The sequence below is a fragment of the Saccopteryx bilineata genome, chromosome 10 (genome assembly GCF_036850765.1).
Source record: "Saccopteryx bilineata isolate mSacBil1 chromosome 10, mSacBil1_pri_phased_curated, whole genome shotgun sequence".
NCBI classification, from domain to species: domain Eukaryota; kingdom Metazoa; phylum Chordata; class Mammalia; order Chiroptera; family Emballonuridae; genus Saccopteryx; species Saccopteryx bilineata.
In genome coordinates, this window is record NC_089499.1 from 8,651,251 (window position 1) to 8,722,529 (window position 71,279).

The 71,279-nt window shown below is 46.7% G+C and overlaps 5 protein-coding genes across 5 annotated transcripts; all 5 read left to right on the forward strand.

Annotated features, from left to right (window-relative positions):
• Window positions 1-24,662: 24,662 nt before the first annotated feature.
• Window positions 24,663-25,729, forward strand: LOC136314567 (C-C chemokine receptor type 1-like). The gene is given in 2 exon segments (XM_066245576.1): window positions 24,663-25,650; window positions 25,653-25,729. Coding segments are annotated over 2 exon segments (1,065 nt in total).
• Window positions 25,730-35,844: 10,115 nt separating this feature from the next.
• LOC136314390 (C-C chemokine receptor type 1-like) lies at window positions 35,845-36,852 on the forward strand. The gene has a single exon (XM_066245204.1). The coding sequence runs from the start codon at window positions 35,845-35,847 to the stop codon at window positions 36,850-36,852; it is 1,008 nt and encodes a 335-aa protein (XP_066101301.1).
• Window positions 36,853-47,890: 11,038 nt separating this feature from the next.
• On the forward strand, window positions 47,891-48,898 carry LOC136314308 (C-C chemokine receptor type 1-like). The gene has a single exon (XM_066245031.1). The coding sequence runs from the start codon at window positions 47,891-47,893 to the stop codon at window positions 48,896-48,898; it is 1,008 nt and encodes a 335-aa protein (XP_066101128.1).
• A 7,815-nt stretch (window positions 48,899-56,713) lies between these two features.
• LOC136314378 (C-C chemokine receptor type 1-like) lies at window positions 56,714-57,694 on the forward strand. The gene has a single exon (XM_066245178.1). It carries the CDS (start codon window positions 56,714-56,716, stop codon window positions 57,692-57,694), a length of 981 nt encoding a protein of 326 aa, XP_066101275.1.
• Window positions 57,695-67,088: 9,394 nt separating this feature from the next.
• LOC136313967 (C-C chemokine receptor type 1-like) lies at window positions 67,089-68,285 on the forward strand. The gene has a single exon (XM_066244296.1). It carries the CDS (start codon window positions 67,089-67,091, stop codon window positions 68,214-68,216), a length of 1,128 nt encoding a protein of 375 aa, XP_066100393.1. The 3' UTR covers window positions 68,217-68,285.
• Window positions 68,286-71,279: the final 2,994 nt, after the last annotated feature.

The window sequence follows — 71,279 nt, forward strand, 5'->3', positions numbered from 1 at the left end:
TATCAATTAAATCTGTCTGATTTACTGTGTCATTTAAGATCACTGTTTCTTTGTTAATTTTTTTGTCTGGAAGATCTATCCATTGATATATTACAGGGTATTAAAATCCCCTACAATGACTGTATGTATTACTGTCAATCTCTCCCTTTATGTCCATCAAGATTTGCTTTACATGTTTAGGTGCACCTATATTGGGTGCATAAATTAAAAAAAAATTTTTTATTAATTTTAATTGTGTGACATTGATAAATCAGGATACATATGTTCAGAGAAAACATCTCGTTTATTTTGACATTTGATTATGCTGCAATCCCATCACCCAAAGTCCAATTGTCTTCCGTCACCTTCTAACTGGTTTTCTTTGTGCCCCTCCCCTCCCCCAACCCCTTCCCTCTCCTCTCCCCCACCTTGTAACCCCCACACTCTTGTCCATGTCTCTGAGTCTCATTTTTATGTCCCACCTATATATGGAATCATATAGTTTAGTTTTTTCTGATTTACTTATTTTGATCAGTATAATGTTATCAAGGTCCATCCATGTTGTTGTAAATGATCCAATCTCATCATTTCTTATGGCTGAGTAGTATTCCATAGTATATATGTACCAATCCACTCGTCCACAGACAGACACTTGGGCTGTTTCCAGATCTTCGCTATTGTGAACAATGCTGCCATAAACATGGGGGTGCATTTCTCCTTTTGAAACAGTGCTATGGTGTTCTTGGGGTATATTCCTAGCAGTGGTATAGCTGGGTCAAAAGGCAGTTTGATTTTTAATTTCTTGAGGAATCTCCATACTGTTTTCACAGTGGCTGCACCAGTCTGCATTCCCACCAGCAGTGCAGGAGGGTTTCCTTTTCTCCACATCCTTGCCAGCACTTATTCTGTGTTCTTTTGTTGATGAGCACCATTCTGACTGGTGTGAGGTGATATCTCATTGTGGTTTTAATTTGCTTTTCTCTAATGATTAGTGATGCTGAGCATTTTTTCATATGCCTATTGGTCATCTGTATGTCTTCTTTGGAGAAGTGTCTATTCATTTCTTTCGCCCATTTTTGGATTGGATTGTTTGTCTTCCTGGTGTTGAGTTTTACAAGTTCTTTATAAATTTTGGTTATTAACCCCTTATCAGACGTATTGTCAAATATATTCTCCCATTGTGTAGTTTGTCTTTTTATTCTGTTCTTATTGTCTTTAGCCTTGCAGAAGCTTTTTAGTTTGATATAGTCCCATTTGTTTACCCTTTTATTTCACTTGCCTGTGGAATAAATCAGCAAATATATTGCTGCAAGAGATGTCAGAGAGCTTACTGCTTATGTTTTCTTCTAAGATGCTTATGGTTTTATGGCCTACATTTAAGTCTTTTATCCATTTTGAGTTTATTTTTGTGAATGGTGTAAGTTGGTGGTCTAGTTCATTTTTTGGCAGGTAGCTGTCCAATTTTCCTGACACCATTTGTTGAAGACGCTTTCTTTACTCCAATGTATGCTCTTACCTCCTTTGTCAAATAACAGTTGTCCATAAAAGTGTGGGTTTATTTCTGGGTTCTCAGTTCTGTTCCATTGATCTATATGCCTGTTTTTATGCCAGTACCAGGCTGTTTTGAGTACAATGGCCTTGTAGTATAACTTGATATCCAGAAGTGTGATACTTCCCACTTTATTCTTCCTTTTCAAGATTGTTGAGGCCATTCGTGTTCTCTTTTGGTTCCATATAAAATTTTGAAATATGTGTTCTATATCTTTGAAGTAAGTCATTGGTATTTTAATCGGTATTCCATTGAATTTATAAATAGCTTTGGGTAATATAGACATTTTAATGATGTTTATTCTTCCTAACCATGAGTACGGTATATGCTTCCACTTGTTTGTTTCTTCCCTGATTTCTTTTGTCAATGTTTTATAATTTTCCGAGTACAAGTCTTTAATCTCCCTGGTTAAATTTATTCCTAGGTACTTTATTTTTTGGGTTGCAATGGTGAAGGGGATTGCTCCCTTAATTTCTCTGAGAGTTCATTGTTAGTGTATAAAAATGCCTCTGATTTCTGAGTATTAATTTTATATCCTGCCACCTTGCTGAATTCATTTATCAGGTCCAGTAGTTTTTTGACTGAGACATTAGGGTTTTCTATATACAATATTATATCATCTACAAATAATGATAGTTTTACTTGCTCTTTTTCAATTTGGATGCCTTTTATTTCTTCTTCTTGTCTGATTGCTGTGGCTAGAACTTTCAGAACTATGTTGAATAAGAGTGGTGAAAGGGGGCACCCCTTTTTTTTTCCTGATCTTAAGGGGATTGCTTTTAATTTTTGCCCATTGAGTATGATGTTAACTGTGGGTTTGTCATAGATGGCCTTTATCATGTTTAGGTATGTTCTCTGTATTCCCACTTTGTTGAGAGTTTTGATCATGAATGGGTGCTGGATTTTATCAAATGCTTTTTCTGCATCTATTGAAATTATCATGTGGTTTTTCTCCTTCCTTTTGTTTATGTGATGAATCACATTGATTGATTTACTAATATTGTATCAGCCTTGCCTCCCAAGAATAAATCCCACTTGATCATGGTGTATAATTTTTTTCATATATTGCTGGATCCAGTTTGCTAATATTTTGTTGAGGATTTTAGCATCTAAATTCATCAGGGATATTGGCCTATAATTTTTTTTGTGTGTGTTGTCTTTGCCTGGTTTTGGAATTCAAATTATACTCGCCTCATAAAAGGAGCTTGGAAGTCTTCCTTCCTCTTGAATTTTTTGAAATAGCTTGAGAAGGATAGGAGTTAGTTCTTCTTTGAATATTTGGTAGAATTCACTTGTGAAGCCATCAGGCCCAGAACTTTTCTTTTTTGGGAGTTTTTTGATAACTATTTCGATCTCATTTGGTGTAATTGGTCTGTTTAGGTTTTCTAATTCTTCCAGATTAATTTTTGGAAGATTATATGATTCAAGGAATTTGTCCATTTTATCTAGATTGTCTAGTTTTTTGGCATACAGTTCTTCAAAGTATTTTCTCACAATATTTTGTATTTCTGTTGTGTTAGTTGTTATTTCTCCACTATCGTTTCTAATTTTATTTATTTGAGTCCTCTCTCTTTTTTTTTTTGGTGAGTCTGCTTAAAGGTTCATCAATCTTGTTTACCTTTTCAAAGAACCAGCTCCTGGTTTCATTGATCCTCTGTATTGTTTCTTTAGCCTCTATGTCATTTATTTCTGCTCTGATCTTTATTATTTCCTTCCTTCTACTAGCTCAGCAAGTAAACTTGCTGTTCTTTTTCTAGTTCTTTTAGATGCAGGGTCAAGTTGTTTACTTGAGCTTTTTCTAGCTTCTTAAGGTATGCCTGTAATGCTATGAACTTCCCTCTTAGGACTGCTTTTGCTGTATCCCATAAATTTTGAGTTGATGTATGCTCGTTATCGTTTGTTTCTAGGAATTGTTTTATTTCTTCTTTGATTTTGTTAACCCATTCATTATTTAATAACATGCTATTTAGTTTCCAAGTGTTTGAGTATTTTTGAGTTTTTCTGTTGTGGTTGATTTCTAGTTTCATGCCATTGTGATCAGAGAAGGTGCTCTATATGATTTCAATCTTCTTAAATTTTTGAGACTGCTTTTGTGCCCTAACATGTGGTCTATCCTAGAGAATGTACCATGAGCACTTGAAAAGAATTTATATTCTGCTGCTTTAGGGTGAAAGGTTCTGAAGATATCTATTAAATCGAGTTCATCTAGTGTGTTCTTTAAGTCTGCTGTTTCTTTGTTAATTTTCTTTCTTGAGGATCTATGTAGTGATGTTAGTGGGGTATTGAAATCCCCTACTATTATAGTATTGCTGTTGATCTTGCCCTTTAAATCCATCAAAGTCTGCTTTATATATTTAGGTGCGTAGATATTTATAATGGTTATATCTTCCTGTTCAATTGCTCCCTTTATCATTATGTAGTGCCCTTCTTTATCTCTTAGCCTATGTTTTAAAGTCCATTTTATCTGATATAAGTATTGCTGCCCCAGCTTTTTTTTTTCATTTCCATTTGTGTGAAATATTTTTTTCCATCCTTTTTTTTTTTTTTGTATTTTTTTTTGTATTTTTTTTTTTTTTCTGAAGCTGGAAACGGGAAGAAACAGTCAGACAGATTCCTGCATGCGCTTGACCGGGATCCACCCGGCTCGCCCACCAGGGGCAACGCTCTTCCCACCAGGGGGTGATGCTCTGCCCCTCCGGGGCATCGCTCTGCCACGACCAGAGCCACTCTAGCGCCTGGGGCAGAGGCCAAGGAGCCATCCCCAGCACCCGGGCCATCTTTGCTCCAATGGAGCCTTGGCTGCGGGAGGGGAAGAGACAGACAGAGAGGAAGGAGAGGGGGAGGGGTGGAGAAGCAAATGGGTGCCTCTCCTATGTGCCCTGGCCAGGAATTGAACCCGGGTCCCCTGCACGCCAGGCCGACGCTCTACCATTGAGCCAACTGCCCAGGGCCTTTTTTCCATCCTTTTATCTTTAGTCTATGTGCATCTTTTGTTTTAAGGTGTGTCTCTTGTAGACAGCATATGTGTGGGTCCTGTTTTCTTATCCATACAGCTACCTTATGTCTTTTGATTGGATCATTTAATCCATTTACATTTAAGGTTATTATTGATATGTAGTTGTTTATTGCCATTTTATTCTTTAAAGCTGTATTCTTCTTTTGCTATATTCTTTTTCTCCTTTGATCTGTTTACAACAGGAGCCTTAGCATTTCTTGCAGCCTTGGTTTGGTTGTAGTGAATTCTTTGAGATTTTTTTTTTTGTCTGGAAAGCTTTTTATTTCTCCTTCAATTTTAAACGATAGCCTTGCTGGATATAGTAGTCTTGGTTGTAGGCTCTTGTTCTGCATTACTTTGAATATTTCTTGCCATTCCCTTCTGGCCTCAAGTGTTTCTGTTGAGAAGTCAGAAATCATCCTTATGGGGGCTCCTTTGTGGATGATGGTCTTTTTTTCTCTAGCAGCTTTTAATATTTTCTCTTTATCCCTTAGCTTTGGTATTTTAATTATGATGTGTCTTGGTGTAGATTTCTTTGGGTTTCTCTTTAATGGAGTTCTCTGTGCTTCTTGAACTTGTGAGATGTTTTTCTGCCTTAATTGAGGGAAGTTTTCAGCTATGATATGTTTGAACAAAGTCTTTATGCCTTGTTCTTTCTCTTCTTCTTCAGGAACCCCTATGAGGTGGATGTTCTTTCTCTTTATGTTGTCACAGAGCTCTCTTAGAGTTTCCTCAGACTTTTTGAGTCTCTCTTCTTTTCTCTGCTCTGCTTCTGTGCCTTTATTTATCTTGTCCTCTAACTCGCTGATTTGATTCTCAGCTTCATCTACCCTGCTTTAAATTCCTTCCATTGTGTTCTTCATTTCTGATATTGTATTTGTCATTTCTGACTGATTCTTTTTTATTATTTCAATGTCCTTTTTTATATTTGCTATCTCTTTATTTAGGTGTTCGTAATGACCATCTATTGTTGTTCTAATATCTTTGAGCATCCTAACAATTGTTATTTTAAACTCTGCATCTGGTAATTTGGTTATATATGACTCATTCAGGTCCTTTTCTGGGGATTTCTCTTGATTCATTTGTGTTGCATTTCTCTGCCTTCTCATTTTGTCTGTGTAAAAGAAGGTATTGGACACTGGAGTTCACTGGGTGTGGCCTCTGTGTTCCCTAGGTGTGGTCTGTCTGCAGGCCTACCACCCCCTGTGCTGTTGCTGCCTAGGGCATTCAGGTATGGGCGTTGCTGGTGCTTGCCCACTGGGGCTGTTGCTGTGGTTTCCACCTCTCCTTCACAGGAGTGGCTGTGATCATATGCTCAGGTGTACAAGCCTCAGTGGCCTTGGCCTTCACCCCACCCCCGTGGGTGGCGTTATGCTTGGCCCTGAGGGCAGGGGTGAGCACCTTTGCTCAGCTGCGGGTCTCCGCCTGATTCCGGGCTTTCGCCCCGCCCTTGCAGGAGGAGCCCGCTGGTGGGACAGCTGCAAGCCTTGGTTCCACAGGCTGGGCAGGACTGCGTGCCCACGCTCAGTAGCAGAACTCCGCCTGTTCTGGGCTTTTGGCTTCACCCCCATGGGAAGAACCGGCTCCCAAGTCAGGCCACAAGCCTTGGTTCCAGGGGTGGGGCAAGGCTGTGCTCCTGTGCCCTTGTTCAAGGGCGGGTCTCTGCCCCTTCCGGAGCTCCTGCCCTTCCCCCGCAGGCTGGATTGCAGGCAGCCTGCAGCTGGGACTGACCACTTTTGCACATCCTCTCCTCCCCAGCTGGGCAAGACTGAGCTCACACCTGGGCCTCAGTGGTGGTCAGCCAGCTTCTGCCCTTGCCAACAGAACCGCGCTTCCGCAACCTGCTATTGCCCACCCTCGGGTGAGCCCTCAGCCATGTGGGTGGGGCGCTGCAGCTCAGACCCTAATACTCACTACTGTAGTCCCGAAAGCTCCCTCCTTCTAAGCGACTCTGCTCTGAGTGCCGCAGGAGAGCTTGTTTGGCTAGTGTCCTGCTTCCCTTTGCTGGTATTGCTGTTTCCAGGGGAAATATTCACTTCAGATTTGGGGAGTGACTCAGCCCAGGGGTTAGGGTGGCTGTCTCTCAAAATGTTTCTCCCTGTGCCTCCTAGTTTACACTCTCTTCCTGCTACTCTGGTCCTCTCCTCTCTCCCTGTCCCCTGGAACCCTGGGTGAGTGGTTGTGAGAGAGGTTTTCTGTGCGGTTCCTTTAAGAAGTATCCTGGGTCTGAGAAATCAGTCTTTCTCACAAACAATATACTATCTTGTTTCCAGCTAAATACTGTCCATATGCCTCTTCTAGGCTCTTGCATTGCAGGCTGGGGCTTTGTTCCTGGGACTCAGGACCCTTCCCTCCCTCTCTGCTAAACTCACTTCCTACCACACGAGTCTCTCCCAGCTGCCGTTTGCTCCAGGGAGCTGGGCAGTCCTCTCCACGTTTCCGCTTTTCCTACCAGTCTCAGTGTGGCTTCTTCAGTGTTCCTTGGTTCAAGAGTCCTCTTAGTTTAGTCCAAAGTTGGTTTTTCTAGATGATGTAAAAACCAAAATTAGTTTGTAATCCACTTTGGTTCTGGGAGGTGGAAGTTGGTACATCTGCCTACTCCATCGCCATCTTGTCTTCTGGGTGCATAAATTTTTACAAGGGTTATACCCTCTTTTTGGATTGCTTCCTTTTTCATTATATTGTATCCTTATTTGTCTCTAACTATAGCCTTTGTTTTAAAGTCTATTTTGTCAGATGTAAGTATTGCTACCTCAGCTTTTCCCCTTTCTTTAGCATAAAATATCTTTTTCTATCCCTTTACTTTTATGCTGTGGGTATCTTTCATTTTGAGGTGAGTCTTTTGTAAACGGCATGTATATAAATCTTGATTTTTTTTTATCCATTCAGCTACCCTATGCCTTTTGATTGGAGCATTTGAAGCCTTTTACATTTAAAGTGATTTTTGATAGGTACATATTTGTTGACATTTTATTCTTTAAACTATGCTCCTCTAGGTTTTTTTTTTCATTTCTTCTTCTTCTCTTTTCTCTTTTATTTCTTCTCAAAGCAGGCCCTTTAATGTTTCTGGTAATATTAATTTGGTGATCACAAATTCCTTTAGCTTTTTCTTATCTGGGAAGCTCTATATTTCTTCTTCAATTTTAAATGGTAGCTTTGCTGGGTAAAGTATTCTTGGTTGTAAGTCCTTTCTTTTCATCACTTTGAATATTTCATGCCAATCCCTTCTGGCCTGAAATGTTTCATTGAGAAATCAACTGACAGTCTTATGGGAGCTCTCTTGTAAGTTAATAACTGTCTTTCTCTTGTGGCTTTTAAGATTCTCTCTTTGTATTTAATCTCTGCCACTTTAACTATGATGTGTCTTGATGTGGGCTTCTTTGGGTTCATCTGATTTGGGACTATCTGTGCTTCCTGGGCTGGTGTGTCTTTTTTCTTCACTAAATTAAGGAAGTTTTTAGTCATTATTTCTTCAAATAGTTTCTCGATTTCTTGCTCTCTCTCTTCTCCTTCTGTTACCCCTATGATGCAGATGTTGTTATACTTCATGATGTCCCAAAGGTTTCATAAACCTATCCTCATTATTTTTAATTATTTTTTTCTGCTCTGATTGGGTGCTTTTCCCAACCTTGTCTTCCAGATCACTAATTGAATCCTCTTTTTCATCTAACTTGTTTATTCCTTTCAGTGTATTTTTGATTTCAGATATTGTATTCCTCATTTCTGACTGGTTCTTTTTTATGGTTTCTATGTCCTTTTTTTTTTATACGGTTGTAGTTCTCACTAAGTTCCTTGAGCATCCTTATTACCTCTACTCTGAACTCTCTGATAAGTTGCTTGCCTCCATTTTATTTAATTCTTTTTCTAGAGATTTCTCCTGTTCTTTCATTCAGGGCCTGTTTATTTGTCACTCCATTATGGCTGCATCTTTGTGTTTCTTTCTATGTACTAGATAGATTTGCTATTACTCCCAGTGTCCATGAAGTGGCTTATATAGTAAGTATCCTGTTGGACCTGGTGGCTATGTCTCCTTGATCACCTGAGCTGGGCACTCCAGGAATATGCCTTGAGTGGGTTATGTGAGCCCTGCTGTTGTAATTGAGGCCTGATTGCTATCAGTCCATTTGTGTATTGGATCGACCCTCAGCTTGGCTGACTGTGAGGTTCAACCCCAACCATGGCATGTGAGCTGCTGTGCAGATGCTGCCCACACTTAGAAAAATTTGCTTCAGCGGGGTTTGGTGCCTTCTGAAATCTCCCTCTGGATATACTGCTTGTGAGGCTTATTGGATCCTGATCTGACATTGTCTGAAGTGGCCACTGGATGTGTTGGTACTGGGCCTCTTGGGGGGGGGGGACTCTGGTGCCAGCCAGTGTAAGACACTGCCTGGGACTGGCCCCTGACAACCTGTTTGGAGCAGCCTTGATGTGGCTTCTTCTGTAAATCCTAGGTTATAAGATTTTTCTTCAGCTAGTCCTCATGTGGCTATTCAGGGTGAGTGTTCTTGAATTGGCTGTATTTATCCAGTACGTCGTGCCAAATGAACCAGGTGTCTTTTCCTAAAATTCAAATGTGGTCCTAGATTTGAATATATATAGTCTTCCTATTATTAGCCATTACAGTACATTCTACTTATATCCAATTTTATTATCTCTTTTATGATAAAAAAAAAATAAGGGCCACAGCTTTCTTTAATTAGACCTATCCTGTTCCCAGCTCTTGTGGGCAAGGTCTTGGGTCCTACCTGGGGCAGGAAGGTTGGGCTCAAGCCAGCACCTCTTTCCACTAACTTTTTCCCCATGAAGTCAGTGGAAGGATTTATGTAGCCAGCACATTGGTGAGGTTTGGGGCCATAAAAAAGGCCTATGTATCAGTTTACCTACTGTTAAAGTTTTCCAAGTGGTTTTAACAGTTTATACTTCCACCTGCAATGTCTGAGCATTCTATTTGGTCCACATTCTTGCCAACCCTTGACCACTTGACATTGTCTGTTGTTAGTTGAGTTTTGTTTTTTCTTGCTTTTTCACTTCAATCATTTTGGTGGGTATCTGCTTTAATCATTGTAGCCTTAATTTGCACTACCCAAATGATTAACCTGTGGAGGCCCTGGAATGAGCATCCTTTGTAAAAGACTCTGGGTCCCCTTTATAGGGAGGGACCTTATAAATCAGGTATGCCAGAAAGCATCAAAAAGAAGAAAAAAATGTTCAAAATGGGAATTAAAGATAGGAAGAAAACACGGTATGGACAGCAGTGAAAAAGGAGAAATGGAGGCCTGGAGTAGGGAACGGAGTATGCTGGGTGGGGGGGGGAGGAACTGGAATAGAGAAGGAGCATGCTGCTGGGGAAGAGAGGACTGCTGCACAGAGTGGGGGGAACACTGGAGGTGGTACTCTGGAAGGGGAAACTCTGTGCCAGAGGTCAGCACAGGACGTAGGAGGTCAGTTACATCCCAGAAGATGCATTCCTTCATGGACCCACCCCTTCATTGTCTTCAGTGACCTGGGTAGGTCTGGTCTGCAAGGGCTAAAAGAAAACCAGATTATCACATGAAATATTTGAATGCACGTTTCAATAACAACAAAGCTGCCACCTGACCTGTGGTGGCGCAGTGGGTAAAGCAACTGTCTGGATTGCTGAGGTCGCTGGTTCAAAAACCAGGGCTTGCCTGGTCAAGGTACAGGTGGAAGCAACCACAAACTAATGCTTCCTGCTCCTCCCCCCTGCCTTTCTCTCTCTCTCTCTCTCTCTCTCTCTTTCTCTCTCTCCTCTCTTTAAATCAGTAAATTAAAGAAAACTGCCAAGTGGGGCTTGGGTAGGGCCACCAAAAATGAAGGCCAGAAAACAGAACTGAACAAAATATCACCATCCCTTTCTCACTCCCCGCAGAAAAACCCACAGGGGAAAGGGAGATAGTAGTGAGACTGAAAAGGGAAGTAGAAATAGGGTACAAGGTGCCCCCATCAAAGGCTCAAACTTCTGTTTGTGTGGCATGAACCAACAGGCAGAGGGGTCAAGCTGGCCTCACCCCATGGGGAGAACGGGGCTGTGGCAGCCCTGTGGGGAAGTGGGGATTAGGGGGGGGCATCCCGAATGTAAGAGAATACTCCTGCTGTCAGGCAGCTGGGTCCCAGCTAGTTGTGTGAAAGGCAGGTATTCAAATAAAAGTGAGTTTCTGCACAAACCAGAGGTCTGTGCAAACTCAGATGCAAAATTTGTTCTGTTATTGGATCCCTCTGAGATGCAAATAACCTTTTCTGTCCAGTCCTGGCCTGTAGGTGCCCTGCAGTGGGTGCTGGTGGAGGGTGTCAGCTCTCTGGGTGTGTGTGTGGGTGGTGGTGGTGGCAAAAAGGCACTGACCTGCAGCATTTCCTGGTGTGAAGACTCCCCCCATGGCCTAGTTCATGCTGCTAGCTTAAGGTCCCTGAATGTGCAGTTGGGTAGCGTGAGTCTACTGCCGAGTTTGGACGAGCACAATAGCAATACTCACTGAGTACATGCGCTGTGCTAAATGCTTTACGTGCATTATTTTATTAAGATTAAATGAAAAAAAAAAAAAAAAAAGATTAAATGAGGCTCAGAAAAACAGTGAATTCACCCTGGGCCATTTGCTACTCTTTGGTGGAACTAGAAGTTTAAAATAAATGAAATCTATTGGTCTGGCCTGGCCTCGCCCAGTGGTTCCGAAGCTTTTCAGTCCCTGGAAGTTTTATGATCCTCAGTATCCTTGAGGACACCAAAGGGCTTCTGTGTATGTGCATTTATTTAATATTTACTCTAGTAGAATTAAAAACGGAGAACTTTAAAAAATTCAGTCCTTCACTTAAAGGAACAATAATAAAACTGTTACATGTTGACATAATACTTTCAGGAAAAGAATTATATTTTCCAAAATGAAAAAAGGTTAGTGGGAAGAGTGTCATTGTGTTTTTGGTTTTGCAAACTTCTAATGCCTGGCTTAATAATAGGAATTGGCTGCATCCCATGGCTGCCTGGGCCTCCGGCTGCTGCTCTGGCTGAAGTCTATGAAGGGAAACCGGCCTCACAGATAGTAGTTGGAATAGGGAAACATTAGGGACCTCTTGGATGGGTTTGGTGGGCTCCCAGGGGTCCTTGGGCCACATTTGGAGAACAACTATATAGATCAGTGGTTCTCAACCTTTCTAATGCCGTGACCCCGCAATACAGTTCCTCATGTTGCGGTGACCCCAAACCAAAAAATAATTTTGGTGGCTACTTCATAACTGTAATTTTGCTACAGTTATGATTCAGAATGTAAATACCTGATATGCATTATGTATTTTCCAATGGCTTTAGGTGACCCTGCTGGGGTCGTGACCCACAGGTTGAGAACCGCTGATATAGATAATAGTTGCATTTGGTAAAAAAAAAAAAAAGTCAAATGGTACAAAATAACATGTGGTGAAAAGCAAGTCTTTGTCTCTGCCCCACCCTCACCTGAGGCCACACATGTTAGTGGTTTGCTGTGACCCCTTCCAAAGTCAGGTGCCTCCGGAGCCAGCGCCTCCCAGCTGGTCTCCCTCAGCCTCCTGCCTCCTTCAAATGAACATACAGGTTTGCATAGAACTCCAGGGCTTTAACCAGGCCTCACAGCACTGGGAACATCCTGCATCTTCTGCCACGTGTGTAAATATCTGTAAGATAAATTCCCAGGGGTAGAATTAGAACAGAAGATGCCCCGTTTCCATTCTGATAGACACGGCCAAGCAGCCCTCCGTGAAGGGGACCTGACTTCCTGTCCCACCAGCCGTGGAGAGGTGCGGCTCTTTCTCCACACCCTCCCCAACTCAGTGCGGGAACCAGCTGTGAAGTGAGGCCTCTGGCTCTAGGACCTGGGGCCTCCCCGCTAAGCTTCAGGCTGGGTCTCGGAAGTCGCCATCTACCGGGGCAGCCCTGCAAGTGTGCTCCCTACATCCTGTAACCAGGCAACCAATGTTTCCTGAACATCTGCACCCTGCAGGGTGCCGGGTGTGGGCGGTTTGTTTCTCAGCGTCTCTCTGATGGACTCCAACCCCTCTCTCTAATCCGGATTCAGTGTACACGTCTCTGCAGAGTGTTTCTGACCGCACCCGCCTTCCTCTGTGCATCTTCTGAACGCTACACAGATGTCTAGCCCACCAGACCGTAACCTTCTGGACCAGAGTGTCTCTCACCACGATGTGCAGACAAACCCCTGGGGGTCGGGTGAAGGTGCCGGTTCCTGTTTCGTAGACTTGTGGTCGGCATTTCTATCAAGCGCTCCGTCCTTGCCACATTAGCAGCAGTCTAGCAACGAGTCTCAAACTGCAGGATAAATATGATGCATCTGGGAGGTCTATTCAAACACAGCCTCCTGGGTCTAACCCCACTCCCGGGGCTCTGATTTGGCAGGTCTCAGCCAGAGCCTGGGAACCTCTTTCTAGGAAGCTCCTGGGTGCAGCCGCTGTTGCTGCTGGCCCGCAGACCTCACTGGGAATTAACACCAATTTTGCACCTTGCCTAACACACTCCGGAGGCCCCGAACTGCCCAGTGTGCAACAGAGAGAGGGCACCCTCTAGACGGGTGATGACTCAGGTGTGGAGGGATGAATACCACATGGGCTGACCGTGTCCTTTACAAGGACATGCACGTCACTGTTTGCAGCTTGTGCCTGAGGTACAGAGGATCACTCACTATCAACCTCTTCCACCCCTGCCTGCCTTCCCACCAGGCTCAACCCACGCTGAGCTCACAAACCTGCTGTGGTCTGGTTAGCAGCTCTCAGCACCAGCTGCACAGGCTCAGGGGCCATGCTCTGGGCCCCCCACCAGCAGAGGCCACCCCACAGAGACCGTGTATTTGGGCGAGAGGAAGGAGGTGTGGAGGGGATAATGCTCTCCTCCATTCATAGGTCCTCAAATCTTGCCTCCTCTCCCCACCCCCATGTCTGGTTCCTGCTAAGCATCCCCCTGTGGCAGAAGAATTGCAAAGAGCAGCGCCCCCCACCCCCTGCCCTGTCACTGTCACCCAGGCTCTGCTCAGGAAGGCCAGAGGGAGGAGCTAGCTCCTGGTCTCACTGCTGAGAATCTGCCTCTCAAGTGGCTGTTTTCTCACAGGGCCTGTCAGAGCTTCCTTGTTTCTGTGAATTGACAAAAAAAAAAAAAAAAAAAAAAAAAAGGGCAGCCCCTTTTTCTGTTGGATCTCATCATGTCTGCATGTGACACCAGTGGCCACCTTGTGGCCATTAGCAGAGTTGGTCTGAGCATGTTAGAAAGGTGGGAAGAAGCCGGGTCCTGCATGGAGCTGGAGAGCCTCTAAAGCAGGGAGGGGTCGGGAACCTTTTTGGCTGAGAGAGCCATGAACGCCACATATTTTAAAATGTAATTCCGTGAGAGCCATACAACGACCCGTGTACGTTACACATTATCCAATAAAAATTTGGTGTTGTCCTGGAGGACAGCTGTGATTGGCTCCAGCCACCCACAACCATGACCATGAGTGGTAAGAAATGAATGGATTGTAATTCATGAGAATGTTTTATATTTTTAATGTTATTATTTTTTTTAATTAAAAATTTGTCTGCGAGCCAGATGCAGCCATCAAAAGAGCCACATCTGGCTCGTGAGCCATAGGTTTCCAACCCCTGCTCTAAAGTAATCAACTAACCCTAACTTTGAACTTCTTGTGGTTTATCTATTCAAAATGCTTATTGAGCACCTATCACGTGGGGACTGGGGACTCAGCAGCGAACAGAAGAGGGAGCATTTCAGCCCTCAGGAAGCTGGCATTGCATTGGAGGAAAACAGTGGGCAATAAGTAAATATATATGTCAGGTGGTGAAAGGTAAATCAGAAAGTGGAGTCCTAGATGTCTTTAGGGGGAAGAAAGAGGATATTTAATTTTAAATAAGTTAATTAGGGAATACGTCACTGAAAAAGTAACATATGCATATGAAAATAAAGAAAGCGAGGGAGCAGGCTGTGCAGACATCTAGGGGGAAAGGCATCCAGGTAAAGGAAACAGCAAATGCAAAGGACCTGAGGTCCTGGTGTATTCAAGAATATCCTCGGGTCAGTTTGGCTGGAGCAAAGTAAGCAAAAAGGAGATGAGGTCAGAGCGGGAATAAGGACCAGGTGGCACCACCTTGCAGACTAACGTAACAGACTGCAAGAGAAGAGCTTGACCTGAAATAGCTCTCAAAGAATCACTCTGGCCACTAGGTTGGAAAGAGACTGTGGGCTTTGGATGGTTTGCACCAAAGTAGGGGTAGTAGATGCAAACAGAAATTACATTCTTTATTTGTTTTGAAGATAAAACCAACAGGCTTTGTAAAAGCATTGCATGTCAGGTCTGAAAAAGCTGAGTAAGCATAACTCCAAGGGTTGGTACAGTCCATGGAAAGATAGAGGCACCCTTTACCTCTAGGTGAGGATGAGAGTGACAGCCAAGAGTTTTGAAGAGAGATCAGTTCAACTTGCAACATCCGTTAGAAACCTGAGTGGAGACATGAGCAGCATACTGGCCATGAGCCTGGATTTGAGGGCGGGGGTGGGGCTGAAGATGTACATTTGGGCGACTTCAGCGTGAATATGACTTTTGGAGCCATGAGAGAGAATGGTGTCACCGAGGGTAGATGGGAGAGAACAGGGCATCAGGGACTGTGCCCCGGAGCATGCCAAGTCTAAGCAGTTGGAATATTGAGCAGGAAGCAGCAGTGGGAAGTGAGGAGGAGCTGCTGGTGTGGATAAGAGGGAACTGGGAGCGTGGGAAGTGAGAAGGAGCTGCTGGTGGATAAGAGGAAAATGAGAGCGTGTGATGTCCCGCATCCCGCACGCAGGACGAGAGGCGGTCAGGAAGAGGGAGGGATAACAGGTCAAGTGTGTGGAGCAGTCAGGTCCAGCGACGCCTGAGCCTCGACCATTGGGGTTAGCCACGGGGAGGTCACTGGTGACCTTGACAAGAGCAGTGGAGTAATGGGTTCCAGACAGCCTGCGTGGAGTGGAGCGGGACACAAGTCAACACAACCCTTTCAATAATTTTTTTGTTAAAACAGGAAATGAGTCAATAATTAGAGGTGGAAGTGGAATGGAGACTTTGTTTACTTATTTGTTTGCTTGTTTGTTTGTTTAAGATAGAAGAAGTGCAGGTGTGTGTGTGTGTATGTGTGTGTGCTGATGGGAATGCTACAGCAGAGCAGGAGAAACATGATACAGGAGAAAGCGACTAGACCACTGTGCCCGAGCGGGTGAGGGGGTGGGATTCCGTGCAAAGCGGAAGGGGTGGACTCAGATGGGGTGTGGGGAGTCCACCCATGGGAGAGAGGAAAGGAAGAGTAGAGGGCCAGGAAAGGTGGATGGGACGAAGGAGGTGGGGGTGTCAAAGCTCTCTTCTTATGGCCTCTGTTTCCTCGGTGACATACAAACAAGGTCACCAGCTAAGAATGTGCATGACGGGTGGTGTTAGAGGGTCAAGGTGTGTGTGTGGGATGCCTGAGAGAGAGAAGCCCAGTCAGCTCTCAGTGATACAGAGGGATCCCAGTCAGTACTGTGGTGTGGCTTACTCGAGCCCCATTCCACTTCATGGGCGAAGGGTGGGAATTGGATCGAACCAGGGCTGGGATGTTAGCAGGTGAACATGGCAAGATCAGAAGAGAATAAAGCAGCCAAGGATTTGCTTAAGGGACGAACTGTAAGGATGGCCCGTGGATTTTAACATGATGTAAAACAAGGGCGTGAGTATGCCCGGGCTTACTGGAAAATGGAAATATCAGTGGTCTCTCTGGAATTAAAAAAAACCAAACAAACCCCATTGGCGTTGAGGTTCTAGAGGGGGTGGGCAGTGATGGTGGAAGTGGAGTCAGAGGCCGGGATAATGGGAGCAGAGATGTGAAGGGTTGCACATGTGGGAGACGGAAGGATGCAGAGGTCAGGGTCACGGGCGTGAGTGGCCGGGGATGGCGAAGGCAGGACCATCAAGGGGGAGGAGTCCAGGTGGGGAAGCCCAGGAGACTCGTGCTTTCAGTGGAAGGGGTATGTGGCTTCAGAGTCCTCCCACCCGGGCACGCGCAACCTGCTACAGTGCGACTCGATGGCTCCTCTTACACAGGTATTATTTCCCGACTTTTTGATTGTGACTTGCTCTGTGCCAGAATGAGCAGAAGTGACATGATGTGACTTCTGAGGCTATGCTTTAAGATACTTTGCAGTCCTTGCTTCGCTTCTGGCCAGCTGGAGGGTGAGAGGTCACAGGAGAACTGAGACACCAAGCACCAACGGCCACACACGGGAGTGAAGCCCCCGTGAACCATCCACCTGATCCACAAAATCACAAATTCACGTCATGGTGGTTTTAAGCCCCCGAGGGTGGAGGTTGTTTGGTAGGCTGCAAAGGCAGACCTAGGGGGATACTGAAACCATCATGAATTGTTATAAGAATGGTAGAGTAATACCAAACCCCAGCTGACATTCAGGTTTGTGAGAAAATGTTTCTATTCTTTTTAATTGTTCACGCTATTTTGATTGAACTGCCTCATTATTTACTATGAAAAGTATCTGACATACAATTAGGTGTGAGAAAAGAACCTCTACTTCCTCCCGCACCCCCAAAAGCTTACACCCTCAGAGAGCCTCTGCCTCTCCCTGATGTTTCCCTGTGGCGGGGGGTGGGGGCTGGGGGAAGGCTACAGGGAGGGAGGGGCTGCTTAGACGATCCAGGCAGGAGGAGAAGGATCTGACGTGGATGTGCCCAGTACCCTCTCACTTTGGGACATGACCCAGCACAACGGGGCGGCTGAGCAGAACCGAGAGAGGGACCAGGGACTGTTGGACCCATTTCCTTTGGTTTATCAGGTTGGAGTGTGTAGTATGTTGGGGGGAGGGTGTCTTTAATGGCTGTAAAAGGCCAGGCAGGCTAGGAGAAGCAGATTATAAAGAAAAAATGACCACCTGGATTAGGGAACACAGAGTCAAGAGGGGTGGGGGACAGAGAGGCAGGGGAGGAAATTAGACAAGGTGAGAGGTGTGGAGCAGGAGGATCAGGTGGGGAGGAAGTGAGGCAGTGTGGAGGGGACACGGGTGAGCTGCTGAGTGAGGGTCACTTGTGTCTCCCAAAGCCTCTCTGGTCTATTTGTGGGACATTCGCCAGTTGGGCTTCCGCACCTGGAAAGTGGCCTGGGGTGAGAAACCACCTCTTCTGCCTTGTAGCCAGACAGTGTGTCCTAAGTTAGGCAGCGGGGAGCTGGCCCTCGTCCTGGTGCCTCCGTCCCCGCTCTGGGAAAGGGCCCTCCTGTCGCAGAAGTGGAGACTGAACGGTGAGCCTCGAGGACAACAGGGCTGCGTGACGTCAGGAGCCCAGCCCTGCCCTGTGTTAGTCACACACAACGCAAGGTTCCTGGCATTCTGACGTGGAGATAGAAAAGGAGAAGTTGAAGCAGGGTCGGGGCAGGATCAGACGCAGTTGAGGTGCAGAACGGAAGTCTGGGAGGTGAAAGGGGCGGGGCCAGCGGGCCGGGTCACGTGCCGGCAGGGGGGAGGGAGTCGAGTTAAGGAATCAGAGTCTTAGATGGAATCAGGGTCCAATCATGGATCTCGAGTACACCTTCTGATATGTCCATCTGTTCACACCGATTGGGGGGCTAATAGACCCTGCATAAAGCCAGTCCTGGGTGCTGGTGTATGAGAGTCTCCTGGGCTGATTGACAAAAGCAAAATGAAAAACAATGTGCATCATATGTCCAACCTGTGTTAAACATAAAAAACTGAAAAGTTTGTGTGTGTGCGTGTGTGCACCTGTGTGCGCACGTGTGTGCACTGGCCTCCCACCATTGAAGCCCTAGGGGACGGGGTGCGGAATCAAGGAGGGGACAGGCCACTGAGCAGCAGCTTGTTTAGCCCTCCAGCTATAAGCACAAGACGTCTTCCCGCTCACGTGTGGGCCAGCCCAGCTCTCCCGGGGAGAGATCACTCAGGGCCTGGAGACAAAGGCCAGTGAAAGTCTAGATCCACGGTTCCCAAACGTGAGCGAGCATCTGAATGACAGGAGCACACGGTAAAGCCAGATTGTCTGATTCAGTAGGTGTGGAGTGGGACCCCAGAGTTTGCATCACTGGCAGGTTCCCGGCGGTGTGATGCTGCTCTGATATCCTAGCTCTGAGACCCCTGCTCTACAGGCTCCCTCACCCCCTCCCTCCCCAGCTGCACCTTCCCTGGCCCAGGGTACTTTCCAGGCCATGACATTGTTCCTTCTGTAGGACATGCTTAATAGTCTGTGAGCCTGGCTACCCCGTGGGCACCTGAAGAACGATGTCCGTCTCTCCCTGTCACCGCTATATCCCTAGTACCTGACAGTGCCTGGACGTCATGGTAATCAGTAACATAAGTGAAGTGAACAACTATATGTTCCTGGCATGTCTGCTCTGTGTCGTGGGGGCCACAGAAGCCTAGAGCAGAGTTGGACAGCCTGTCAACAATCACAGGTAGTGACCCTGAAATTCCCGGTAGGACTGAACCCCGCTGCCCACAGCGGCAGGTGCTCTGTGACTCTCCTCACCAGATCCTTCCTATTCCTGTCCCACTATCCTCTCCCCTGAGGTGTTTCCTGGAACCCCTGCAGACTCATTGTGTGCACCTGCATTCATGATCATGGTTTGCACCTGGGAGGGAGACCCCACATTAAGACAGGCAGCTTTAATGTCTCGAGCACTGCATCAAACCATTCATTCATGTGTATGTGTGTATGTATCTAACTTCAATCCTCTCCGTAAAGTTGGCATTATAACACTGCCTTACAGAAAAGATAATAGACACTTGGGAGCTTAAATAACACACCCAAAGTCAGTAAAAGGTAGACCTAGGATTGGATGTAGGACTGTCACATGTGAGAGGCTCGTCACTGTTGTGCCCCGCGCCCTGCTTGACGTACAAAGGCGGTAAGTTCCTGGGCCCCTAGCCATCGCTGTCAATCTGGTTACCTTTCTGCCTCTCCCTCCCACCATCTCTCTATAGACAAACTGCCAAAGGGGGGAGACCCCACCCAGCAGACTCATGGGATGTTTCACGATGGCACCTCCTCTATTGTCTTAATTTTCACATAGGAGAAAACTGAGCCTGAAGGGACATTTTCAAAGCATGGTCACGTATTTGATTTCCGAATGGCACTTTGCAACACACCTGTGAGAAAGGTTAGCAGAGTCCCCGTTTTACAGAAAAGCAGGTGGGACCCAAAGAGACACCAGCACAGAGCAGGTGTTGGCTGTTGTGGGGAGAAGCAAAATAATCATTTATGAGACGTTTTCTTGTCCTCGATACTCATACAAGCTGACCTCGCACATCCTCCCACAAGCCTGAGCATCCAGTGTTCTCATTTGATGGAGGGGGAGCCAGGACATAGGAAAGCTAGTGATCTGCCCCCGTCTCAAGTGGAGAGCTGGGATTTGAACTTGGCCTGTGTTGGACGATGCAGAAAACAGGAGCCTGGGCTCAGAGAGACAGCAAACTCCATCCTACAGACCTGTATTCACTCCGGGCTGGAGGCTCCTCTGGATGAATCAGCTCTGTGGTTTGGGGGAGTGAGAGGCGCACAGACAGGGGAGAAGAGAGGGACAGTGAGCAGTGACAGTGGAGGACAGTGAGCAGTGACAGTGGAGGACTAGGGGAGCCAAAGGGAAGCTGCCGACTCCCCCTGGTTTACCAGCAGGTCATTCTGAGGAACAGAGGACCCGGGTTTGTAGTGTAAACACATTCACTGCAATCTTAAAAAAAAAGAAAACTGAAGAAAGAAAAAGTAATAAGGTAAGAAAGAGAGAAAGAAAGAAAGACGGAAAGAAAGAGAGAAAGAAAGAAAGAAATATAGAAAGAAAGAAAGAAAGAAAGAAAGAAAGAAAGAAAGAAAGAAAGAAAGAAAAGGCTGCTCACTGACCAGGAGACCCCACCTCCCTGCATCAGTCCCCCTCCCATTTCCAGCCTTCTGTTGCTGCACAAGTTCTGGGGAACACCTGACTGTCACCTCCCTCACCCCAAACAAAGCCACCTCATCGCCCTCCCCAATGCCCTTAAGACAGAGCCCGCAGAGAGAAGTGCCACCAAGTGACCACAGGAAAACATTTACATGGAACTCAGCATCCAGGAAATCTTTGGTGTCATTACTATTCCTGCACACTTACCTATATAAAAAGAAGAGTTTGTCTCCTTCTTGTCATTCTTAATGACAGAGGACCTGAGAGTCCTGTCTCAGTCATTACACAAAAAGAAAAGATATTCGATAACATCAGGACCTTGAACCTTGAAAATGAAGACTCTAACAGCTCTACAAACAGACTTCGTGGTCAGAATCCTTTGACACCAGGGTAAGTGGCACTTGTCGTTTCTGTCCTGTCGGCTTCTATGGAGGGCAGTCTGCATAAATCCGTGCACACAGTGTGTCCAATGGCCCTTTGACGCACCTGCAAGGCAGTGAACTAGATGGCACTGCTGAGAATGGGAAGATTTATGAGATGGGTAATCAAATGTTAAATAAGCTTTTATTTTTCTAAAAAGAGAAACTGTCTTGAGTGATGGGTCATTACTGACTGACTAAGAAGTAGGTTCAGTATTAAGAGGCAAAAGGCACATTCTATGGAAGGCTATTTTACTTGCAAAATTTCCCCATGTGAATGAAAATCATACATGGTGTGTGAAGTCATTGTAGCAGGAGGGAGCTATGAATTAGAAAAGTCTTTGCAGATGCGGGATGGTTTGAAACTGAACTATCTTCTTTTTTTTTTTTTTTTCTTTTAAAATTTTTTTTTATTAAATTTTATTTTTATTTTATTTATTCATTTTTAGAGAGGAGAGAGAGAGAGACAGACAGAGAGGGAGAGAGAGGAGAAAGAGACAGAAAGAGAGAAGGGCGGAGGAGCTGGAAGCATCAACTCCCATATGTGCCTTGACCAGGCAAGCCCAGGGTTTCGAACCGGCGACCTCAGCATTTCCAGGTCAACGCTTTATCCACTGCGCCACCACAGGTCAGGCTGAACTATCTTCTTAAGAAGACTAGGACCAAGGACTAACGAACTCAGACTGTTGGCTGACTGTGGAGGAGGTAGACCTTCACCCCCAAATGTGGGGAGCTGTCCCGGTGAGCTTTTGTGATGCATCCATTCTGTCCTACTAAAGAAAGTGGAAGCAGAATTTTGTTCTGAGAATAGTGGGGTGGGGGCTACTTGGAGGTATCTTCTTCAACTGTTCCCTATCCCCAAATAATCTGGAGAGTCTCACATTTCCAGAGTAGAAATTCCCAAAGTTTGCATAGCCTGCCACCAGGCTGTGTGTCACTCATTGACTTTTTTGTCCCCATTCTGACCAGCAGGACAGCTCTTAGGCTATTCAGACTGGTGGGAGGCGGGTATGCATTGAAAATATTCCATTGCGGGCTTTCGTGAAAAGAGAGCCCTGATTTTTAGTGTTGCTGATTATGCATGTAAACATGCCCACTGTGGTGGATTTCAAGCTACCAATATGCTGACTGTGGGGTTGGGGACACACGCACACGGTTGGTTCTTATGAATCAGGAACAGCCAGCTGCCCCACACCTCAGGCCTGATGTCTTTACCACACAGACTGCCTTCCCTGCTCAGAGACTCAGCTACTCCCAGGATGCAGCATGTTGGCACTGGAAGGTTCCAGGCTCCAGGGCCAGAGCTGACCTCTGTGCAACGAACTTGGGGCAGACTGTTGAGGCAGACGACAGCATGGCCGGCAGGTTGGCTGCACCACAGCCCTTAATTTATCCTTCGAGGCCCTGCCCCAGCCCCAGTCCCTTGGGGAGCAGTGTTATTGCATGGTGCCCACCTATAGGGAAAATAGTGAATAGAGTGGGAAGTCAAGGGGATGCAAGTTACTTATTTAATGGCATCTGACATGCTGACTCAACGTGCCTTCACCTTTGCAACATTTCCCCAAAGACTGGGCTCCCGGGGTCAGTGTTGCACGAGCCACTCCTGTGTTTCCAGCTGCCTGTTGCTCCCTCTCCAAAACCCTGTGGTCCCCACGTGCTGACTGACAGCTGATCAGCCGGCCCTGGAAGTGGCGGCAGAAATCAGAAATTGTCAACTCGTCTCTGTTTCTGACGTCCAATCCAGGTTTCTCCAGGAAGAGGGCAGATTCCTCAGTCATAGGCTAGGCCTGAGGTGGAGAAGTGACCCAGAGAAATGGATTTGGCAGGAAACCATAGTGCCCTAGCTGAGGCATCCGACATCCAGCCCCTCACTATTGGCCTGAAGTTTCTAAGGCCACAGCAGAAATGTAAGTTCCTCAGCAGGAAACATTCACGCAGCGGTGCATAAGGAAGAGCCCCAGAGACTCCGGGGTGAAGGGAATTATGATGCAGGCAAGTCCTGCTACATGACTGGCGTTTGAGTCAAAGCTTTCAGATTGGTGACAACATAGTGACAATCTGAAAATGCAGTTCCCATGGCTGTGTCCATCATCAAGCAGAATTCCCTTTCTAGATTAACCACAGAGAGACCTGGCGGGGGGTCTTGGAGGACAGGGGACATCAGCCAGAATAGGATTGGAGACTCGGACATTCCTGGTGGCTGGAGTCCTCAGGGAAGGGGTAATGCCAGGAAGAAAGTCACCCGATGTTTACTAATGTTCTGGCAAGGGTCAGAGCTGGCTGTTCTCATACCTTACCTTACAGAAATCCTTCAAGGTAACGGATACTTTCTCACATTACAGAAGAGAGACTGAGGCTCAGGGAGAGAGATTAATTCCCCAAGTTCACACAGCTGGTCGGTTACACCAAAGCCCATGGTCCATTTGGGGAGGCGTCTTCAGTAAGTGGTCAGAAAGGATTAAAAATAGGGCTGAAGAGCAGGTGTGCAGAGTCCTGTAAGGCAAGCCATCTAGTGGTGGTTTCTTGTTTGTGTTTGTTTGTTTCAAGGTAACTTTGGGTAAAAATATTCCGCAGCTCATTTCTCAGCATTCCAGCTTCCACCTGGATGTGCAACACCGCATGGCTTCAGGCTGCTCTGAGCCAGTCCTCCCGAGAACCACCTGCTTCTCACCAGGTCACCCGCTCCCCCAGCCTAGCTTTCTCCTGAGCTCTCCAAGGCAACATCCTGATGGTCCTGGTACTCTTGCAACACAAGAGGCTCAAGGACATGACCCACATCTATGTCCTCAAACTAGCCATTCCTGACCTGCTCTGACATGACAGAGCTACTGCACACCTGCCTGTGCCCTGTCAGGACCGAGTACCGTGGGCCAGGCGGAGCCCACTCTGGTGTCCTCAGTGTCCCCCACGAAGGGATGGGCTGGCCTCCTAGAATTGGACTGTGGTGGCAGTACTGCGCTTTGGTGAGATGATCTTTGCAATGTACGACACCCTTGCTCCTGCCTACCAAATCACGGGAGCATCCACTAGAGTTTGTGACATCCAAAAAGATCACATGGCCACACAGTGTCACTTGCCCAGTACCCTATGTCACACCAACCAAGACATTTTTAGTCCCGAAAACCAAAAAGATTCATTGGTAAGTATTTGTCAGCTAAGAATATTTCCACTCCCACATCTTTCTGCAACCTCCTAAGGGCAAAGTCACAGCTCTGTGATTGGAGGCAGGACATTTGAGTGGTTTCAGGGACAGGCGTGAGAGTGTACACCCTGGGTTTGAGCCTCAGCTCTCATCCATTGTCACTGGATATGTGTCCCGCCCACTCTGAACTTCTGTGTCATCGCCTCTAAAATGGGAAAAGTGAATGCACCCTCCAGGATAGTTTAACACTAAGATCAATGCTAAGTTTGTAGGAAGCATGAGGGAAGCGTTGGTGGTGAAGAATGTGGTGAGGTCTCCCCTTGTCTGGGAGCTCCATCTGCAGAAGTTTCCTTCATAGCCCTCTTTGCCAAAATATTTGATATTATGCTAGGTGCACTCATTTGTTAATTGTCTTCCCCAACCCCAATCTGAAGTAAACTACAGTTTCTACAAGCTCAGAGAGACCCTGGAACCCCCTAGCTCCACACTGGTGGGTCCCAGGGCATGGTACACGGTGGGCACTCAGTAAACAGTTGTGAAGAAGTTGAGACATAGTATCTGCCTTGTCTGTTGTCCAGAGCCCGCTGCCTGTAACAGCAAAGTGAATACAGAAACCACCTTCCTGGACCCACGGGAGAAAGCAGGATGGAACTTCCAACCAGTACAGTGGACTGGAACAGGACCACAGAATTGGACCATGGGGACACAACCAAATGCCAGAAAGAACACTTGCGGTCTTCTGTAGCTCAACTGCTGTCCCTTTTGTTCTCCCTGGTATTTGTCATTGGCCTGGTTGGCAACATCCTGGTGGTCCTGGTCCTCTTGCAACACAAGAGGCTCAAGAACCTGACCAGCATCTACCTTCTCAACCTGGCCATTTCTGACCTGCTCTTCCTCTTCACGCTGCCCTTCTGGATTCACTACTATCGGACAGATAACTGGGTGTTTGGCGATGTCATGTGCGAGTTGCTGTCGGGGCTTTATTACGTAGGTCTGTACAGCGAGATCTTCTTCGTCATCCTGCTGACCATCGACAGGTACCTGGCCATCGTCCATGCTGTGTTAGCCCTGCGGGTCCGGACCGTCACATTTGGTATCATCACCAGCGTAGTCAGCTGGGTCCTGGCCAGTCTGGCTGCCATCCCAGACTTTTTCGTTTCTGAGTCCCAGGATGAGTTCAATCGTTCCTCCCACACTGTTTATTTCCCTCTTGAATGCTACAAACCTGGGAAAGGGATCCTGACTCTGACACTGAACATCCTGGGGCTGGTCTTGCCTCTGGTGATCATGATCGTCTGCTACACGGGGATCATAAAGATTCTGCTCAGACGACCCAATGAGAGGAAGTCCAAAGCCGTCCATCTGATTTTTGTCATCATGATCATGTTTTTTCTCTTTAGGACGCCCTTCAATCTGACTCTGTCTATTTATGCTTTTGAAGACACTTTATTGATCTATAACTGTGAGCAGAAGAAACAGCTACTCCTGACCTTTCAAGTGACAGAGTTGATCGCCTACATGCACTGCTGTGTCAACCCCATTATCTATGTCTTTGTTGGCGAGAGGTTCCGTGAGTACCTATATGAGTCGTTCCACAGGCTACTGTCTCTGAGCCCGGGGAAATGGCTCCCCTTCTCCACACAGAGAACCAGCACAGGGCCAGCTCCATGTCCCCATCCTCAGGGGAGCAAGAACTCTTTAATGGGTTCTGACTCAGCTCCCTGCAAGTGTCCTGCATGCACAATGGCTGGAGGGGAGGCAGCTTGAGTGTCCGTTCATATTGTGACCACTGACCAGTGTGGAACAACGCCACCTGGGGTTGAGGTAGATCACCTCTGGGGCTTGAGTCTTCTCCGTGCACTTCTCCCCGGAGATGAATGAGTGAACTAGGTCATTCTGGACGACAGACCGAGAGCACCAGCCAAGGGCTTGGGCCAAGCAGAGTTCTAGATTTGTGATCATGAACATTTGTAAACCAAGCCACTGAGCATCCCCTCAACTTCACTCCACCACCAGTGAGCTTGGAAACAGTGATTTTCACAGTTGAGTCGCCCCCCTGCAGGGTTTAGGCTGCTGGAAGCCCTCAGGAACATAGAACTCATGATGGCAGAACTTGAGACCTAATGGAAAATAGAATTGGGAAACTGTCCTTGGCAATGGAACTTTTGTTAGAGAAAATTCTTTACTCCATATAATCAAACAGTTCAGGCCAAGGGCCAGACACAGACCTTGTGTATAAAAGGTTGTACATCTAGAAATAGCCATGGAAAAAGAAGAATCATTATTTCAAAAACCCAGAAATCAAAATCTCCCCTAAATCCCTCTACCCCATTAGATACAGTGCGGACCAGCTTCCGGCAGCACTACCAACTCCGCGTGCACCATTTCAACTGTTATACCAGACTCGGTACAGCAATTTGCGTTTTGTGTCTTGGATATTTTTCATCAAACCCCTCCCAAGATGTCTACCAAGAGGAAATTGTCTTTGTCTATGCCTCAGCCTGCCAAGAAGAAAAGAAAGGCCATCGATCTCGACACGAAAATGAAGGTAATTAAGCAGTACGAAGGACTAAAGAAAGTGAATGTGATTGCATGTGATACGAAGTTATCACACTCAACTGTGTCGACGATTTTGAAAGATAAAGAATTCGTGAATCTGTGAAAGGTTCTGCACCCATGTGATCAACAGTTAGAACAAAGCAACGAAGCAGACCCATCCACGAAATAGAGAAATTGCTATATATTTGGATGGAAGATCAAATTCAAAAATGGACACCATTAAGTGTTTTTACTGTGCAGATGAAGGCGAGAAGTCTATTTCAGACTCTGAAGGAACATGCTGGAGAAGATTACAGTCAAGAATTTGTAGCAATATATATATCATATATGTATAACAATAATGAAAGAAATTTATGATAAAATATGACTTAAAGATTTTTATAACATCATTTCACAGTACGGTACATATAACCTACTCAACTTATGACCAAATAGTGTTACGACCAGTCTGTCGGAACCAATCATGATAGTAAGGCGAGCACTAGGTGTATTAGTTTATGTTTTCTCTTGTGCACATTCATGATTATTACAGGGATATATTACTATTCTCACCCTCCTGCTCTGGTGTTTTTAATTAGGATCATGTTCATTCTCGTTTCCAGCTCAATACATTATTTCAGAGCATTGTTTATGGTGTCGGCACTGAAATCCACGGCACAGACGCACTCAGATTGACTTGTGTCCCCATGGTGCTTGCACAAATCAATTCACTCCCACGTGGTGACTGAGGACCTGCTCCCGTCAAAGCAACCCTGGGAGACACGGGTGCAGGTGGGAGGGGTGTTCTCCAAGAGCCCTGTGCTCAGTGAGGTGACAGCCCCTAGGGATGTCAACAGAGCCCGGGTGGGGTGGGTGGGGCTGAGACCAGGGATATAAGACCGCTGTGAGTAGAGCCTGCCACCCACATCCTTCCATGTGCTGTGATGGGGCAGGTGCCAAGTGAGATGGTCAGTTTGATCAGGGAAACAGACCTAATTAAAATGCCTGGCAGGGACTTGGAAGGCCAGCACCAAATCACTTTGTAGCTTCCGTACAACTCTGAAAGTAGTTTGTCTTAGCTCTTAATTTAGCAAATTTAAAACCAATTTGAAAAAAATAATTAGGTGAAACAGTGTAAGCAAATTTTGAATATGAAACGTATTTTACTGTAAAAGAAATTGGCCTGCTTATAAATTGACACACATTATAAAACATAAAATACCAAAATGTTAACCCTGAAAAAAAAATGCATGTAACAAACTAAAAATTAAGACCAAAGTGCTACTGTCAACTCCCCTAATATATCAGGAAATTTTACAAATCAATAGGATAATTACTTGGATTTTTCTATCACATATAATTATTTTATATGCCCAATTATCAAATATTTACAAAGATATTAACAGATAGGTCATAGAAGAAATGCCATAGCTATTAGTATGAAATCTCAATTAGTAATCAAAGACATGCTAATGTCAGTGAAACATTTCCTTTGGTTGTTAAGATGATAACCAGATGTCATTTAATTTTATTGATGAAAATACCCAGAGCAGGTAAGAATGCGGCAACAGAGTCCGTGTCACGTATTTCTGATGGAAATGTAAATCAGTGCAGCGTTTCTGAAAGGCACTTTGGCAATGGGTATCAAGATCATTTAGAAAGTACATCTGGTAATCCTCTGTCCAAGAATCGTCACAGATAATGGTAACATGCAGCACATCTGGGAAGTTCGTTAACCGAGGAAGGGTTAAATAAGTGCTCTAAGTATGAACTAGGATACAGGCACGAATGACTTCTAAATAAATTTATTGACATGAATATCCTTGTTTTTTAAATGTTAAATAAAAAAGAAAAATACAGAATCTTCTGGTTCATATTTTATAATATATATGCAGAAGACAAGAACAGGAAGAAAATAGACTGCAAAATTTTATGGAATTATGTGTGTATCACTCAGAGCTTAATCAGAGACATGACGTGAGATAAGGGTATGGTTTCCAAACTGTGTGCCGAGGCACCCAGGGGCCACAGTGAACTCACAGTTCCAATTTTTAAGGGCTCCACACTGCACCTGACATTTCCTGGACTCCATGGGAACTACAAGTAGGAGAAAGTTCACAGTTTCAATGTTAGATTGTGGTGCATTCCTTTCAAAGTGGGCGTGTCTCTACAAAGCCGGGTTTCCGGTGGTTTGAGATAAATCAGTGTGGAACAGGAACTGAGGGGACAGTGTCCCACGGATTCCAACATCTGCTCACCAGGTGTACATTTCCTACTGGCATGGATTATATAAAATGAAATAAAAAAAATATATTTTTCAATATGTATTTATTTTCCAGAAGCTATAGACAAAATCACTTCAATTGTTTGAACCTAAACACTTATGAGGGGAACAGTTCGGTTCTTCCTTTGCCCTCTGGTCGCTGAGAAAAAGTACTGAGACCTTAAGGGCTCTGGGAACTGCATTTCCCTGCATTACTTTGATGCCCCGAACAATGTGTATCACATGCCCCACCTGTGTTAAAAATAAAAAGTACAAAAGCTGTGTGTGTGCTTCTGTGTGTGTGTGTGGGGGGGGCTCTCACCACTGAATCCCTAAGGGACAGGTTGTGATATCGGGGAGGGGACAGCCCACTGAGCAGCAGCTTGTTTAGGCCTCCAGCTATAAGCATGAGAAGTCTTCCCGCTCTAATGAGGGCCAGCCCAGCTCTCCCGGGGAGAGATCACTCAGGGCCTGCAGACAAAGGCCAGTGAAAGTCTAGATCCCAAACGTGAGTGTGTATCGCAATCACGAGGAGGTCCTGTTAAAGCCAGAACATCTGATTCAGTAGGTTTGAAAAGAGACCTAAGAATTCGCATTACTTGAAAGTTCTGGGGGGTGTCGATGTTGCCGCTCTAGAGTCCTAACTTCGAGAAACCCTGCTGTAGATAGTTCCGTGTCCCTCCTACTCCAGGGGCGTTCATCCCTGGACCAGGGTATCCCCCGGCCATGACATTCATTGTTCCTTACTGCAGTGACTTGCTTAATAGTCTGTGAGGCTGGCTAAGCCGTGGGCACCTGAAGAACTGTATCAGTCTCTCTCGTTCACCGCTACATCCCTATCACTTATAGTGCCTGGCATGTCATGGGTACTCGACAAATACAAGTGAAGTGAACAAGGATATGTGCCTGGCATGTCCTGTCTGTGTCGTGGGGGCCACAGGAGCCTGGAGCAGAGCTGGAAAGCTGGTCAAGGATCACAGGTAGTGACCATGTCTCTTACTGTAGACATGACCAAGGAAGAGGCCGGTGTCACAAGCTTTGTTCTCTGGAACAGACCCGCCAGCCAAGTACGACAGATAAGCAGACACACACAGACAGACCTTCCATTTCCTGTTGCGGGGTAGGGCTGACTGATGTCCACGTGGCAGAGTGCCCTAGTGGGGGAGGGGCAGGGAGCTCAGCTGTGCTAACACTGGCGAGCATTTGAATCTCCAGAGCACCCCGTGGGCACGCCCCTCAGCATGCACGTCTACACACTGCAGCCCCTCTGACAACACGGGGCTCCCAGCCCAGGGAGCAGGGCAGACGGGAAGCCAGAATAGCACAGGAAGCAGTTCTTGACCAGCTGTGGCCAGGTCCAGATTACATGGACATGGACACTGCCTGGTGTCCTCACCACTCAGGCCTGAAGTCTGATGACCCTGCGGGGCTGCTGAGTTCCCAGCAGGAACAAACCATGCTGCCCATAGCGGAGGGGACACTGTGACTCTCATCATCAGCTCCTTCTTATTCCTGTCCCGTATTAGGCCCCTGCCGTGTTTCCTGGGACCCCTGAAGACTCACTACGTGCACCTGCATTCGTGGTCATGGTTTGCACCTGGGAGGGAGACCCCACATTAAGACAGGCAGCTTTAATGTCTCAAGCACTGCACCAAATCATTCATTCATGTGTGTGTGTATGTATCTAACCTGAGTCCTCTCTGTAAAGTTGGCATAAAAACCCTGCCTTACAAAAGATAAAAAGAGACACTTGGGAGATTAAATAACATGCCAAAATCAGTAAGTTTAGACTTGGGATGGGAAACAGGACTGTCACATGTGAGATTCTCGTCACTCATGTGCGCCCCTCGCCCTGCTGTCCGTACAAAGGCGGCACGTGCCCAGCTCTGTAGCCATCGCTGTCAATCTGGTTCCCTTCCTGCCTCTCTCTCCCGCCATCTCTCTATAGACAGGCTGCCACAGGGGGAGACCCCACCCAGCAGACTCACGGGATGTTCCATGGTGGCACCTCCTCTATTGTCTTCATTTTCACAGATGAGAAACCTGAGCCTGAAGGGACATGTTCAAAGCATGGTAACATATTATTTCGGCAAGGTACTTTGAAACACGCCTATGAGAAAGGTAAGCAGACTCTCTGTTCTACAGAGAAGCAGCTAAGACCCAAAGAGACACCAGCACAGAGCAGTTGGTGGCTGCTGTGGGGAGAAGCAGAACTTCCATCATCTATGAGACATTTTTCTTGTCCCCGATGCTCATACAAGCTGACCTCCTCCTTCGAGCCTAAGCATCCAGTGTTCTCATCTGATGGAGGGGGAGCCAGGACATAGGAAAGCTAGTGATCAACCCCCATTACAATTGGAGAGCTGGTTTTTGAACTTGGCCTGTGTTGGACGATGCAGAAAACAGAAACCTGGGCTCAGAGAGACGGCAAACTCCATCCTACAGACCTGTATTCACTCCGGGCTGGAGGCTCCTCTGGATGAAACAGCTCTGTGGTTTGGGGGAGTGAGGGGCCCACAGACAGGGGAGAAGTAGGAACAGTGAGCAGTGACAGTGGAGGACTAGGGGCGCCAAAGAGAAGCTGCCGACTCCCCTGGTTTACTAACTAGGTCATTCTGAGGAAAAGAGGACCCGGGGTTCCAGTTTAAACAATTTCACTTATAATCTTAAAAAAAAAACAAGGAAGAAGAAGAAAAGGCTGCTTACTGACCAGGAGACCCCCCTCCCTGCATCAGTCCCCCTCCCATTCCCAGCCTTCATTTGCTCAACTAGTTCTGGGGAACACCTTATTGCCACCTGCCTCACCCCAAACAACACCACCTCATCGTCCTCCCCCAATGCCCTTAAGACAGAGCCCACAGAGAGAAGTGCCACCAAGTGACCACAGTAAAACGTTTAAATGGTTCTCAGTGTCCAGGAAATGTTGGTGTCCTTACTGCTCCCACACACTCACCTATGTAAAGAGAAGAATTTGCCTCCTTCTTTGCATTCTCAGTAACTGAGACCCTAGAGTCCTGTCTCCATGTAACACAGGAAGTGAAAGACTTCCTACAGCATCAGGACCTGGAACCTTGAAAACAAAGACTCTAAAAGCTCTAGAAACAAAGACTTCGTGGGCAGAATCCTTTGACAGCAGAGTAAGTGGCACTTGTTTCTCTGTCCTGTCGGCTTCTGTGGAGGGTCATCTGGGTGAATCCGTGCACACAGTGCATCTGATGGTCCCTTGATGCACCTGCAAGGCACCGAACTGCATAGCAATGCTGAGAATGGGAGGATTTATAAGATGGGTAATCAGATGTGAAATAAGCTTTTTGTTGTTGTTTTTAAGAAAGAGAAGCTTTCTTGAATGACGGGACTGACTGATAAGAACGTTGGCACAGCGTTAAGGAGAAGAGGCACTTTCTGTGGAAGGCTGATCTAGAGGAAATAACTTGAAACATTTCCCCCTGTGAATGAGAATCATACATGGTGTGTGAAGTCATTGTAGCAGGAGGGAGAGATGAATAGGAAAGTTTATGCAGATGTAGGATGGTTTGAAACGTTACCCCCTTCTTAAGAAGACTAGGATCAAGGATCCTAAAACGCAGACTGGAACCTGACTTTGGAGGAGCTAGGATTTCATCCCCTGAAGGCAGGGAAGTGGCCTGGTGACCTCTTGGAATGCATCCTTCTTGTCCTACTAAAGAAAGTCGAAGCAGAATTTTGTTCTGAGTATACAGGGGTTGCAGCTACTTGGAGTTATCTTTTTAAATAGCTTCCCCCCAAAATCTGGAGGGTCTCACATTCCAGAGTAGAAATTCCTAGAAGTGTGCATAGCATGTCACCAGGCTGTGTGCCACTCATTGACATTTTTGTCCCACTCTGACCAGTAGGACAGCTCTTAGGCTATTCATACTGGCGGGGCGGTGGGTGAGCATTGATGCGCTGCTAAATATTTTGCAATGAGCTCTCCTGAAATGTCCATGGTGAGCTTTCCCGAAAAGAGAGCCCTGATTTCCAGTGTAGCTGATTTTGCATGTAAACATGTCCACTGTGGTTGATTTCAAGTTACTAATATGCTGACTGTGGGGTTGGGGACACATGCACTTGGTTGGTTCTTATGAACCAGGAACAGCCAGCTGCCCCGCACCTCAGGCCTGGTGTCTTTACTGCACAGACTGCCCTCCCTGCTCAGAGACTCCCCTCCTCCCAGGATGCAGTATTTTGGCACTGGAAGGTCCCAGGCTCCAGGGCCTGATCTAACCACTCTGCTACGACCCTGGAGCAGACTCTTGAGGCAGACGACAGCATGGCCGGCAGGTTGGCTGCAACATGGTCTTGGTTTATCCTTGAAGGCTCCGCCCCAGCCCCTATCCCTTGGGGAGCAGTGTTATTGCATGGTGCCCACTGGTAGGGAAAACAGTGAATGGAGTAGGAGGCCTGGAAGATGGAGGTTACTTTGTTTAATGGCATCTGACGATGCTGACTCAACGGGGCATCTCCTTTGCCAAAGTTTCCACAAAGACGGGGCTCCCAGGGTTAGTGTTGCAAAAGCTGCTCCTTGCGTTTCCAAGTTGCCTGTTGCTTCCACTCTAAAGCCTGTGGTCCCCATGATGCTGACTGCTTGCCAATCCGCCAGCCCTTGAAGTGAGATCAGGAATCAGGAGTTGTCAACTCAGCTATGTTTCTGACGTCCAGCCCGGGTTTCTCCAGGAAGAGGGCTATTCCTCAGTCATAGGCTAAGCCTGAGGTGGTGGAATGACCCAGATAAATGGATTTGGGAGGAAATAATAGGGCCCTGCCTGAGGTGTCCAACACCCAACCCCACATAGGGCTTCAGTTTCTAAGGCCACAGCAGAAATGTAAGTTTCTCAGCAGGAAGCATTCATGCAGCGGTGCAGAAGGAAGAGCACCAGAGACTCTGGGGTGAAGGGAATTATGATGCAGGCAAGTCCTACTACATGATTGATGTTTGAGTCAAAGCTTTCAAATTGGTGGCAACATAGTGACAATCTGAAAATGCAGTTCCCATGGGTGTGTCCATCATCAAGCAGAATTCCCTTTCTAGATTAACCACAGAGACCTGTCAGGGAACATGGAGATCAGGGAACATCAGCCAGAATAGGATTGGAGACTCGGACATTCCTGGTGGCTGGAGTCCTTAGAAATGGTCGTTGTAAGAAAGCAGTTCCCCTTATACTTACTAATATCTTGGCCAGGGTCAGAGGTGGCTTTTCTCATAATATACCTTACAGTAGTCCTTCAAGGTAACTGATAGTTTCTCACATTACAGAAGAGGGACTGAGGTTCATGGAGAGAGATGAAATCCTTCAAGTTCACACAGCTGGTCGGTTACACCACAGCCCACGCTCTGTTTGGGGAGGCGTCTTCAGTAAGTGGTCAGAAAGGATTGGAAAGAGGGCTGAAGAGCAGGTGTGCAAAGTCCTGTAAGGCAAGCCATCTAGTGGTGCTTTCTCATTTGTGTTGATTTGCATCATGGTAATGTTGGGTAAAACTATTCCAGAGCTCATTTCTGAGAATTCCAGCTTCCACCTGGATGTGCAACACCGCAAGGCTTCAGGCTGCTCTGAGCCAGTCCTCCCGAGACCCCCCTGCTTCTCACCAGGTCACCCGCTCCCCCAACCTGGCTCTCCCCTGAGTCCTCACCTCTCTCCTAGGAGGCCGATAGAGTTACTATAGTCCAGCCTGTGTCCCTTCTGGGCTACGTGCAGTGGGCCAGACTGAGCCCACTCTGGTGTCCTCAGTGTCTTCAACTACGGGATAAATTGGCCTCCTAGAATTTCACTGTGGCTGCACTGCCAGGATTGGGTGGGATAATGTGTGTATTGTCAGACATCCTTGCCCTGCCAACCAAATGATAGGAACATCTGCTAGGCTTTGTGACAACCAAAAAAAGTCAAATAGCCACACAGTTTCATGTGCCCACAGTGCCCTATATCACCTCAGCAAAGAACCTTCTTGAGCCCTGGCCAGTTGTGTCATTGGTACAGTGTCGGCCCCATGTGTGAAAGTCCCGAGTTTGATTCCCAGCCAGAGTACACAGGAGAAGCACCCATCAGCTTCTCCACCATTCTTCCTCTCCTTTCTCTCTACCTCTTTCTTCCGCTCCTGCAGCCAATGTTTCATGGGAGCAAAATTGACCCAAGCGCTGAATATGGCTCCATGGCCTCTGCCTCAGGTCCTAGAATGGCTCTGGTTGCAATGGAGCAATGCCCCCGATGGGTAGAACATCACTCTCTAGTGGGCTTGCTGGGAGGATCCTAGTTGGGCGAATGTGAGAGTCTGTCTGTCTGCCTCTCCACTTCTCACCCCAGAAAAAAAAAAAGAATCTTTTTAGCTCCAAAGGCCATGAAGATCCATGGGTAAGCTTTTGTCTTTCAGCCAAAACTGATTCCTTTGCCATGTCCTTCCGTGGACTTTCATATGCAAGGTCCCTGCTCTGTGATTGGAGGCAAAGAGTTCAAGTGTTTACAAGAGTGGGCGTGAGAACCATACACACAGGAGTTGAGCTCCAGCTCTCATTGTCCCCAGATGTATTTGATCCACGGTGAACCTCTCTGTCATCATGTCTAAAATGGGAGACATAAACGGCGCCCTCCCGGATTCTTTAACACAGAGTCCAATGACAGGTCCGTGGGAATCATGAGGGAAGCGTTGGTGATGAAGAAAGAGGTTGCTCTCCCTTTGTCTGGGTGCTCCATCCACCAGACGTTCCCTTCCCAACAGTCATTGCCAAAGTGTTTGACTTCATGATTTGTGCACTCATTTGTTTATTGTCTGCCCTTCCCCCCGGCCCCCCCCCCCCATTAAACTACAATTTCCATGACAGTGAAGAAGACCTGGGGCCACTTTGTTCAAGGTTGTGTCCCAGCACATGGTTCACAGTCGGCACTTTTCTCTCAATAAACAGTTGTCAAGTGGTTGATGTCATATAATAACTGCCTTGTCTCTGTTGTCCAGAGCCCACTGCCTTTACCAGCAAATAAATACAGAAACCATCTACCTGGACCCACAGCAGAAAGCAGGATGGAAATTTTCAACATTTCAATGGACTATGATGGGACCACAGAAGTGAACTACGGGGACACAATCCCGTGCCTATACGAAACCTTAAGATCTTTCGGAGCTCAAGTGTTACCCCCTTTGTACTCTCTGGTATTTGTCATTGGCCTGGTCGGCAACATCCTGGTGGTCCTGGTCCTCTTGCAACACAAGAGACTCAAGAACATGACCAGCATCTACATCCTCAACCTGGCCATTTCTGACCTGCTCTTCCTCTTCATGCTGCCCTTCTGGATTCACTACTATCGGAAGGCTACCTGGGTGTTCGGCAATGTCATGTGCAAGTTGCTGTCGGGGCTTTATTACGTAGGTCTGTACGGCGAGATCTTCTTCATCATCCTGCTGACCATCGACAGGTACCTGGCCATCGTCCATGCTGTGTTTGCCCTGCGGGTCCGGACCGTCACATTTGGTATCATCACCAGCGTAGTCAGCTGGGTCCTGGCCTTCCTGACTTCAATTCCAGACTTTTGCTTTATGCATTCCCAGAGATTTGGAGATGGTTACATCTGCAGCTTCAATATTCCTTATAAGTACTACAAACATTGGATACGGTTCCTGCCTCTGAAACGAATCATCCTGGGGCTGGTCTTGCCTCTAGTGATCATGATCGTCTGCTACACGGGGATCATAAAGATTCTGCTCAGACGGCCCAATGAGAGGAAGTCCAAAGCCGTCCATCTGATTTTTGTCATTATGATCATTTTTTTTCTATTTTTGACGCCCATCAATCTGACTCTGTTTGTTTTAGCTTTTGAAGACACTTTGTTAAACAATAACTGTGAGCAGATCAAACAGCTAATCCTGGTCAGTCAAGTGACAGAGGGGATCGCCTACATGCACTGCTGTGTCAACCCCATCATCTACGTCTTTGTTGGCGAGAGGTTCCGCGAGTACCTGCATCAGCTGTTCCACAGGCTCCTGCCCCTGAGCCCCGGGAAATGGCTCCCCTTCTTCCACAGTAAGAACTAGGACAGGGCCCTCTCCATGTCCCCATCCACAGGGGAGCAGGAACTCTTCGACGGGTTCTGACTCAGGTCCCAGCAAGAATGACTTGCCTGACATGGTGACTATAGCTGGAGTGTCTTGGTCATATTGTGACCACAGACCAGTGTGGAGCAACACCACCGGAGGTTGAGGTGGATCACCTATGGAGCTTGAGTTTTCTCCGTGAACTTCTCTCCGGAGACGAATGAGTGAGCTAGGTTGTTCTGGAAGACAGAACAAAGGGCACCAGCCAAGGGCTTGGGCCAAATAGTTTCAGATTTGTGACGAAAAACCATTGTAAACAAAGCCACTGAGCATCCACATACCTCTTCCCCCACCACTAGTGAGCTTGGAATTAATAATTTCTACAGTTGAGTCACCCGCTCTACAGGGTTCAGGCTGCTGGAAGCCCTGAAGAACATAAAACTCATGATGGCAGAACTTGAGACCTAGTGGAAAATAGAATTAGGAAACTGTCCTTGGCAATGGAACTTTTATTACAGAAAATTTTTATACTTACTGAAATCAAACAGTTCAGGCCAAGGGCCAGACACAGACTTTGTGTATAAAAAATTGTACATTTATAAATAGCGATGGAGAAAGTACAGTCAATATTTCAAAAACCCAGAAATCAAAATCTCCCCTAAATCCCTCTACCTACCCCAAATCAGACAATGTACATTTTTCATGAACTTTCTATTAGTTTAATGTTTTTTCTTGTGCACATTCATGATTATAACAGAGATGTACTACTATTCTCACTCTTCTGCTCTCGTTGTTTTAAAGTAGGAGCATGTTCAATCAAGTTTTCAGCTCAATACATTATTTCAGAGCATTGTTTATGGTGTCGGCACTGAAATCCACGGCACAGACGCACTCACATTGACTCGTGTCCCCATGGTGCTTGTAGAAATCAATTCACTCCCACGTGGTGACTGAGGACCTGCTCCCGTCAAAGCAACCCTGGGAGACATGGGTGCAGGTGGGAGGGGCGTTCTCCAAGAGCCCTGTGCTCAGTGAGGTGACAGCCCCAGGGATGCAACAGAGCCCGAGTGGGATGGGTGGGGCTGAGACCAGGGATATAAGACCGCTGTGAGTAGAGCCTGCCACCCACACATGCACCGCATCCTTCCATGTGCTGAGATGGGGCAGGTGCCAAGTGAGATGGTCAGTTTGACCAGGGAAACAGGCCTAATTAAAATGCCTGGCAGGGACTTGGAAGGCCAGCACCAAATCACTTTGTAGCTTCCGTACAACCCTGAAAGCAGTTTGTCTTAACTTTTAATTTTTAGCAAATTTAAAACCAATTTGAAAAATAATTAGGTGAAAGAGTGTAAGTAAATTTTGAATATGAAAAGTATTTTACTGTAAAAGAAATTGGCCTGCTTATAAATCAACACACATTATAAAACATAAAATACAAAAATGTTAACACAGACAAAATATGTATGTAACATACTAAAAATTAAGACCAAGATGCTACTGTCAACTCCCCTAATATATCAGGAAATTTTACAAATCGGTAGGATAATTACTTGGATTTTTCTATCATATATAATTATTTTATATGCCCAATTATCAAATATTTACAAAGATATTAACAGATAGGTCATAGAAGAAATGCCATAGGTATTAGTATGAAATCTCAATTAGTAATCAAAGACATGCTAATGACAGTGAAACATTTCCTTTGGTTGTTAAGAAAATAACTAGATGTCATTTAATTTTATTGATGAAAATACCCAGAGCAGGTAAGAATGGGGCAACAGAGTCCCTGTCACGTATTTCTGATGGAAATGTAAATCAGTGCAGCGTTTCTGAAAGGCACTTTGGCAATGGGTATCAAGATCATTTAGAAAGTACATCTGGTAATCCTCTGTCTAAGAATCGTCACAGATAATGGTAACATGCAGCACATCTGGAAATTTCGAAAACTGAGGAAGGGTTAAATAAATGCTGTAAATCAAAACAGCATGGTATTGGCAAAAAAATAGACACTCAGACCAATGGAACAGAATAGAAAGCCCAGAAATAAAACCACATATATATGGTCAAATAATCTTTGATAAAGGGGCCAACAACACACAATGGAGAAAAGAAAGCCTCTTCAACAAATGGTGTTGGGAAAACTGGAAAGCCACATGCAAAAGAATGAAACTCGACTACAGCCTGTCCCCGTGTACTAAAATTAATTCAAAATGGATCAAAGACCTAAATATAAGACCTGAAACAATAAAGTACATAGAAGAAGACATAGGTACTAAAATCATGGACCTGGGTTTTAAAGAACATTTTATGAACTTGACTCCAATGGCAAGAGAAGTGAAGGCAAAGATAAATGAATGGGACTACATCAGAATTAAAAGTTTTTGCTCAGCAAGAGAAACTGATATCAAAATAAACAGACAGCCAACTATATGGGAACTGATATTTTCAAACGACAGCTCAGATAAGGGCCTAATATCCAAAATTTACAAAGAACTCATAAAACTCAACAACAAACAAACAAACAATCCAATAAAAAAATGGGAAGAGGACATGAACAGACACTTCTCCCAGGAAGAGATACAAATGGCCAACAGATATATGAAAAGATGCTCAGCTTCATTAGTTATTAGAGAAATGCAAATCAAAACTACAATGAGATACCACCTCACTCCTGTTAGATTAGCTATTATCAACAAGACGGGTAATAGCAAATGTTGGAGAGGCTGTGGAGAAAAGGGAACTCTCATCCACTGTTGGTGGGACTGTAAAGTAGTACAACCATTATGGAGGAAAGTATGGTGGTTCCTCAAAAAACTGAAAATAGAACTACCTTATGACCCAGCAATCCCTCTACTGGGTATATACCCCAAAACCTCAGAAACATTGATACGTGAAGACACATGTAGCCCCATGTTCATTGCAGCACTGTTCACAGTGGCCAAGACATGGAAACAACCAAAAAGCCCTTCAATAGAAGACTGGATAAAGAAGATGTGGCACATATACACTATGGAATACTACTCAGCCATAAGAAATGATGACATCAGATCATTTACAGCAAAATGGTGGGATCTTGATAACATTATAAGGAGTGAAATAAGCAAATCAGAAAAAAACAAGAACTACATGATTCCATACATTGGTGGAACATAAAAATGAGACTAAGAGACATGGACAAGAGTGTGGTGGTTACCAAGGGTAGGGGGGGAGGGAGGACATGGGAGGTAGGGAGGGAGAGAGTTAGGGGGAGGGGGAGGGGCACAGAGAACTAGATAGAGGGTGACGGAGGACAATCTGACTTTGGGCGAGGGGTTTGCAACATAATTTGATGACAAAATAACCTAGACATGTTTTCTTTGAATATATGTACCCTGATTTATTAATGTCATCCCATTACCATTAATAAAAATTTATTAAAAAAAAAATGTACCAATAAATAAAAACAATATAGCAAACTAAAAAAAAAAATAAATAAAAATAAAAATAAATAAATGCTGTAAGTATGAGCTAGGATACAGGCACGAATGACTTCTAAAATAATTTATTGATGTGAATATCCTTGTATTGTTAATGTTATGTAGAAAAGAAAAATATAGAATCTTCTGGTTTATATTTCATAATATATATGCAAAAGACAAAGACAGGGAGAAAATAGAGCCCAAATTCTATGGGATTATGTCTGTATCAGTCAGAGCTTAATCAGAGACATGATGTGAGATAAGACTAGGGTTTCCAAACTGTGTGCCGAGGCACCCAGGGGCCACAGTGAACTCCCAGTTCCAATTTTTAAGGGCTCCACACTGCACCTGACATTTCCTGGACACCCTGGGAACTACAAGTGGGAGAAAGTTCAGAGTTTCAATGTTAGATTGTGGTGCATTCCTTTCAAAGTGGGCGTGTCTCTACAAAGCCGGGTTTCTGGTGGTTTGAGATAAATCAGTGTGGAACAGGAACTGAGGGGACAGTGTCCCATGGATTTCAACATCTGCCCACCAGGCGTACATATCCCATTGGCATGGATTATTTAAAATGAAATAAAATATATGTATTTTTCAATTTGTATTTATTTTCCGCAGCTATAGAGAAAATCACTGCAGTTGTTTGAATGTAAACACTATGAGGGGAACAGTTGGGTTCTTCCTTTGCCCTCTGGTCGCTGAGGAAAAGTACTGGGACCTTAAGGGCTCTGGGAACTGCATTTCCCTGCATTACTTTGATGCCCCGAAGAACAATGTGTATCATATACTCCACCTGTGTTAAAAATAAAAGTACAAAAGCTGTGTGTGCTTCTGTGTGCTTGTGTGTGTGTGTGTGTGTGTCTGTGTGTGTGTGCACAGGCCTCTCACCATGAAGTCCTAGGGGACGGGGTGTGGATATGGGGGAGGGGACAGCCCACTGAGCAGCAGCTTGTTTAGGCCTCCAGCTATAAGCACAAGACGTCTTCCTGCTCACATGTGGGCCAGCCCAGCTCTCCCGGGGAGAGATCACTCAGGGCCTGGAGGGAAAGGCCCAGTGAAAGTCTAAAGGCACGGTTTCCAAATGTGAGCGTGTATCCGAATCACGAGGAGGTCCTGTTAAAGCCAGAACACATGATTCAGTATGTTTGGAAAGGGATCTCAGAATTCACATTACTTGCAAGTTCTGGGGAGTATTGATGTTACCGCTCTAGAGTCCTAACTTCGAGAAACCCTGCTGTAGGTAGTTCCGTGTCCCTCCTACTCCAGGGGCATTCATCTATGGACCAGGGTATCCCTCGGCCATGACATTCATTGTTCCTTACTGTATTGACTTGCTTAAGAGTCTGTGAGGCTGGCTAAGCCGTGGGCGCCTGAAGAACCAACTGTATCAGTCTCTATCGGTCACCGCTACATCCCTATCATTTATAGTGCCTGGCATGTCATGGATATTCGATAAATACAAGTGAAGTGAACAAGTATATGTGCCTGGCATATCCTGTCTGTGTCGTGGGGGCCACAGGAGTCTGGAGCAGAGCTGGAAAGCTGGTCAAGGATCACAGATAGCGACCATGTCTCTTACTGTAGATATGACCAAGGAAGAGGCCGGTGTCACAAGCTTTGTTCTATGGAATTGACACCCAGCCAAGTACGGTAGCTAACCAGACACACACAGACCTTCCATTTCCTGTTGCAGGGTAGGGCTGACTGATGACCACTTGGCAGAGTGCCCTAGTCGGGGTGGGGGGGGAGCTCAGCTGTGCCAACACTGGCGTCCATCTGAGTCTCCGGAGCACCCCGTGGGCATGCCCCTCAGCCTGCACATCTACACACTGCAGCCCTTCCGACAACACAGGGCTCCCTGCCCAGGTAGCAGGGCAGACAGGAAGCCATAATAGCACAGAAAGCCGTTATTGATCAGCTTCGGGCAGATACAGATTACATGGACACTGCATGGGGTCCGATGACCCTGCGGGGCTGCTGAGTTCCCAGTAGGACCAAACCTTGCTGTCCACTGTGGAGGGGACACTGTGACTCTTATCATTAGCTCCTTCTTATTTCTGTCCCATATTGCACCCCCTGCCATGTTTCCTGGGACCCCTGAAGACTCACTGCGTGCACCTGCATTCGTGGTCATGGTTTGCACCTGGGAGGGAGACCCCACATTAAGACAGGCAGCTTTAATGTCTCAAGCACTGCACCAAATCATTCATTCATGTGTGTGTGTATGTATCTAACTTGAGTCTTCTTTGTAAAGTTGGCATAAAAACCCTGCCTTACAAAAGAAAAAAGGAGACACTTGGGAGATTAAATAACATGCCAAAATCAGTAAGTTTAGACTTGGGATGAGAAACAGGAATGTCACATGTGAGATTCTCGTCACTCATGTGCGCCCCTCACCCTGCTGTCCGTACAAAGGCGGCACGTGCCCAGGTCTGTAGCCATCGCTGTCAATCTGGTTCCCTTCCTGCCTCTCTTTCCCGCCATCTCTCTATAGACAGGCTGCCACAGGGGGAGACCCCACCCAGCAGACTCACGGGATGTTCCACGATGGCACCTCCTCTATTGTCTTCATTTTCACAGATGAGAAAACTGAACCTGAAGGGACATGTACAAAGCATGGTAATATATTATTTCGGGAAGGTACTTTGAAACACGCCTGTGAGAAAGGTAAGCAGACTCTCCGTTCTACTGAAAAGCAGCTAGGACCCAAAGAGACACCAGCACAGAGCAGTTGGTGGCTGCTGTGGGAAGAAGCAGAACTAACATCATCTATGAGACATTTTTCTTGTCCCCGATGCTCATACAAGCTGACCTTGTGCATCCTCCTTTGAGCCTAAGCATCCAGTGTTCTCAATTGATGGAGGGGGAGCCAGGACACAGGAAAGCTAGTGATCAGCCCCTGTCTAAAGTGGAGAGCTGGGATTTGAACTTGACCTGTGTTGGACAATGCAGAAAACAGAAACCTGGGCTCAGAGAGATGGCAAACTCCATCCTACAGACCTGTATTCACTGCGGGCTGTAGGCTCCTCTGGATGAAACAGCTCTGTGGTTTGGGGGAATGAGGGGCCCACAGACAGGGGAGAAGTAGGGACAGTGAGCAGTGACAGTGGAGGACTAGGGGCGCCAAAGAGAAGCTGCCGACTCCCCCTGGTTTACTAGCAGGTCATTCTGAGGAACAGAGGACCCGGGGTTCCAGTTTAAACATTTTCACTTATAATCTTAAAAAAAAAACAAGGAAGAAGAAGAAAAGGCTGCTTACTGACCAGGAGACCCCCCTCCCTGCATCAGTCCCCCTCCCATTCCCAGCCTTCATTTACTCAACTAGTTCTGGGGAACACCTTACTGCCACCTGCCTCACCCCAAACAACGCTACCTCATCGCCCTCCCCCAATGCCCTTAAGACAGAGCCCACAGAGAGAAGTGCCGCAAGTGACCACAGTAAAACGTTTACATGGATCTCAGCATCCAGGAAATGTTGGTGTCCTAACTGCTCCCGCACACTCACCTATGTAAAAAGAGAAATTTGCCTCCTTCTTTGCATTCTCAGTGACTGAGACCCTAGAGTCTGTCTCCATGTAACACAGGAAGTGAAAGACTTCCTACAGCATCAGGACCTGGAACCTGGAAAACAAAGACCCTAAAAGCTTTAGATACAAAGACTTCGTGGTCAAAATCCTTTGACACCAGAGTAAGTGGCACTTGTTTCTCTGTCCCGTTGGCTTCTGTGGAGGGTCATCTGAGTGAATCCGTGCACGCAGTGCGTCTGATGGTCCCTTGACTCACCTGCAAGGCAGTGAACTGGGTAGCAGTGCTGAGAATGGGAGGATTTATAAGATGGACAATCAGATGTGAAATAAGTTTCTGTTGTTGTTGTTAAGAAAGAGAAACATTCTTGAATGACGGGACTGACTGATTAAGAACGTTGGCACAGCGTTAAGGAGAAGAGGCACTTTCTGTGGAAGGCTGTTCTAGAGGAAATAACTTGAAACATTTCCCCATGTGAATGAGAATCATACATGGTGTGTGAAGTCATTGTAGCAGGAGGGAGAGGTGAATAGAAAAGTTTATGTAGATGTGGGATGGTTTGAAACGTTACCCCCTTCTTAAGAAGACTAGGATCGAGGATCCTAAAATCCTAAAACGCAGACTGCAAGCTGCCTTTGGAAGAGATGGGATTTCATCCCCTGAAGGCAGGGAAGTGGCCTGGTGACCTCTTGGAATGCATCCTTCCTGTCCTACTAAAGAAAGTGAAAGCAGAATTTTGTTCTGAGTATACGGAGGTTGCAGCTACTTGGAGTTATCTTTTTAAATAGCTTCTCCCCCAAATCTGGAGGGTTTCACATTTCAGCGTAGAAATTCCTAGAAGTTTGCATAGCATGTCACCACTGTGTGTCACTCATTGACATTTTTGTCCCACTCTGACCAGCAGGACAGCTCTTAGGCTATTCAGACTGGCAGGGCGGTGGGTGAGCATTGATGCGCTGCTAAATATTTTGCAATGAGCTCTCCTGAAATGTCCATAGTGAGCATTCCCGAAAAGAGAGCCCTGATTTCCAGTGTTGCTGATTTTGCATGTAAACATGCCCACTGTGGTGGATTTCAAGCTACCAATATGCTGACTCTGGGGTTGGGGACACATGCACACGGATGGTTCTTATGACCCAGGAAAAGCCAGCTGCCCCGCACCTCAGGCCTGGTGTCTTTACCGCACAGACTGCCCTCCCTGCTCAGAGGCTCACCTTCCCAGGATGCAGCATGTTGGCACTGGAAGGTTCCAGACTCCAGGGCCAGATTTGAACACTCTGCAACGACCTTGGTGCAGACTCTGGATATAGAAGACAGGATGGCCGGCAGGTTCACTAATACCTGAGCCTTGGTTTCTCTTCGAGGCCCCATCAACGCCCTAATCCCTTGGGGAGCAGTGTTATTGCATGGTGCCCACTTGTAGGGAAAACAGTGAATGGAGTAGGAGGCAGGGGTGATGCAGTTTACTTTGTTTAATGGTATCTGACGATGCTGCCTCAATGTGGCATCTCCTTTACCAAAGTTTCCCCAAAGACGGGGCTCCTGGGGTCCGTGTTGCACGAGCCGCTCCTTGTACTTCAAGCTGCCTGTTGCTTCCACTCTAAGCCCTGTGGTCCCCATGATGCTAATGCCAGCTGATCCGCTGGCCCTGAAAGTGGGAGGAGGAATCAGAAGTTGTCAACCTGGCTTTGTTAGTGTAGTCCAGCCCAGGTTTCTCTGGGAAGAGGGCTGATTCCTCAGTCACAGGCTAGGCCAGAGGTGGAGGAGTGACCCAGAGAAATGAATTTGGCAGGAAACCATAGGGCCCTAGCTGAGGTGTCCAACCCCCAACCCCACATGGGCCTTAAGTTTCTAAGGCCACTGCAGAAATGTAAGTTCCTTAGCAGGAAACATTCACTCAGCGGTGCATAAGGAAGAACACCAGAGACTCCGGGGTGAAGGGAATTATGATGCAGGCAAGTCCTGCTACATGACTGGTGTCTAAGTCAAAGATTTCAGATTGGTGACAACATAGTGACAATCAGAAAATGCAGCTCCCACGGCTGTGTCCATCATCAAGCAGAATTCCCTTTCTAGATTAATCACAGAGACACCTGGTGGGGGAACATGGAGGACAGGGGACATCAGCCAGAATAGGATTGGAGACTCGGACATTCATGGCAGCTGGAGTCCACAGCGAATGGTCATTGTAAGGAAGCAGTTCCCCTTACATTTACTAATGTCCTGGCCAGAGTCAGAGGTGGCTTTTCTCCTATTATACCTTACAGAAGTCCTTCAAGGTAACTGATACTTTCTCACATTAAAGAAGAGAGATTGAGGCTCAGGGAGAGAGATGAACTTCAAGTTCACACAGCTGGTCGGTTACACCAAAGCCCATGCTCTGTTTGTGGAGGCGTATTCAGTAAGTGGTCAGAAATGATTGAAAAAAGGGCTGAAGAGCAGGTGTGCAAAGTCCTGTAAGGCAAGCCATCTAGTGGTGCTTTCTAGTTTGTGTTGATTTACATCATGGTAATATTGGGTAAAACTATTCCAGAGCTCATTTCTGAGAATTCCAGTTTCCACCTGGATGTGCAACACCACATGGCTTCACGCTGTTCTGAGCCAGTCCTCCCGAGAACTCCCTGCTTCTCACCAGGTCACCCGCTCCCCCAGCCTGGCTCTCCCCTGAGTCCTCACCTCTCTCCTAGGAGGCCGATAGAGTTACTGTAGTCCTGCCTGTGTCCCGTCTGGGCTACGTGCAGTGGGCCAGACTCAGCCACTCTGGTGTCCTCAGTGTCTTCAACTACGGGATAAATTGGCCTCCTAGAATTTCACTGTGGCTGTACTACCAGGATTGGGTGGGATAATATGTGTATTGTCAGACATCCTTGCCCCGCCAACCAAATGATAGGAACATCTGCTAGGCTTTGGGACAACTAAAAAAAGTCAAATAGCCACACAGTTTCATGTGCCCACAGTGCCCTATATCACCTCAGCAAAGAACCTTCTTGAGCCCTGGCCAGTTGTGTCTTTGGTACAGTGTCAGCTCCATGTGTAAAAGTCCCGAGTTTGATTCCCAGCCAGAGTACACAGGAGAAGCACCCATCAGCTTCTCCACCATTCTCTCTCTCCTTTCTCTCTCTCCCTCTCTTCCCCTCCCACGGCCAATGTTTCATGGGAGCAAAATTGACCCAGGTGCTGAATATGGCTCCATGCCTCTACCTCAGGTGCTAGAATGGCTCTGGTTGCAATGGAGCAATGCCCTCGATGGGAAGAACATCACCATCTAGTGGGCTTGCCGATTGGATTCTAGTTGGGCGAATGTGAGAGTCTGTCTGTCTGCCTCTCTACTTCTCACCTCAGAAAAAAAAAATCTTCTTAGCTCCAAAGGCCATGAAGATCCATGAGTAAGCTTTTGTCTTTCAGTCAAAACTGATTCCTTTGTCATGTCCTTCTGTGGACTTTCATATCAAGGTCCCTGTATGTGATTAGAAGCAAAGAGTTCAAGTGTTTACATGAGTGGACGTGAGAACGATACACACAGGAGTTGAGCTCCAGCTCTCAATTGTCCCCAGATATATCTGGTCCACGGTGAACCTCTCTGTCATCATGTGTAAAATGGGAGACATAAATGGTGCCCTCCCAGTTCTTTAATGCTGAGTCCAATGACAGGTCCGTGGGAATCATGAGGGAAGCGTTGGTGATGAAGAATGAGGTTGCTCTCCCTTTGTCTGGGTGCTCCATCCACCAGACGTTCCCTTCCCAACAGTCATTGCCAAAGTATCTGACTTCATGGTTTATGCACTCATCTGTTTACTGTCATCACCTCACCCTAACCTCAGACACACACCATTAAACTTTAATTTCTATGACAGTGAAGAAGACCTGGGGCCACTTACTTAAAGGTTATGTCCCAGCACATGGTTCACAGTCGGCACTTTTCACTCAATAAACAGTTGTCAAGTGGTTGGTGTCATATAATAACTGCCTTGTCTCTTTTGTCCAGAGCCCACTGTTTTTACCAGCAAAGTAAATACAGAAACCATCTACCTGGACCCACAGCAGAAAGCAAGATGGAAATTTCCAACATTTCAATGGACTATGATGGGACCACAGAAGTCAACTATGGGGACACAATCTCGTGCCTATATGAAACCTTAAGGTCTTTCAGAGCTCAAGTGTTGCCCCCTTTGTACTCCCTGGTATTTCTCATTGGCCTGGTCGGCAACATCCTGGTGGTCCTGGTCTTTTTGGAACACAAGAGGCTCAAGAACATAACCAGCATCTACCTGCTCAACCTGGCCATTTCTGACCTGCTCTTCCTCTTCACGCTGCCCTTCTGGATTCACTACTATCGAAAAGATAACTGGGTGTTCGGCGATGTCATGTGCAAGTTGCTGTCGGGGCTTTATTACGTAGGTCTGTACAGTGAGGTCTTCTTCATCATCCTGCTGACCATCGACAGGTACCTGGCCATCGTCCATGCTGTGTTTGCCCTGCGGGTCCGGACCGTCACATTTGGTATCATCACCAGCGTAGTCAGCTGGGTCCTGGCCTTCCTGACTTCAATTCCAGACTTTTGCTTTATGCATTCCCAGAGATTTGGAGGTGGTTACATCTGCAGCTTCAATATTCCTTATAAGTACTACAAACACTGGAAACGGTTCCTGCCTCTGAAACGAACCATCCTGGGGCTGGTCTTGCCTCTGTTGATCATGATCGTCTGCTACACGGGGATCATAAAGATTCTTCTCAGACGACCCAGTGAGAGGAAGTCCAAAGCGGTCCGTCTGATTTTTGTCATTATAATCATTTTTTTTCTATTTTGGACGCCCATCAATCTGAGTATGTTTGTTTTTGCTTTTGAAGACATTTTGTTAAACAGTAACTGTGAGCAGATCAAACAGCTAATCCTGGCCGGTCAATTGACAGAGGTGATCGCCTACATACACTGCTGTGTCAACCCCATCATCTACGTCTTTGTTGGCGAGAGGTTCCGAGAGTACCTGCATCAGCTGTTCCACAGGCTCCTGTCCCTGAGCCCCGGGAAATGGCTCCTCTTCTTCCACAGTAAGAACTAGGAGAGGGCCATCTCCATGTCTCCATCCACAGGGGAGCAGAAACTCTCTGATGGGTTCTGACTCAGGTCCCAGCAAGAATGACTTTCCAGACACGGTGACTATATCTGGAGGGGAGGCAGCTTGGGTGTCTCGGCAAGATTGTGACCATTGACCAGTGTGGAGTGACAGGACCTGGGGTTAAGGTGGATCACCTCTGGGGCTTGAGTCTTCTCTGTGAACTTCTCCCCGGAGATGAATGAGTGAACTAGGTCATTCTGGACGACGGAACAAATGGTGCCAGCCAAGGGCTTTGGCCAAATAGTTTCAGATTTCTGACTATGAACAATTGTAAACAAAGCCACTGAGCATCCACGTACCTCTCTCCCGCCACCAGTGAGCTTGGAAACAGTGATTTCTACAGTTGAGTCGCCCTCCTTCCCCCACAGGGTTCAGGCTGCTGGAAGCCCTGAGGAACATAGAACTCCTGATGGCAGAACTTGAGACCTAATGGAAAATAGAATTAGGAAACTGTCCCTGGCAATGGAACTTTTGTTAGAGAAAATTTTTATACTTACTGAAATCAAACAGTTCAGGCCAAGGGCCAGACACAGACTTTGTGTATAAAAAATTGTACATTTATAAATAGCGATGGAGAAAGTACAATCAATATTTCAAAAACCCAGAAATCAAAATCTCCCCTAAATCCCTCTATCCCAATACAGACAATGTACATTTTTCATGAAATTTCTATTAGTTTAATGTTTTCTCTTGTGCACATTCATGATTATAACAGAGATGTACTACTATTCTCCACCCTTCTGCTCTAAGTAGAAGCGCGTTCAATCAAGTTTCCAGCTCCATACATTATTACAAAGCATTGTTTATGGTGTCGGCACTGAAATCCATGGCACAGACGCACTCAGATTCACTCGTGTCCCCATGGTGCTTGCAAAAATCAATTCACTCCCACGTGGTGACTGAGGACCTGCTCCCGTCAAAGCAACCCTGGGAGACACGAGTGCAGGTGGGAGGGGCGTTCTCCAAGAGCCCTGTGTATCACATGCCCCACCTGTGTTAAAAATGAAAAGTACAAAAGTGTGTGTCTGTGTGTGTGTGTGTGTGCACAGGCCTCTCACCATGAAGCCTAGGGGACAGGGTGTGGGTATGGCGGAGGGGACAGCCCACTGAGCAGCAGCTTGTTTAGGCCTCCAGCTATAAGCACAAGACGTCTTCCCGCTCACATGCGGGCCAGCCCAGCTCTCCCGGGGAGAGATCACTCAGGGCCTGGAGGGAAAGGCCTAGTAAAAGTCTAGATGCACAGTTTCCAAATGTGAGCGTGTATCTGAATCACGAGGAGGTCCTGTTAAAGCCAGAACATTTGATTCAGTATGTTTGGAAAGGGATCTCCTAATTCACATTACTTGCAAGTTCTGGGGGGTATTGATGTTACCGCCTTAGAGTCCTAACTTCGAGAAACCCTGCTGTAGATAGTTTGTGTCCCCTTCTATCCAGGGGCATTCATCTATGGACCAGGCTATTCCCCCGGCCATGACATTCATTGTTCCTTACTGTATTGACTTGCTTAAGAGTCTATGAGGCTGGCTAAGCTGTGGGCACCTGAAGAACTGTACCAGTCTCTCTAGGTCACCGCTACATCCCTATCACTTATAGTGCCTGGCATGTCATGGGTACTCGATAAATACAAGTGAAGTGAACAAGTATATGTGCCTGGCATGTCCTGTCTGTGTCGTGGATGCCCCAGGAGTCTAGAGCAGAGCTGGAAAGCTGGTCAAGGATCACAGTTAGTGACCATGTTTCTTACTGTAGACATGACCAAGGAAGAGGCCGGTGTCACAAGCTTTGATCTATGGAATTGACACCCAACAAGTACGACAGATAACCAGACACACACAGACCTTCCATTTGCTGTTGCGGGGTAGGACTGACTGATGTCCACTTGGCAGAGTGCCCTAGTGGGGGAGGGGGGAGCTCAGCTGTGCCAACACTGGCGTGCATCTGAGTCTCCTGAGCACCCCATGGGCACACCCCTCAGCATGCACGTCTACACGCTGCAGCCCCTCTGACAACACGGGGCTCCCAGCCCGGGGAGCAGGGCTGACAGGAAGCCAGCATAGCACAGGAAGCAGCTCTCGGCTAGCTGTGGGCAGGTCCAGATTCCATGGACACTGCCTCGTGTCCTCACCACTCAGGCCTGAAGTCCGATGACCCTGCGGGGCCGCTGAGTTCCCAGCAGGACCAACCATGCTGCCCATAACAGAGGGGACACTGTGACTCTCATCATCAGCTCCTTCCTATTCCTGTCCCATATTGCGCCCCCTGCAGTGTTTCCTGGGACCCCTGAAGACTCACTACGTGCACCTGCATTCGTGGTCATGGTTTGCATCTGGGAGGGAGACCCCACATTAAGACAGGCAGCTATAATGTCTCAAGCACTGCACCAAATCATTCATTCATGTGTGTGTGTATGTATCTAACCTGAGTCCTCTCTGTAAAGTTGGCATAAAAACCCTGCCTTACAAAAGAAAAAAGGAGACACTTGGGAGATTAAATAACATGCCAAAATCAGTAAGTTTAGACTTGGGATGGGAAACAGGACTGTCACATGTGAGATTCTCGTCACTCATGTGCGCCCCTCGCCCTGCTGTCCGTACAAAGGCGGCACGTGCCCAGCTCTGTAGCCATCGCTGTCAATCTGGTTCCCTTCCTGCCTCTCTCTCCCGCCATCTCTCTATAGACAGGCTGCCACAGGGGGAGACCCCACCCAGCAGACTCACGGGATGTTCCACGATGGCACCTCCTCTATTGTCTTCATTTTCACAGATGAGAAACCTGAGCCTGAAGGGACATGTTCAAAGCATGGTAACATATTATTTCGGCAAGGTACTTTGAAACACGCCTATGAGAAAGGTAAGCAGACTCTCTGTTCTACAGAAAAGCAGCTGGGACCCAAAGAGACACCAGCACAGAGCAGTTGGTGGCTGCTGTGGGGAGAGGCAGAACTACCATCATGTATGAGTCATTTTTCTTGACCCCAATGCTCATACAAGCTGACCTTGTGCATCCTCCTTTGAGCCTAAGCACCCAGTGTTCTCATTTGATGGAGGGGGAGCCAGGACACAGGAAAGCTAGTGATCAGCCCCCATCTCAATTGGAGGGCTGGGATTTGACTTGGCCTGTGTTGGACAATGCAGAAAACAGAAACCTGGGCTCAGAGAGACGGCAAACTCCATCCTACAGACCTGTATTCATTCCGGGCTGGAGGCTCCTCTGGATGTAACAGCTCTGTGGTTTGGGGGAGTGAGGGGCGCACATACAGGGGAGAACAGAGGGACAGTAAGCAGTGACAGTGGAGGACTAGGGGCCCCAAAGAGAAGCTGCCGACTCCCCCTGGTTTACTAGCAGGTCATTCTGAGGAACAGAGGAACAGGGATCCAGTTTAAATATTTTCACTTACAATCTTAAAAAAAAAACAAGGAAGAAGAAGAAAAGGCTGCTTACTGACTAGGAGACCCCCTCCCTGCATCAGTCCCCCTCCCATTCCCAGCCTTCATTTGCTCAACTAGTTCTGGGGACACCTTACTGTCACCTGCCTCACCCCAAACAACGCTACCTCATCGCCCTCCCCCAATGCCCTTAAGACAGAGCCCACAGAGAGAAGTGCTGCCATGTGACCACAGGAAAATATTTAAATGGATCTCTGCATCCAGGAAATGTTGGTGTCCTAACTGCTCCCGCACACTCACCTATGTAAAAAGAGGAATTTGCCTCCTTCTTTGCATTCTCAGTAATTGAGATCCCTAGAGTCGTGTCTCCATGTAACACAGGAAGTGAAAGACTTCCTACACCATCAGGACCTGGAACCTTGAAAACAAAGACTCTAAAAGCTCTAGAACCAAAGACTTCGTGGTCAAAATCCTTTGACACCAGAGTAAGTGGCACTTGTTTCTCTGTCCCGTCGGCTTCTGTGGAGGGTCATCTGGGTGAATCTGTGCACGCAGTGCGTCTGATGGTCCCTTGATGCACCTGCAAGGCACCAAACTGCGTAGCAATGCTGAGAATGGGAGGATTTATAAGACGGGTAATCAGATGTGAAATAAGTTTCTGTTGTTGTTGTTAAGAAAGAGAAGCTTTCTTGAATGATGGGACTGACTGATAAGAACGTTGACACAGCGTTAAGGAGAAGAGGCACTTTCTGTGGAAGGCTGATCTAGAGGAAATAACTTGAAAAATTTCCCCTTGTGAATGAGAATCATACATGGTGTGTGAAGTCATTGTAGCAGGAGGGAGAGATGAATAGGAAAGTTTATGCAGATGTGGGACGGTTTGAAACGTTACCCCCTTCTTAAGAAGACTAGGATCTAGGATCCTAAAATGCAGACTGCAAGCTGCCTTTGGAGGAGCTAGGATTTCATCCCCTGAAGGCAGGGAAGTGGCCTGGTGACCTCTTGGAATGCATCCTTCCTGTCCTACTAAAGAAAGTGGAAGCAGAATTTTGTTCTGAGTATACAGGGGTTGCAGCTACTTGGAGTTATCTTTTTAAATAGCTTCTCCCCGAAATCTGGAGAGTCTCATATTCCAGAGTAGAAATTCCTGGAAGTGTGCATAGCATGTCACCAGGCTGTGTGCCACTCATTGACATTTTTGTCCCACTCTGACCAGCAGGACAGCTCTTAGGCTATTCATACTGGCGGGGCGGTGGGTGAGCATTGATGTTCTGCTAAATATTTTGCAATGAGCTCTCCTGAAATGTCCATAGTGAGCTTTCCCGAAAAGAGAGCCCTGATTTCCAGTGTAGCTGATTTTGCATGTAAACATGCCCACTGTGGCGGATTTCAAGCTACCAATATGCTGACTGTGGGGTTGGGGACACATGCACATGGTTGGTTCTTATGAACCAGGAACAGCCAGCTGCCCCGCACCTCAGGCCTGGTGTCTTTACCCGCACAGACTGCCCTCCCTGCTCAGAGGCTCACCTTCCCAGGATGCAGCATGTTGGCACTGGAAGGTTCCAGGCTTCAGGGCCAGAGCTGACCACTCTGCAACGACCTTGGTGCAGACTCTGGATATAGAAGACAGGATGGCTGGCAGGTTCACTACTACCTGAGCCTTGGTTTCTCTTTCAAGGCCCCACCAAAGCCCTAATCCGTTGGGGAGCAGTGTTATTGCATGGTGCCCACTTGTAGGGAAAACAGTGAATGGAGTAGGAGGCCGGGGGGGATGGAGGTTACTTTGTTTAAGGCATCTGATGATGCTGCCTCAACATGGCATCTCCTTTGCCAAAGTTTCCCCAAAGACGTGGCTGCCTGGGTCAGTGTTGCACGAGCTGCTCCTTGTACTTCAAGCTGCCTGTTGCTTCCACTCTAAACTCTGTGGTCCCCATAATGCTGACTGCCAGCTGATCTGCTGGCCCTGGAAGTGGGAGCAGGAATCAGAAGTTGTCAACCTGGCTTTTTTAGTGACGTCCAGCCCAGGTTTCTCCGGGAAGAGGGCTGATTCCTCAGTCACAGGCTAGGCCAGAGGTTGAGCAGTGACCCAGAAAAATGAATTTTCCAGGAAACCATAGGGCCCTAGCTGAGATGTCCAACACCCAACCCCACATGGGCCTTAAGTTTCTAAGGCCACTGCAGAAATGTAGGTTCCTCAGCAGGAAACATTCACTCAGAGGTGCATAAGGAAGAGCCCCAGAGACTCCGGGGTGAAGGGAATTATGATGTAGGCAAGTCCTGCTACATGACTGGTGTTTCAGTCAAATCTTTGCAACATAATGACAATCTGAAAATGCAGTTCCCATGACTGTGTCCATCATCAAGCAGAATTCCCTTTCTAGATTAACCACAGAGAGACCTGGCTGGGGAACATGGAGGTCAGGGGACATCAGCCAGAATGAGATTGCAGACTCAGACATTCATGGCGGCTGGAGTCCTCAGCGAATGGTCGTTGTAAGGAAGCAGTTCCCCTTTCACTTACTAATGTCCTGGCCAGAGTCAGAGGTGGCTTTTCTCCTGATATACTTTACAAAAGTCCTTCAAGCTAACTGACACTGTCTCACATTACAGAAGAGGGACTGAGGCTCAGGGAGAGAGATGAACTCCTTCAAGTTCACACAGCTGGTCGGTTACACCAAAGTCCATGCTCCGTTTGGGGAGGAGTCTTTAGTAAGTGGTCAGAAAGGATTGGAAAGAGGCCTGAAGAGCAGGTGTGCAGAGTCCTGTAAGGCAAGCCATCTAGTGGTGCTTTCTCATTTGTGTTGATTTGCATCATGGTAACATTGGGTAAACTATTCCAGAGCTCATTTCTGAGAATTCCAGCTTCCACCTGGATGTGCAACACCGCATGGCTTCAGGCTGTTCTGAGCCAGTCCTCCCGAGACCCCCCTGCTTCTCACCAGGTCACCCGCTCCCCCAGCCTGGCTCTCCCCGGAGTCCTCACCTCTTTCCCAGGAGGCCGATAGAGTTACTGTAGTCCTGCCTGTGTCCCGTCTGGGCTACGTGCAGTGGGCCAGACTCAGCCCACTCTGGTGTCCTCAGTGTCTTCAACTACGGGATAAATTGGCCTCCTAGAATTTCACTGTGGCTGCACTGCCAGGATTGGGTGGGATAATGTGTGTATTGTCAGACATCCTTGCCCTGTCAACCAAATGATAGGAACATCTGCTAGGCTTTGTGACAACCAAAAAAAGTCAAATAGCCACACAGTTTCATGTGTCTGCAGTGCCCTATATCACCTCAGCAAAGAACCTTCTTGAGCCCTGGCCAGTTGTGTCATTGGTACAGTGTCGGCCCCATGTGTGAAAGTCCCAAGTTCGATTCCCAGCCAGAGTACACAGGAGAAGCACCCATCAGCTTCTCCGCCATTCTCCCTCTCCTTTCTCTCCCTCCCTCTCTTCCCCTCCCACAGCCAATATTTCATGGGAGCAAAATTGACCCAGGTGCTGAGTATGGCTCCATGGCCTCTACCTCAGGTGCTACAATGGCCCTGGTTGCAATGGAGCAATGCCCCCGATGGGTAGAACATCACTCTCTAGTGGGCTTGCCGATTGGATTCTAGTTTGGGTGAATGTGGGAGTCTGTCTGTCTGCCTCTCCACTTCTCACCTCAGAAAAAAAAAAGAATCTTCTTAGTTCCAAAGGCCATGAAGATCCATGGGTAAGTTTTTGACTCTCAGCCAGGACTGATTCCTTTGCCATGTCCTTCTGTGGACTTTCATATGCAAGGTCCTTGCTCTGTGATTGGAGGCAAAGAGTTCAAGTGTTTACATGAGTGGACGTGAGAATGGTACACACAGGAGTTGAGCTCCAGCTCTCATTGTCCCCAGATGTATCTGATCCACGGTGAACCTCTCTGTCATCATGTCTAAAATGAGAGACATAAACGGCGCCCTCCCGGATTCTTTAACACAGAGTCCAATGACAGGTCTGTGGGAATCATGAGGGAAGCGTTGGTGATGGAGAAAGAGGTTGCTCTCCCGTTGTCTGGGTGCTCCATCCACCAGACGTTCCCTTCCCAACAGTCATTGCCAAAGTATCTGACTTCATGGTTTGTGCACTCATCTGTTTACTGCCATCACCTCCCCCCCACCTCACACCCCCCCCCCCATTAAACTACAATTTCCATGACAGTGAAGAAGACCTGGGGCCACTTTGTTCAAGGTTGTGTCCCAGCACATGGTTCACAGTCGGCACTTTTCTCTCAATAAACAGTTGTCAAGTGGTTGATGTCATATAATAACTGCCTTGTCTCTTTTGTCCAGAGCCCACTGTTTTTACCAGCAAATAAATACAGAAACCATCTACCTGGACCCACAGCAGAAAGCAGGATGGAAATTTCCAACATTTCAATGGACTATGATGGGACCACAGAAGTCAACTATGGGGACACAATCTCGTGCCTATATGAAACCTTAAGGTCTTTCAGAGCTCAAGTGTTGCCCCCTTTGTACTCCCTGGTATTTCTCATTGGCCTGGTCGGCAACATCCTGGTGGTCCTGGTCTTTTTGGAACACAAGAAGCTCAAGAACATAACCAGCATCTACCTGCTCAACCTGGTCATTTCTGACCTGCTCTTCCTCTTCACGCTGCCCTTCTGGATTCACTACTATTGGAAAGATAACTGGGTGTTCGGCAATGTCATGTGCAAGTTGCTATCGGCGCTTTATTACGTAGGTATGTACAGCGAGATCTTCTTCATCATCCTGCTGACCATCGACAGGTACCTGGCCATCGTCCATGCTGTGTTTGCCCTGCGGGTCCGGACCGTCACATTTGGTATCATCACCAGTATAGTCAGCTGGGTCCTGGCCTTCCTGACTTCAATTCCAGACTTTTGCTTTATGGATTCCCAGAGATTTGGAGGTTGTTACATCTGCACCTTCAATATTCCTTATAAGTACTACAAACACTGGAAACGGTTCCTGCCTCTGAAACGAACCATCCTGGGGCTGGTCTTGCCTCTGCTGATCATGATCGTCTGCTACACGGGGATCATAAAGATTCTACTCAGACGACCCAGTGAGAGGAAGTCCAAAGCGGTCCGTCTGATTTTTGTCATTATAATCATTTTTTTTCTATTTTGGTCGCCCATCAATCTGAGTATGTTTGTTTTTGCTTTTGAAGACACTTTGTTAAATAGTAACTGTGAGCAGATCAAACAGCTATTCCTGGCCAGTCAAGTGACAGAGGTGATCGCCTACATACACTGCTGTGTCAATCCCATCATCTATGTCTTTGTTGGCAAGAGGTTCCGAGAGTACCTGCGTCAGCTGTTCCACAGGCTCCTGTCCCTGAGCCCCGGGAAATGACTCCTCTTCTTCCACAGTGAGAACCAGGACAGGGCCAGCTCCATGTCCCCTGCACTAGGGAGCAGGAACTCTCTGATGGGTTCTGACTCAGGTCCAAGCAAGAATGACTTTCCAGACACGGTGACTATATCTGGAGGGGAGGCAGCTTGGGTGTCTCGGCAAGATTGTGACCATTGACCAGCGGGGAGTGACAGGACCTGGGGTTGGGGTGGATCACCTCTGGGGTTTGAGTCTTCTCTGTGAACTTCTCCCTGGAGATGAATGAGTGAACTAGGTCATTCTGGATGACGGAAAAAATGGCGCCAGTCAAGGGCTTTGGCCAAATAGTTTCAGATTTGTGACTGTGAACAATTCTAAACAAAGCCACTGAGCATCCACGTACTTCTCTCCTGCCACCAGTGAGCTTGGAAACAGTGATTTCCACAGTTGAGTCGCCCCCCTTCCCCCACAGGGTTCAGGCTGCTGGAAGCCCTGAGGAACACAGAACTCCTGATGGCAGAACTTGAGACCTAATGGAAAATAGAATTAGGAAACTGTCCCTGGCAATGGAACTTTTGTTAGAGACAATTTTTATACTTACTGAAATCAAACAGTTCAGGCCAAGGGCCAGACACAGACTTTGTGTATAAAAAATTGTACATTTGTAAATAGCAATGGAGAAAGTACAGTCATTATTTCAAAAACCCAGAAATCAAAATCTCCCCTAAATTCCTCTATCCCATTACTGACAATGTACATTTTTCATGAACTTTTTTTTAGTTTAATGTTTTCTCTTGTGCACATTCATGATTATAACAGAAATGTACTACTATTCTCACCCTTCTGCTCTAAGTAGAAGCGTGTTCAATCAAGTTTCCAGCTCCATACATTATTACAAAGCATTGTTTATGGTGTCGGCACTGAAATCCATGGCACAGACGCACTCAGATTGACTCGTGTCCCCATGGTGCTCGCACAAATCAATTCACTCCCACGTGGTGACTGAGGACCTGCTCCCGTCAAAGCAACCCTGGGGGACACGGGTGCAGGTGGGAGGGGCGTTCTCCAAGAGCCCTGTGCTCAGTGAGGTGACAGCCCCAGGGATACACACAGAGCCCGAGTAGGGTGAGTGGGGCTGAGACCAGGGATATAAGACCGCTGTGAGTAGAGCCTGCCACCCACATCCTTCCATGTGCTTAGATGGGTCAGGTGCCAAGTAAGATGGTCAGTTTGACCAGGGAAACAGGCCTAATTAAAATGCCTGGCAGGGACTTGGAAGGCCAGCACCAAATCACTTTGTAGCTTCCGTACAACCCTGAAAGCAGTTTGTCTTAACTTTTAATTTTTAGCAAATTTAAAACGAATTTGAAAAAATAATTAGGTGGAGTGTAAGTAAATTTTGAATATGAAAAGTATTTTACTGGAAAAGAAATTAGCCTGCTTATAAATCAACACACATTATAAAACATAAAATACAAAAATGTTAACACAGACAAAATATGTATGTAACATACTAAAAATTAAGACCAAGATGCTACTGTCAACTCCCCTAATATATCAGGAAATTTTACAAATCGGTAGGATAATTACTTGGATTTTTCTATCATATATAACTATTTTATATGTCCAATTATCAAATATTAACAAAGATATTAACAGATAGGTCATAGAAGAAATGCCATAGGTATTAGTATGAAATCTCAATTAGTAATCAAAGACATGCTAATGACAGTGAAACATTTCTTTTGGTTGTTAAGATGATAACCAGAGTCATTTAATTTTATTAATGAAAATACCCAGAGCAGGTAAGAATGCGGCAACAGAGTCCCTGTCACGTATTTCTGATGGAAATGTAAATCAGTGCAGCGTTTCTGAAAGGCACTTTGGCAATGGGTATCAAGATCATTTAGAAAGTACATCTGGTAATCCTCTGTCCATGAATCGTCACAGATAATGGTAACATGCAGCACATCTGAAAAGTTCGATAACTGAGAAAGGGTTAAATAAATGCTGTAAGTATGAGCTAGGATACACGCATGAATGACTTCTTAAAAATTTTATTGATGTGAATATCCTTGTATTTTTAATGTTAAATAAAAAAGAAAAAATATGTAATCTTCTGGTTCATATTTTATAATATATATGCAGAAGACAATGACAGGGAGAAAATAGACCCCAAGTTCTATGGGATTATGTGTGTATCACTCAGAGCTTAATCAGAGACATGACGTGAGATAAGACTAGGGTTTCCAAACTGTGTGCCGAGGCACCCAGGGAGCACAGTGAACTCAGTTTCAATTTTTAAGGGCTCCGCACTGCACCTGACATTTCCTGGACACCCTGGGAACTACAAGTGGCAGAAAGTTCACAGTTTCAATGTTAGATTGTGGTGCATTCCTTTCAAAGTGGGCGTGTCTCTGCAAAGCCGGGTTTACGGTGGTTTGAGATAAATCAGTGTGGAACAGGAACTGAGGGGACAGTGTCCCACGGATTCCAACATCCTCCCACCAGGCCTACAAATCCCATTGGCATGGATTATTTAAAATAAAATAAAATATATATATTTTTCAATTTGTATGTATTTTCAAGCAGCTATAGACAAAATCACTGCAGTTGTTGAATGTAATCACTTATGAGGGGAACAGTTCGGTTCTTCCTTTGCCCTCTGGTCACTAAGGAAAAGTACGGGGTCCTTAAGGGCTCTGGGAACTGCATTTCCCTGCATTACTTTGATGTCCCGAAGAACAATGTGTATCACATGCCCCACCTGTGTTAAAAATGAAAAGTACAAACCAGTGTGTCTGTGTGTCTGTGTGTGTGTGCGTGCGCATACGCCTCTCACCATGAAGCCCTAGGGGACGGGGTGTGGGTATGGGGGAGGGGACAGCCCACTGAGTAGCAGCTTGTTTAGGCCTCCAGCTATAAGCACAAGACATCTTCCCGCTCACATGCGGACCAGCCCAGCTCTCCCGGGGAGAGATCCCTCAGGGCCTGCAGACAAAGGCCAGTGAAAGTCTAGATCCACGGTTCCCAAACCTTAGCGAGCATCGGAATCACGAGGAGGTCCTGTTGAAGCCAGAACATCTAATTCAGTAGGTCTGGAATGGGACCCTAGAATTCACATTACTTGTAAGTTCTGCTGGGTGTAGATATTGCCACTCTGGGTTCCAAACTTTGAGAAACCCTGCTGTAGGTAGTTCCGTGTCCCTCCTATCCAGGGGCGTTCATCCCTGGACCAGGGTATCCCCCGGCCATGACATTCATTGTTCCTTACTGCAGTGACTTGCTTAATAGTCTGTGAGGCTGGCTAAGCCGTGGGCACCTGAAGAACTGTATCAGTCTCTCTCGGTCACCGCTACATCCCTATCACTTATAGTGCCTGGTATGTCATGGGTACTCGATAAATACAAGTGAAGTGAACAAGTATATGTGCCTGGCATGTCCTGTCTGTGTCGTGGGGGCCACAGGAACCTAGAGCAGAGCTGGAAAGCTGGTCAAGAATCACAGCTAGTTACCATGTCTCTTACTGTAGATATGACCAAGGAAGAGGCAGGTGTCACAGGCTTCGTTTTCTGGAACTGACCTGCCAGCCAAGTACAGCAGATAAGCAGACACACACAGACCTTCCATTTCCTGTTGCGGGGTAGGGCTGACTGATGTCCACTTGGCAGAGTGCCCTAGTGGGGAAAGGGCAGGGAGCTCAGCTGTTCCAACACTGGTGTGCATCTGAGTCTCCTCAGCACTCCGTGGGCACGCCCCTCAGCATGCACGTCTACACGCTGCAGCCCCTCCGACAACACGAGGCTCCCTGCCTGGCGAGCGGGGCGGATAGGAAGCCAGAATAGCACAGGAAGCAGCTCTCGACCTGCTGTGGGCAGGTCCAGATTTCATGAACACTGCCTGGTGTCCTCACCACTCAGGCCTGAAGTCGGATGACCCTGCAGTGCCTCTGAGTTCCCAGCATGATCAAACCCCGCTGCCCACAGCAGCAGGGACTCTGTGACTGTCATCATCAGCTCCTTCCTTTTCCTGTCCCACAATCCCCTCCCCTGCGGTGTTTTCTGGGACCCGTGAAGACACACTGCGTGCACCTGCATCCGTGACTCATGGTTTTCACCTTGAGGGAGACCCCACATTAAGACAGGCAGCTATAATGTCTCGAGCACTGCACCAAATCATTATTTATTCATGTGTGTGTTTATGTATCTCCCTCTAATACTCTCTATAATGTTGGCATTATAACCCTGCTTTACTGAAGAGGAAAGAGCCAATTGGAAGCATAAATAACTCCCGAAATCAGTAAAAGGTAGACCTGGGATTGGACGTAGGACTGCCAGATTTAAGAGGCTCGTCACTGATGTGCCCCTCGCCATGCTGTCCGTACAAAGGCGGCACGATCCCGGGCCTGTAGCCATTGCTGTCAATCCGGTTCCCTTCCTGCCTCTCCCTCCCGCCATCTCTCTGTAGACAGGCTGCCAAAGGGGGAGACCCCACCCAGCAGACTCATGGGATGTTCCGTGATGGCACCTCCTCTATTGTCTTCATTTTCACAGATGAGAAAACTGAGCCTGAAGGGACAAGAGACATTTTTCTTTTTTTTTTCCAATTATTAATTAATGTATTCTATTATTCATTATTATTTCAATTGTTTCCAAATTTAGATTTTAAAAATATGCTGTGAACATTCTAGTACATAATATTTGCATATGCTTACATACCTTTTGGCTATATATTTAGAAGAAAAATTGATGGGTCCCATTTTGTGTTAAGTGTTTACCAATAAAAAATACTGCCGAAGCTTTCGTAAGCACGTTTTTATAAAAATAAATTATATACCTCTCAATATTGCAAGTGAATTCCCACTGCTCCACTTCCTATTTTCATTTGCTATTATCACTCTTCGGTCTTTGACATTTTTGCATGCATTTAGAGGTAGCTAAGTGACGTTTTTCAAAGCAAGCCCACATTTATGATTTCTGTTATTTTAATATTTATTTTTAATTTATTGTGTTGACATGGTTTACAGTGAGAGCCATGACTTGGAAAAGGTAGTGATCTGCTCACATCTCAGTGGAGGGCTGGGATCTGAACTTGGCCTGTGTGGGACCATTGCATAAAACCGGAGCCTGGGCTCAGAGGACAGGCCACAGTCCATTGGACCGACCTGTACTGCCTCCAGGCTGGAGGATGCTATAGGGAAAACAGCGCTGTGGGGTTTGGGGAAAGACGGGTCACAGACAGGGGGACAGGGGACAGTGAGCATCAGAAGTGGAGGACTAAGGGCGCCAAAGACAAGCTGCCGCCTCTCCCTGGTTTGTGAGTCTGGTCATTTTGTGAAACAAAGGACCCAGTGTTCTGGTGTAAATTCTTCCACTCCCCATCTTCAAAAAAAAAAAAAAAAAAAAGGAAGGAAGAAAGAAAAGGATGGAGGAGGGTTGGAGCGTAGGAGTAAGGGATAGAGTGATAGAGTAAGGGAGGGAGAGACAGAAGGAAGGAGGAAGAGAAAAAGAGAGAGAGAGAAAGCTGCTCACTGACCACACCCCGCATCAGTCACTGCTCCCCATTCCCAGCTCAGCGGTTCTAGAAGTTCTGGGAACAACTCATGACCACCTACCACGCACCACTCCGCCCCCTGCACCCAGTTCCCTTGAAACAGAGCTCCCCAGCAGAAGTGCCGTCAAATGACCAGACAAAAATCCTTAGAGTGAACTCAGCCTCCAGGAACTGGCCACTGGTAGGCATTGTGGCTATTTCTGCACACCCAGCTGCATAGAGAGAAGAATTTGTCTCCTTCTTGTCATTCTGAGTGACAGAGAACCTCACAGTCCTGTCCTCATCGTCAAGTGAGGGACTTCCTACTCCATCAGGACCTGGAACCGTGTAAACGAAGACACTAACAGCTCTAGAAACAAAGACTTCGTGGACAGAATCCCTTGACAGCAGAGTAAGTGGCACTTGTCTTCTCTGTCCTGTCGGCTTCTGTGGAGGGCAATCCGGGTGAATCCGTGCACGCAGTGCGTCTGATGGCTCCTTGACGCACCTGCAAGGCAGTGAACTGTGTAGCAATGCTGAGAATGGAAGAATTTATAAGATAAGCAGTCGGATGTGAAATATGCTCTTAATTCTGATAAAAAAAGAAAAGCTATCTTCAATGATGGATCATTACTGACTGATTAAGAAAATTGGCTCTGTATTAAGGGACAAGCGGCACATTCTGTGGAAGGCTATATAAGAGGAAATTATTTACAAAACTTTCCCCCATGTGAATGAAAATCATACATGGTATATGAAGTCACTGTGGCAAGAGGAAGATATGAATTAAAAAATCTTTGTAGATGCAGAATAGTTTGAAACTGAACAACTTCTTAAGAGGATTAGAACCATGACCTTAAACACAGACAGCTGGCTGACTGGGAGGAAGTAGATTTCACCTCCAGAAAGCAGAGGGCTGGCCAGGTGACCTCTTGGGATGCATCCTTCTGGTGTACCAAGAGAGAGGCAGCAAAATTTATTTTTGAGAATAGAGGATTTTGGGGGCTACATGAAGGTCTGTACTTCAACCTTTTCCTCGTAAAATTGCTAGAGTCTTAATTTGCAGAGTGAGAAATTCTCAGGAGTGTGCAGAGCCAGCCACCAGGCTCTGGGCCACTCATCGCCATTTCAGTCTCCAGTCTGACCTGCAGGACAGCTCTTAGGCTACTTATGTTGCAGGGGGAGGTCATTGATGTGCTGCTAAATATTCCATAAAGAGAGTCCTGAAGAGAGAGCCCTGATTTCCAGTGTGGCTGATTTTGCATGTAAACATACCCACTGTGCTGGATTTCAAGCTACAATATGCTGACTGTGGGGTTGGGGACACATGCACACGGTTGGTTCTTATGAATCAGGAAAAGCCAGCTGCCCCGCACCTCAGGCCTGGTGTCTTTACCGCACAGACTGCCCTCCCTGCTCAGAGACTCCCCTACTCCCAGGATGCAGCATGTTGGCACCGGAAGGTCCCAGGCTCCAGGGCCAGAGCTGACCACTCTGCAACGACCTTAGGGCAGACTCTTGAGGCAGACGACAGCATGGCCGGCAGGTTGGCTGCAACATGGCCCTTGGTTTCTCCTTCGAGGTCCTGCCCCAGCCCCAATCCCTTGGGGAGCAGTGTTATTACATGGTGCCCACCTGTAGGGAAAACAGTGAATGGAGTCGAGGTCAGGGGGATGCAGGTTACTTTGTTTAATGGCATCTGACGATGCTGACTCAATGTGCCTTCTCCTCTGCCAAAGTTTCCCCAGAGACAGGGCTCCCGGGGTCAGTGTTGCACGAGTTGCTCCTGTGCTTCCAGCTGTCTGTTGCTTCCACTTTAAGCCCTGTGGTCCCCATGATGCTGACTGCCAGCCATTCTGCTGACCCTGGCTGTGGCAGCAGAAATCAGAAATTGTCAACTTGGCTTTGTTAGTGTCGTCCAGCCCGGGATTTTCCAGGAAGAGGGCTGATTCCTCAGTCACAGGGCTAGGCCAAAGGTGGAGAAGTGACCCAGAGCAATGGATTTGGCAGGAAACCATAGGGCCCCAGCTGAGGCGTCCAACATCCACCCCCCCATGGGCCTTAAGTTTCTAAGGCCACTGCAGAAATGTAAGTTCCTCAGCAGGAAACATTCACGCAGCGGTGCAAAAGGAAGAGCCCCAGAGACTCCGGGGTGAAGGGAATTATGATGTAGGCAAGTCCTGCTACATGACTGGTGTTTGAGTCAAAGCTTTCAGACTGGTGGCAACATAATGACAATCTGAAAATGCAGCTCCCACTACTGTACATCATCCAGCAGAATTCCCTTTCTAGATTAACCACAGAGAGACCTGGTGGGGGAACTTGGGGGGCAGGGGACATCAGCCAGAATAGGATTGGACACTGGGACATTTCTCATAGCTAGAGTCCTCAGGGAAGGGTTGTTGTAAGGAAGGAGGTCCCCTGATGTTTACTAATGTCCTGGCAAGGGCCAGCGTTGGCTGTTCTCATACCTTACCTTACAGAAATCCTTCAGGATAACGGATACTTTCTCACATTACAGAAGAGGGACTGAGGCTCAGGGAGAGACATGAACTTCTTCAAGTGCACACAGCTGGTCGGTTACACCAAAACCCATGGTCTGTTTGGGGAGGCGTCTTCAGTTAGTGGTCAGAAAGGATTGGAAAGAGGGCTGAAGAGCAGGTGTGCAGAGTCCTGTAAGGCAAGCCATCTAGTGGTGCTTTCTCATTTGTGTTTGTTTCTTTCGAGGGAACATTGAATAAACTATTCCAGAGCGCATATCAGAGAATTCCAGATTTCACCTGGTTATGCAACACTGGCTTCAGGCTATTCTGAGCCAGTCCTCCTGAGAACCCCTGTCTTCTCATGAGGTTCCCCAGGCCCCCAGCCTGACTTTCCCCTGAGTCCTCACAGCTCTCACAGGAGGCCAATAGAGTTAATGATAGTGTTGCCTGTATCCTGTCAGACACACCTAATGTGCAGTTGGCCAGGCTGAGCACACTCTGGTGTCCTCAGTACTTTCTACCAAGGGATGGTTTGCCCTCCTAGGATTTCACTGTGACAATACTAATGAATATCAGTGGGGATAATTTGTGCACGGTAGGACATTCTTGCCCTATTAACCAAATGATAGGAACATCCCCTATGCTTTGTAACAACTAAAAAACATCTAATGACCACACATTTTCTTGTGCCCTCAGTGTCCCATGTCACCTCAGCAAAGAACCTTCTTAGTTCCAAAAGCCATGGAGATCCATTGGTAAGTTTTTGACTCTCAGCCAGGACTGGTTCCTTTCCCATGCCCTGTGTACACTTCCGAATACAAGGTCCCTGCTCTGTGATTGGAGGCAAACAGTTTAAGTCATTTCAAGAGAGGATGTGAGAATGATACACACTGGATTTGAGCTCCAGCTCTCATTTTACCAGATGTGTCCTATCCACTGTGAACTTCTCTGTCATCATGTCTAAATTGGGAGACCTAAATGGGACCCTCCCAGATTCTTTAACACTGAGTCCAATGGCAGGTCCGTGGGAATCATGAGGGAAGCGTTGGTGATGAAGAATGAGGTTGCTCTCCCTTTGTCTGGGTGCTCCATCCACCAGACATTCCCTTCCCAACAGTCATTGCCAAAGTGTTTGACTTCATGGTTTGTGCACTCATTTGTTTATTGTCTCTCCCTCGACAACTCCTTCCCCCATTAAACTACAATTTCCTTGACAGTAAAAAAGACCTGGGTCCACTTTGTTTAAGGTTGCGTCCCAGCACATGGTTACAAGTAGGCAATTTTCACTCAATAAACGGTTGTCAAGTGGTTGATGTCAGATAATAACTGCCTTGTCTCTGTTGTCCAGAGCCCCCTGCCTTTACCACCAAAGTAAATACAGAAACCACTTACCTGGACCCATGGCAGAAAACAGGTTGGAAATTCCAAATGTTTCAATGGACTATGACGGGACCACAGAAGTCAACAATGACTGGACTACAGAATCCAACTCGAGGTACCCAACTTCATGCCAATATGAAACTGTAAAGTATATTGGAGCTCAGCTGCTGCCCCCTTTGTACTCCCTAATATTTGTCATTGGCCTGGTCGGCAACATCCTGGTGGTCCTGGTCCTCTTGCAACACAAGAGGCTTAAGGACATTACAAACATCTACGTTCTCAACCTGGCCATTTCTGACCTGCTCTTCCTCTTCACGCTGCCCTTCTGGATTCACTACTATCGAAAAGATAACTGGGTGTTCGGCGATGTCATGTGCAAGTTGCTGTCGGGGCTTTATTACGTAGGTCAGTACAGCGAGATCTTCTTCATCATCCTGCTGACCATCGACAGGTACCTGGCCATCATCCATGCTGTGTTAGCCCTGCGGGTCCGGACCGTCACATTTGGTATCATCACCAGCGTAGTCAGCTGGGTCCTGGCCATCATGACTGCCATCCCGGACTTTTACTTTACGGTTTCCCTAAACTATGGAGGTCTTTACATCTGCAACTCATTCATCCCTTTAGCATACTACAATTATTGGAGATGGTTCCTGGCTCTGAAACTGAACATCCTGGGGCTGGTCTTGCCTCTGGTGATCATGATCGTCTGCTACACGGGGATCATAAAGATTCTGCTCAGACGGCCCAATGAGAGGAAGTCCAAAGCCATCCGTCTGATTTTTGTCATCATGATCATCTTTTTTCTCTTTTGGACGCCCTTCAATCTGAGTATGTTTATTTCTGCTTTTAAAGACAATCTTTTACACAATACCTGTGAGCAGAACCAAGATCTACTCCTGGCCAGTCAAGTGACAAAGTTAATCGCCTACATGCACTGCTGTGTCAACCCCATTATCTACGTCTTTGTTGGAGAGAAGTTCCGCGAGTACCTGCGTCAGCTGTTCCACAGGCTCCTGTCCCCGAGCCCAGGGAAATGGCTCCCCTTCTTCCACACCGAGAACCAGGACAAGGCCAGCTCCATGTCCCCATCTTCAGGGGAGCAGGAACTCTCCGATGGGTTCAGACTCAGGTACCAGCAAGACTGACCTGGCAGGCATGGTGGCTGTTCCTTGAGGGGAGGAAGCTTCAGTGTCCCGGCCAAATTGTGACCACTGACCCGGCATGGAGCGATGCCATGTGGGGTTGAGGTGGATCCCATCTAGGGCTTGAGTCTTCTCTGTGAACTTCTCCCGGGAGATGAATGAGTGAACTAGGTCATTCCGGATGACGAACAAATGGCGCCAGCCAAGGGCTTTGACCAAACAGAGTTACAGATTTGTGAAAATAAACATTTGTAAACAAAGCCACTGAGCATCCATCCCGTCACCACTACCCCCACCACCAGTGAGCTTGGAAGCAGTGATTTCCACAGTTGAGTTGGCTCAGGACCCAGAGCCACCAGGATTTTTCTATCACATATAATTATTTTATATGCCCAAATATGAAAAAAAATTAACAAAGATATTAATAGATAGGTCATAAAGAAATGCCATAGCTATTAATTTGAAATCTCAATTAGTAATCAAAGACATGCCAATGACAGTGAAACATTTCTTTTGGTTGTTAAGATGATAACCAGATGTCATTTAATTTTATTGATGAAAATACCCAGAGCAGGTAAGAATGCGGCAACAGAGTCCCTGTCACGTATTTCTGATGGAAATGTAAATCAGTGCAGCGTTTCTGAAAGGCACTTTGGCAATGGGTATCAAGATCATTTAGAAAGTACATCTGGTAATCCTCTGTCCATGAATCGTCACAGATAATGGTAACATGCAGCACATCTGGAATGTTCGTTAACTGAGAAAGGGTTAAATAAATGCTGTAAGTATGAGCTAGGATACACGCATGAATGACTTCTTAAAAATTTTATTGACGTGAATATCCTTGTATTTTTAATGTTAAATAAAAAAGAAAAATATGTAATCTTCTGGTTCATATTTTATAATATATACGCAGAAGACAAAGACAGGGAGAAAATAGACCCCAAATTCTATGGGATTATGTGTGTATCACTCAGAGCTTAATCAGAGACATGACGTGAGATAAGACTAGGGTTTCCAAACTGTGTGCCGAGGCACCCAGGGCCACAGTGAACTCAGTTTCAATTTTTAAGGGCTCCACACTGCACCTGACATTTCCTGGACACCCTGGGAACTACAAGTAGGAGAATGTTCACAGTTTCAATGTTAGATTGTGGAGCATTCCTTTCAAAGCGGGCGTGTCTCTGCAAAGCTGGGTTTCTGGTGGTTTGAGATAAATCAGTGTGGAACAGGAACTGAGGGGACAGTGTCCCACGGATTCCAACATCTGCTCACCAGGTGTATATTTCCTACTGGCATGGATTATTTAAAATGAAATAAAATATATATTTTTTTCAATTTGTATGTATTTTCAAGCAGCTATAGACAAAATCACTGCAGTTGTTGAATGTAAACACTTATGAGGGGAACAGTTCGGTTCTTCCTTTGCCCTCTGGTCACTGAGAAAAAGTACGGGGACCTTAAGGGCTCTGGGAACTGCATTTCCCTGCATTACTTTGATGTCCCGAAGAACAATGTGTATCACATGCCCCACCTGTGTTAAAAATAAAAAGTACAAAAGAGTGTGTCTGTGTGTGTGTGTGTGCATAGGCCTCTCACCATAAAGCCCTAGGGGACAGGGTGTGGTACGGGGAGGGGACAGCCCACTGAGCAGCAGCTTGTTTAGGCCTCCAGCTATAAGCACAAGATGTCTTCCCACTCACGTGTGGGCCAGCCCAGCTCTCCCGGGGAGAGATCACTCAGGGCCTGCAGACAAAGGCCAGTGAAAGTCTAGATCCACGGTTCCCAAACCTTAGCGAGCATCGGAATCACGAGGAGGTCCTGTTGAAGCCAGAACATCTGATTCAGTAGGTCTGGAATGGGACCCCAGAATTCACATTATTTGTAAGTTCTGCTGGGTGTCGATGTTGCCGCTCTAGAGTCCTAACTTCGAGAAACCCTGCTGTAGGTAGTTCTGTGTCCCTCCTATCCAGGGGCGTTCATCCCTGGACCAGGGTATCCCCCGGCCATGACATTCATTGTTCCTTACTGCAGCAACTTGCTTAATAGTCTGTGAGGCTGGCTAGGCCGTGGGCACATGAAGAACTGTACCAGTCTCTCTCGGTCACCGCTACATCCCTATCACTTATAGTGCCTGGCATGTCATGGGTACTCGATAAATACAAGTGAAGTGAACAAGGATATGTGCCTGGCATGTCCTGTCTGTGTCGTGGGGGGCCACAGAAGCCTAGAGCAGAGCTGGAAAGCTGGTCAAGGATCACAGGTACTGACCATGTCTCTTACTGTAGACATGACCAAGGAAGAGGCCGGTGTCACAAGCTTTGTTCTCAGGAACAGACCCGCCAGCCAAGTACGACAGATAACCAGGCACACACAGACCTTCCATTTCCCTGCAGGGTAGGGCTGACTGATGACTACTTGGCAGAGTGCCCTAGTAGGGGAGGGGCAGGGAGCTCAGCTGTGCCAACACTGTCGTGCATCTGAGTCTCCTGAGCACCCCATGGGCACACCCCTCAGCCTGCACGTCTACAAGCTGCAGCCCCTCCAACAACACGGAGCTCCCAGCCTGGTGAGCGGGGCCCATGGGAAGCCAGAAGAGCACAAGAAGCAGCTCTCGACCCATGGTGGGCAGGTCCAGATTTCATGGACACTGCCTGATGTCCTCACCACTCAGGCCTGAAGTCGGATGACCTTGCATGGACCCTGCGTTCCCAGTAGGACCGAACCCGCTACCCAAAGCAGCTGGAACTCTGTGACTGTCATTATCAGTTCCTTCCTATTCCTGTCCCACTATTGCGCCACCCTGCAATGTTTTTTGGGACCCATGCAGACTTACTGCGTGCACCTGCTTTTGGGGCTCATGGGTTGCACTTCGATGGACACCCCACATTAAGACAGGCAGCTTTAATGTCTCGAGCACTGCACCAAATCATTCATTCTTGGGTGTGTCTATGTATCTCTCTTTAATTTTTTTTATAACATTGGCATTATAACTCTGCCTTACAGAATAGGAAAGAGACACTTGGGAGCTTAAATAACACGCCCAAAGTCTGTAAAAGATAGACC

Excerpts from the sequence above, each read along its gene's own strand:
- LOC136314390 (XM_066245204.1), top strand. The coding sequence starts at position 35,845 with ATGGAAATTTTCAACATTTCAATGGACTATGATGGGACCACAGAAGTG.
- LOC136314308 (XM_066245031.1), top strand. The coding sequence starts at position 47,891 with ATGGAAATTTCCAACATTTCAATGGACTATGATGGGACCACAGAAGTC.
- LOC136313967 (XM_066244296.1), top strand. The coding sequence starts at position 67,089 with ATGGCAGAAAACAGGTTGGAAATTCCAAATGTTTCAATGGACTATGAC.
- LOC136314378 (XM_066245178.1), top strand. The coding sequence starts at position 56,714 with ATGGAAATTTCCAACATTTCAATGGACTATGATGGGACCACAGAAGTC.